This window comes from Dysidea avara, chromosome 6, assembly GCF_963678975.1.
Source record: "Dysidea avara chromosome 6, odDysAvar1.4, whole genome shotgun sequence".
In the NCBI taxonomy this organism is placed as follows: Eukaryota; Metazoa; Porifera; class Demospongiae; order Dictyoceratida; family Dysideidae; genus Dysidea; species Dysidea avara.
Genome location: NC_089277.1, coordinates 689,511 through 761,599, shown reverse-complemented (window position 1 = coordinate 761,599; position 72,089 = coordinate 689,511). Strand labels below are relative to the sequence as shown.

General features: G+C 39.1%; 5 protein-coding genes across 6 annotated transcripts; 2 read left to right on the top strand and 3 right to left on the bottom strand.

Annotated features, from left to right (window-relative positions):
* Positions 1 to 14,034: 14,034 nt before the first annotated feature.
* Positions 14,035 to 29,300, bottom strand: LOC136258511 (importin subunit alpha-1-like). Its single transcript, XM_066051826.1, has 20 exons — positions 29,132 to 29,300; positions 29,035 to 29,079; positions 28,840 to 28,926; positions 28,697 to 28,791; positions 28,590 to 28,637; positions 28,496 to 28,543; positions 26,231 to 26,403; positions 26,095 to 26,177; positions 22,987 to 23,118; positions 22,876 to 22,938; positions 22,758 to 22,826; positions 16,581 to 16,709; positions 16,479 to 16,532; positions 16,379 to 16,429; positions 15,757 to 15,828; positions 15,638 to 15,706; positions 15,367 to 15,408; positions 15,261 to 15,318; positions 14,275 to 14,363; positions 14,035 to 14,228 (listed from the first exon to the last, which is right to left on the bottom strand). The coding sequence occupies exons 1-20, from the start codon at positions 29,201 to 29,203 to the stop codon at positions 14,133 to 14,135; spliced, it is 1,575 nt and encodes a 524-aa protein (XP_065907898.1). The 5' UTR covers positions 29,204 to 29,300; the 3' UTR covers positions 14,035 to 14,132.
* Positions 29,301 to 29,315: 15 nt separating this feature from the next.
* Positions 29,316 to 44,269, top strand: LOC136258510 (sperm-associated antigen 17-like). Its single transcript, XM_066051825.1, has 15 exons — positions 29,316 to 29,474; positions 29,524 to 29,664; positions 29,713 to 29,829; positions 30,082 to 30,195; positions 30,393 to 30,597; positions 31,107 to 31,420; positions 32,180 to 32,345; positions 33,108 to 33,247; positions 33,840 to 36,095; positions 36,890 to 37,045; positions 40,096 to 40,378; positions 41,082 to 42,721; positions 43,200 to 43,436; positions 43,662 to 43,806; positions 44,008 to 44,269. Exons 1-15 carry the CDS (start codon positions 29,385 to 29,387, stop codon positions 44,145 to 44,147), a joined length of 6,144 nt encoding a protein of 2,047 aa, XP_065907897.1. The 5' UTR covers positions 29,316 to 29,384; the 3' UTR covers positions 44,148 to 44,269.
* A 589-nt stretch (positions 44,270 to 44,858) lies between these two features.
* On the bottom strand, positions 44,859 to 52,639 carry LOC136258512 (pre-mRNA-splicing regulator WTAP-like). Its single transcript, XM_066051827.1, has 8 exons — positions 52,526 to 52,639; positions 52,426 to 52,470; positions 52,309 to 52,367; positions 52,208 to 52,263; positions 51,983 to 52,160; positions 51,438 to 51,616; positions 45,358 to 45,512; positions 44,859 to 45,165 (listed from the first exon to the last, which is right to left on the bottom strand). Exons 1-8 carry the CDS (start codon positions 52,533 to 52,535, stop codon positions 44,933 to 44,935), a joined length of 915 nt encoding a protein of 304 aa, XP_065907899.1. The 5' UTR covers positions 52,536 to 52,639; the 3' UTR covers positions 44,859 to 44,932.
* On the top strand, positions 52,503 to 57,742 carry LOC136258513 (RWD domain-containing protein 1-like). Of its 2 annotated transcripts, none has more exons than XM_066051829.1 (9): positions 52,503 to 52,638; positions 52,695 to 52,778; positions 52,832 to 52,900; positions 53,793 to 53,861; positions 53,910 to 54,034; positions 54,082 to 54,225; positions 56,288 to 56,408; positions 57,484 to 57,543; positions 57,593 to 57,742. In XM_066051829.1, exons 2-9 carry the CDS (start codon positions 52,772 to 52,774, stop codon positions 57,631 to 57,633), a joined length of 636 nt encoding a protein of 211 aa, XP_065907901.1. In that variant the 5' UTR covers positions 52,503 to 52,638; positions 52,695 to 52,771; the 3' UTR covers positions 57,634 to 57,742. The 2 variants fall into 2 exon arrangements, with proteins under 2 accessions (XP_065907901.1, XP_065907902.1); XM_066051830.1 differs by having other exon boundaries at positions 52,573 to 52,643.
* A 487-nt stretch (positions 57,743 to 58,229) lies between these two features.
* LOC136258515 (calcipressin-1-like) lies at positions 58,230 to 65,017 on the bottom strand. Its single transcript, XM_066051831.1, has 3 exons — positions 64,856 to 65,017; positions 63,134 to 63,307; positions 58,230 to 58,625 (listed from the first exon to the last, which is right to left on the bottom strand). Exons 1-3 carry the CDS (start codon positions 64,919 to 64,921, stop codon positions 58,302 to 58,304), a joined length of 564 nt encoding a protein of 187 aa, XP_065907903.1. The 5' UTR covers positions 64,922 to 65,017; the 3' UTR covers positions 58,230 to 58,301.
* Positions 65,018 to 72,089: the final 7,072 nt, after the last annotated feature.

Below are 72,089 nucleotides of genomic sequence, written 5' to 3'. Positions count from 1 at the left end.
ACATGATTTTTGGATTTAGGATTTGGTTTCTAATATATTTGTGTATTTCTGATTGGATTTCTCACATAGCATGCAGGAGTCCCAAGGCATTGGCTACCCCTCGCTTTTTACCAAAAGCCAGTTCATCTCTAGTTGACAAAGATAGTGTGACCATCTAATTATGATATTACAGATTAAATTCTTGATCACAGATACATATTTCCCTTGTTGCTATCATATGTGGCGCACCACAAAAGTAACCAATGTAAACAACCATTACCATACCTTGTAGTGTTTTATTTTTATGTGAATATGTAGTGTAGTGTGTGTGTGTGTGTGTGTGTGTGTGTGTGTGTGTGTGTGTGTGTGTGTGTGTGTGTGTGTGTGTAGCGTGTGTGTGTAGTGTGTGCGTGATAAAGATTTTTTTAATTTCACCAATTTAAATGTAACTGTTTTTTCCACAGGTTTATATGTTGGAGAACTGCAAACAACTTGAAATTTTTATAATGACCATTTTTTAAAAATATTTATTTGATTACATGTACAAAATACCAAGATGTATCACGTGATCAAAAAAGTTATTAGCATGATGTACAAGGACTATTGACCATTGAAAAGTTGATGAATTAAACATTCAAGAAAGGAATACTTCTCCATTGCAACTCGCCCACGCAATATAGCGCGCGTCACTAATAATCAGTGCTCAGCCGGGGTATGCGACTATTGGATTGAGATGGTGATTTTTATAAAATTATTTGTACCGTGTAAAACGTTCGTCACGAACGGTATAGCTAGCTGAAGTATTCAAGAAAGGATAGATCTAGCCTGGTATAACCTGGATTCGTTAAAAAGTTCGCGCCTGGATTGTTGGGATGAGCCAATTTTTCATTGCCAATGGTTCTATGTGTAATGTTAAACCCCCTACTTTGTACCATGAAGAAGGCCGTATTAAGCTGTTACATTTTACGTGAAAGTAGATGTCATGCTAGCCATTCCTGCTAGAACCTGGGAAAGGTTTAAAAGTTATCTGACGTTCCATAACAGAGCCTTGAAAACCTGCTTCCAGTGTAGACGCGTGTATCTTGCCAATAAAATTTTTTTTATTAAAAGTCGCTTAATTGTTGGATATGCTTTAGCATTTCAAGTTTTACAAAGTGTTAGCATGTACAGTGACAGTTCAATATAAGGTACAAGAGGCATGTTACCCTCTACCAAACTAACATAACAAACATACAAGATTGAAAGTACTCCGATAATACTGTCCACATGCACATAAAACATTGCTCAAAATACATTGCCATTTGCTATAGTAAGTATGCCAACGACAAATGATGCAGATAGCTACAGGTTGAACAGTGACTGACCTTTGTATCACCACAGCAATTAATTGACAGACCTACAACTCACCTACTGACTGAAACAACTGTACACAAATAAACTATTTAGCTATTTAGTGTTGTATTGATATATATGTATAATATGCTACAATCATACAACATCTAAGCGAACACACACACATATATATGTATACTACACACTGTATATATGTAGTATATAATATCTATGGTGAACATCAGGATCATGGAACACAACAGATATATCTGGAATATTATACTGTAGATCATAAATCTACACATATGCACACACTACTTGTAGAGGTCGATAATATATCCTGCTACAGTTCAAAAACTTCTTAACAATTTCATAACTTCTATTGCAGTCAACTTCCTTCCCCTATAAACTGATTTACACCTCAACACAATCAAGTCAGTGATTTACAAATGCATTTGGAATCATAGGTGGGTCTATGAGGCACTGTCAGGTGGGGCCAAGGGGGTGGAGGGGGGGGCAAGAAGTTTTAGTGTACAACAGTGTTTACTCCACTAAGAGGAATTCTAGTACACAAGTTGTGCAGTTGCATAACCATAGCTGGATGAATGACATACTGTAGTGACCTCCTAAGTTTGAATTTGGGAGCATTTTTTGATAGCATGTAGCTAAAAAAGTGTATGCTTGCAATAATGCATATAAAGATTAGTTAGCCTATCTGAGTATTTGATGGTGAAGTGTACTAAATCAAAAAATAAAGGAGTATAGCGTTGCTAAAATGGCATTAGAAATGTGACTGTTCTATTAGAGTAGTGACTGCTCTATTAGAGTAGTGACTGTTCTATTAGAGTAGTGACTGTTCTATTAGAGTAGTGACTGCTCTATTAGAGTATCTTGATCTTGGCCGGCACAAAAATTTGAACTTATTTACCTCAATATCTTTGCAATGTACAGTATAACTGTGAAGTACATTTACAACCATTGTCTTCAATTTACCCATTGGCTTTCTATACTTCTGAATACAGTGTGAATGCATGATTCCAGTTTCTGGTAACAATATATTACTGTGAGTCCAAGGGGGACAAGAAAAGGGCAGGGAGGGGGGGAGGGTACCGCACCCCTTGGCCCCCTCTTAGATCCGCCTATGTTTGGAATCATTTTACAGAACATCTTAAATAATTCTTGTAGCTACCTATCATTTCCTTTGCCCCTCAACATTGCTCCTGTTTCTAATTTTAATCATTAATAATTATTATTGTCTTTCTTCAATTTGACTACTGGCATCACAGGTTGCTAGCAGGCCTCCAGTGCAGTAGTTTTATAATATTCTTATGTTATTCATGCATACTTTTGTTGGAAATCCTCAATAAATGTGCACTCTATTAGAAATACAAAGAATACAGTGGTCCCGGCCATCAATTATCTGAACATTCTGCTATCCATAACTGTGGAATTGACTGCTACTACATTTATAGAATAAAGAAAGATGGTGAAAACAAGCTCCACAACATGTATGTTATGGCCAGCTTTGAGATACACAAACAATTATAAGGTTACAGTAGCTAGTAAAAGGGTGCAGCCTTTAAGGTGACAATGTAAGGTGTTGGCCAAGAAATGTCTACAATAATTGTCAGCAATTGAATTGCAGCCAGTTCTTGGCTTGACCCTTCATTAGCAATTGGTATTAACATCATTTTTCTTGGCTGCCACCTTTTCAACCAGGTATTTAAGGACTGCACCGCTACATGTTTTAAGAAGATTGGAAGTCCCACAAAGGAATTTTGTTTGCGTCTAAATTCTGAGTACCAAAATCTAATGTGATTGTTGTTACCAGCTCATTGAGGTGATCAATGCTGCAGAGAGCATCACTCATGACACAGAGAAGAACCTACAGGAGTACAAGAGCCAGTTACCCCCAGGGGAGATGACATCTATCATGTCATACTCATAGTGTTGTTCCAGTTCTCAGTACTGGAACTAAAATAATTCCAGTTCCAGCAGTTTTTATTCCAGTTCCAGTTCTAAAACTAGAAGTGGAACTGGTTTGCTTTCCTTAGGACTGGAACTGGAACTAGAACTATAATTTTGCCTTCCTCAAAACTAGAACTAGAACTATAAAGAACTTTTATCAAGTACTGGGACTAATACTGGAACTGGAATTGGTCATAACCATATAGTTTTTGCCAATGAGATTTTATGCTCTTTACAAGACCAGCTTTTGGGCTGCTGACAAAAATACACAATGTAGTATATAACTTCACAAAAGCTGTATGTATTACAACCATGTAATCATGTGTTAAACCACTGCTTGAAACAACCAATTAGCTATAATATTATAAGAGAATGCTAAATGCAATGCTGGCTCAGTCACATTGGTATGTCTGGTTCAGTGTTTGATAACTAACTATATACAGGTCTTTTAGTACCACCCTATATTATAGTGTTAGTGTTATAGTTGGTTGTGTAGTAATGCTGATAACTACAGTATTAGCTACATACATGAAACAATTAAACCTGACAAGACTAGCATATAACTTAATAGTGAGTATCCATAATTAATTACAGGCTATTGGTAATACTTATAAGTTAAAATAAGTGTTGTTCTAGAAATTGAAGAATATAATTCTAATTGTCATGGTACCAAAACTGGAACTAGAACTGTAATAACTAGATGATACTGGAACAACACTATACATGCTCACACACATCATGTCATACTTTCAGTGTGACAGTCGTTCACAAACTAATAGTGAGAAATCAAAGAAATTAAGGAACATTATTGCTAAGGAGGCAGAGTGTACATCAAGCAATCTTACAAAAGGCTTGCATAAAATTCGTTTTGTGTTTTTCGGCTCATGGCAAACACCTCGTACAGGCAATGCCTCCAGTGTTCATCCTCCACTGCCTATAACTGATAAAACAAACAGGGGAATAGTTACAATGTGGCAGGTGGTTTAAAATTTAAAAGATGAGGTATACAGTCAAAATTCCCCACTGCTTTAGTAGCACAAATTTTAATTTAACACAGCTAATTATTCAGTAGCTAGTCTGAGCAGCTACATTAATATAGTTACTGCACATTTAACCTTTTAAAGTGTTAATTGTGGGGATGAAGAAACTGTTTGCAAGTTCATTAATACTCTATAACATAGATCAAGAGGGTTGTTTTGAGAGGATGGTCTTTGCAAATACCCACACGTTCCTTGTAAAGAATTAACATTTAAAATTCATAGCTACATCACTTTGGTACTGATGAATGACAGTGATGCTAGCTAATTACTCCTCACAAGGAATTATCAACTGTCACTAGACCACCATTATCAACTATCAACTGCTACATGTACTACAGTACAGATACATGCACAGATACATGTACTACAGTACAGATACATGTACTACAGTCCAGATACATGTACTACAGTACAGATACATGTACTACAGTACAGATACATGCACAGATACATGTACTACAGTACAGATACATGTACTACAGTCCAGATACATGTACTACAGTACAGATACATGTACTACAGTACAGATACATGTACTACAGTACAGATACATGTACTACAGTACAGATACATGTACTACGGTACAGATACATGCACAGATACATGTACTACAGTACAGATACATGCACAGATACATGTACTACAGTACAGATACATGCACAGATACATGTACTACAGTACAGATACATGTACTACAGTACAGATACATGGTGCAGTAGTTGCTATATTGTACGGGTTGTGCAATGAAACAGTTGGTGAATGTGTTGAGCCAGAAACACAGTGCTGAATAGCTGAAGTCATTCCAGTGGCAGTAGAAAAGGAAATTGTGGTTTTGCATTGAACCCTGGATACCAGCAACAGTAATAAATTGTGATTGGTTAGTTTGAAGCTATGCTATGTTTTCCTTAAAATTTCAAAGTCACAAAAAATGTCTTCTCAGGTAATCTGGATTTACATACATGCAATAACTATTTCATTATAATTATAATAATGCCATTTCCTGTATTAGCCGTGCTCTGTGTTCACATGTAATCTTCTCTAATAGTTCAGTGTGTAACATGATAGGCTGGAGTGCTATGCCAACAATATTAGGTGAATATTTCAAACTATAAAGCTAATAGACTGATACTCCCTAATAGAACAGTCAGTGGAAGTATTGTACACAGCTTCTTAGATCGATACTCTCTAATAGAGCAGTCAGTGGAAGTATTGTACACAGCTTCTTAGATCGATACTCTCTAATAGAACAGTCTGTGGAAGTATTGTACACAGCTCCTTAGATCGATACTCTCTAATAGAACAGTCTGTGGAAGTATTGTACACAGCTCCTTAGATCGATACTCTCTAATAGAACAGTCTGTGGAAGTATTGTACACAGCTCCTTAGATCGATACTCCCTAATAGAACAGTCAGTGGAAGTATTGTACACAGCTTCTTAGATCGATACTCCCTAATAGAACAGTCAGTGGAAGTATTGTACACAGCTTCTTAGATCGATACTCCCTAATAGAACAGTCAGTGGAAGTATTGTACACAGCTCCTTAGATCGATACTCTCTAATAGAACAATCAGTGGAAGTATTGTACACAGCTCCTTAGATCGATACTCTCTAATAGAACAATCAGTGGAAGTATTGTACACAGCTTCTTAGATCGATACTCTCTAATAGAACAATCACTTTGGAGTGAAATACTTTAATAGAGCATTCACTGATTGAAATGTTCCAAGATAATTGTAAGAAATGTTGCTATGGTAGCTTAGGAGCATAATGTAAGCATATTCCACTAGAATGGTGCACTCACACTGTAATTCCCATATTTAAGTCTGGTGACAGAGGATCAGTTACAAATTACCGTCTTATATCATTGTTATGTAACACTTCAAAAGTACTTGAAAAATTAAAATTATTGACCATCTCAACAAATTTATTTCACCTGCACAATTTGGGTTCCTCAAAAATAGATTTGTAATTCAACAATTGCTTATCCTTTTCAACCAAGTACTAAATACTAACCATCAAACTGACGTTATCTATATGGACTTTCATAAAGCATTTGACAGTGTGCCTCATAATCAACTATTACTAAAACTAAATAGACTTGGTATATCTGACAATCTATGGCTATGGTTTAAATTCTATCTCCTACACCGTCAACAGTGTGTAAAGATAAATAATCAATTTTCTGATTTCATACCAGTCTTATAGGGGATTCCCCAGGGCAACATCTTGGGCCCTCTACTGTTTCTTGTCTACATTAACGATCTACCAGACCATGTATTGACTTCAATATTATTACTATTTGCAGACGACACAAAATGCTTTAAGACTATAACTGATACAAATGACAGTCTAGATCTGCAAAAGGATGTAGATAATCGATGGATGGAGTATCAACTCTGATCTACTGTTCAGTGTATCCAAAATTTTATTCATGTCCTTTAAACCTCACCTGAAAACATCCTACTCTATAGGCAACAATGTTATATCCAAAGTGACTACTCATAGGGATCTGGGTATCTTTATTTCATCAGATTTAGACTGGGGACCCCACCACCAACACATAATATCAAAGGCTTATTGGATGTTAGGCTTATTATGACATTCCTTTTCAACAAACATAACTGCTACATCTAAGAAACATCTATATAATATATCGCTAGTCAGATCCCAATTAATGTTTAGTTCAACACTATGGAAAGATATCAGACAACTAGAACATCACATAACGAAGTACATATTGAATGACTATAGCTACCAGCAACCAATGTTGGGCAAGTTACTTTTTAAAGTAACTAGTTACATATTATATATTACTTGCAACTGAACTATTTAGTTACAGTTGCATATTACCCATAAAATAAAGTAACTGTAATAATATTACATATTATATTACTTTGTGTCCACAGCTTTAAGCTGTCACGTGTAAAACTACCACCTTATCACGTGTGAAACTAGATTTTAAGATTTAAGATTAGGTACTGGGCAGTCAGCTCAGCTGGTTTGCCCAGGGGGTGAAAACCCCAAATAGTACAATCAAATACATACATACATGCAATTCGATAATTAATTACAGTAGTGAAGGTTAAGTACGTAAATAAATTCATCCAAATTTCTTGATTCTATTATATTAATTGGCAACTCATTCCAGTCTTTAACAGTTCTAGGATAATAACTATATTTATAGGTGTTGAGGGTTGCTTGTGGCAGAATGAAATGATTGGGGTGATGTTGCCTGGTACAAAATTGAGTTCTTTGATAATGTGAGGGGATGGAGATCGGTAGTGTATTATTAATTATTTTATAGAATAGTGTTAATCTTGATGACTGACGGCGTTGTTGTAATGTAGGTATACTAAGAGAGGACAATAATGACGTAACACTATTTCTGGAGTAATCTGATAAAATCCATCGAGCAGCTCTTCTTTGCACCTTTTCTAACTTATAAATGTCAGTGTTATAATACGGATCCCAAACTGGGGCGGCATATTCCATAATTGGTTGAACCAATGTTAAATACGCTGTTCTTTTAGTATCAGATGGGCAGTTGTTTAGGTTTCGTTTAATAAAATTTAGCACTTTGGTTGCTCTGTTACTTACTGTTTGTATATGTGATGACCATGACATAGTGTTATCAATCGCTACACCTAAGTATGTATGGCACTTCTTTATATCGACATTATGACCTGATAAGGTATACGTATATTGTATGGGGTTCAGGGAACGAGTACACCTCAGCACAGCACATTTCTCAACATTTATTTTCATTTGCCATTTGTGAGTCCATTCACATATTTTATGTAAGTCTTCCTGTAACTGCTTTGAATCTTGCGGTGTTGTAACAGTCTTGTAAATAACACAGTCATCAGCAAACAATCGAACTGAAGATGTAATGTTTTCATTTATGTCATTAATATATACAAGAAACATAAGGGGGCCTAGTACAGTACCCTGTGGTACCCCAGACTTAACAGTTGTTGCGCTAGATGATTCTCCATCAACAATTACCCTTTGATATCATTTGGTTAGCCAGGAAGAGATCCATTGAAGAAGAGGCCCTCGTATACCATAGAATTTTAATTTGTTTAATAGTCTTTTGTGAGGAACTGTGTCAAAAGCCTTAGAAAAGTCTATAAACAATAAATCAGTCTGTTGCTGGCTATTCATAGATCATTGGATCTCATCTATAAAATCAACTAGTTGTGTTTGGCAGGAGTGGTTGGGCCTGAATCCATGTTGTAGAGGATTTAAAGTGTTTAGTGATGTAAAAAAGGACATTATATGGTGAAAAATAACATGTTCCATTACTTTACAAAGGACTGATGTTAGTGAGATTGGTCTATAATTTGCAGGAGAACTTCGATTTCCCTTCTTGAAGACAGGGGTGATGTTAGCTGACAACCAATCCTGAGGGAGAGTAGCATGTTCTAAAGATTGGGAATAGATGGTCTGCAATACAGGAGCGATTTGTGGTGCACAAAGCTTAATTACTTTAGTGGGAAGATGGTCAGGTCCAGGAGCCTTGGTAGGATCGAGCCTCTCCAGTAGTAGTTGGATGCCATGGATTGAGAAACTGAGGTCTTGAATTGAAGGATGAACGGAGTGATCTAGCTGTGGTGCATTTGATAAATCCTCAGTTGTGAATACAGATTGAAATTGGTTATTTAAAACACGAGCTTTATGTTTTGCATCAGTACAAATATTTTCTCCATCCTTAAGTGGTGCAACGCCAGTGTTATCTTTTCTTTTTGTCTTAATATATGACCAAAATCATTTTTTACTTGAAGAAGAATCATTAAATAAGTTGGTACAGTAGTTACGATGTGCAGTTTCTAGTAATGTGTTAACTTCATTTCTAGTTTGCTTATAGTCACACCAGCCAGTGTAGTTACCTGTTCGCTTAGCCTTGTCATACAGGCGCTTTCTCAATTTCATTTTCTGTTTGATTAGCGGATTAATCCATGGTAACTTGTCCCGTGATTTTGCAAGTTTGGATGGAATATGCATGGAAATGGCTGTCTGAATAGCATCTTTTAGAAGCTGCCAGTTGTGTTCGATTGAGTTCTGCAAAGGATCTGAAGCACTAAAATGTTCTTGAAATTCTTGGAGTTCATTTTTTAAACCAGTTATGTCACCTTTATGATATAGATATATTCTACGAGAAGCTTTCTTGTTAACTAGGGGACGGTTGCAGTTGATCGAAAATGTTACTATCTCATGATCTGACATTCCAGGGGCAGTATGAAGTTCTTTAATTAGAGATGGTGTCGATACAAATACAAGGTCTAGTACATGATTTTGCCTAGTTGGTGAACTGACAAACTGTTCTAGGTTGTGGTTATTTATAATGTCAATAAAAGCTTCATTTAAGCTACCACCTTATCACGTGACACGATTGCGTTGTTGGACAACGTGCGAATCTTGATTATAAGTAAGAAGCTGGTGAATAAGCCTCATTCAGTAGGCTTCATTACTTCGTTGTGGCTAGGCATTACTCAGTGGATTACTAACGAGATTAGTAACTTCGTTTTTTTTTGTTTTTTTTTTTTTTAATGTTATTTAGACAGGGAGACAGCATCAGCAAAAGCTGTTTTTCAGCTGTGCCCTGAACAAGCATACAAAAACAATATAGGTACATATATACACACAATTAACTAAATATGACTTAAATAAGCTAGCTTAAAGCTATTTAATGAGTTCATCTCGGTGATTGAGGTAGGCAGGCTGTTCCATATAGTTGTGCCACGATAATATAGACTTCGTTTGCCATAGTTTAATCGCACAGCAGGTACATACAAACGATGGACACTGCGCCCTGCACGACCTGTGACGGATAAAGCAGACCTGAAGGTGGAAAGTAAGTAGGAGGGTGATAGCCTTTTTAAGATCTTGTATACTTGTATGGCAATATGAAATCTGCGACGTTCGTTACTTGTAGTAATAATATTAGATTCGTTACAGTAACTATATTACTTAGGTAACGTGTTACATTTGTAAGTAAAGTAACTTGCATTATATTACCTGTTTTTATAGCGTATTTCGTTATATTACTTAGTTACCACAAAAGTAATAATATTACATAACGTGTTACTGCCAGCAACTATAAATCTCGATTACTTGAGCACAAAATTTTACCTTTAATGTATGTTTTGGACATCTGTGACATAATGTTTTTTATCAAAAGCCTTAAAGCCCCTACAGATGCATTTAATGTCACTGACTATATTAAATTCACTTCAGGAAACACACGATTAGGATCTAGCTATAAACTGCAACACATAAGAAATACTAATGTTTCCAGCAGCAACTTCTATTTCAACAGACTCCCTCGTATATGGAATGTTTTACCAATAATAAATTACAATCTTAGCGTACCTACTATCAAGTACAAACTTACAAACTTTCTATGGAATCATTTTGAACTAAATTTTGATCCTGACAATGCATGCACTTTTTCTTTTGTTTGTCCCTGTTGTAAGAAGTCCCCCAAACCTCCCAACTTTGATCACCTGTAACCCTTGCTTTAAATTTTTTCCTGGCCACTGGCACTGGATGCCAGTGGACCTTCAGCATACACTAGATTTTAAGGACCAATGTTTATACTGTACATATCTTGTTGTATGTATGCTGTAAAGCAAATAATAAATAATAAATAAATTGGAAACACTGAAAATTTAGGGGAAATTTCTGAAAGCATTTTGGACAAATTTTGAGCATATTTTACTAGGTATATCAGTGTGTACAAGTTGACAAGTGTGAGGGTAAATCAGTGGAGTGACAATGGTGTCCATTTGTAGTAAGCCATCATATGCCTTCTTTGTTCTCCCTTATCTCCTGTTATCACCTTCAACAAGATGAGCAGAATCTAAGTTGACCAAGATATTATGGACACACTGGCTGATTCAGTGTAGCAAAAACACCATAACATACATTTCTCTAATACAGCAGTCAGGTTGGTATATCAGATATTTAATCAACAAAACAGTCAATAATAACCAACATTACTTTTAATGCACTTATTCCAAGTCATTCAAAAATCAACACAAGTTAAAGTTTAGCAGTGGAGTATGTACGCGTTGAGCTAAAAACATTTGATAACTCATGGATGATGCAATTATACATGATCTTGAGATTTGGCTCATTTGTAGTATACTGTTTGACCTGCTAAAAATGTTTCAAAAGCTTTTCATTCAAAAGAATATTTACGGCCAATTGAATTTCCTTTTTTAGTGTCTTTTGTAGTAGTGTTTTATATACTGCTTTTCATAATCCAACTCAACTTATACAATCATACTATAGCTGCATCATGGTATAGGCTTGAACACATCTGATACACTTTTATAATTCCTCTACAACTTACATAGTACAGTAAAACCTGTGTATTAAGGATACCTTGGGACTACCTGATTATCAAGGTGTCCTGATTATCAGGGTGTCCTGATTATCAAGATGTCCTGATTATCAAGGTGTCCTGATTATCAAGATGTCCTGATTATCAAGATGTCCTGATTATCAAGGTGTCCTGATTATCAAGATGTCCTGATTATCAGGGTGTCCTGGTTTTCCAGGTCAGTTTATGTACTAAGGGATACTTTGGGACCTCAACTAAGTGTCTGGATTATGTAGGTGTCCTCATTAACAGGTTACAGTGTAATATGGACACAACCAATAGTGTCCTGACTATTGAGGTGTCCTGATTTTCAAAGTCAGTTTATAATACATACTTCAGAAGCAGTCACCAGTCTATAATTCTATAGCACCCATGTTCATCGATATTCTCCTATCTTTGTGTAGTTATAATGATATTAAGTATACACAGTAACAAAACAAGTATGTGACCGGATCTTGGAAAACCTACCTTTTGGGCACAAGCAAACTTTTTGGGAAAACTCAAATGAAAATTTCAACACTTTCTTTTAAATTCATTTTTTCACACATTTGGATAAAGCAACTATTAAACCTTCTTGCTGTGAAGTTTCACACCCATAGCTTCTTTTTCCTAGGAGATATGGATAATTATATCAGACTATGTAGTAATTTCACATGCGTGGGATAACAATTAACTTACAAATTGGGTGATTTGTTCAGCTGCTGGAATGGCTAAAACTTAGTCTTAGACAATGACACATGGCATTTAATTGCAGAAAAGTACGAATACTACTTCACTAATCTATCAGAAATGTATTTCAAAGTATTTTAGATGGTAACAATGGAATTATTGGTAAACAAAGTGATTTGTCACCATTTGTCACCCTTAATCACTCACAGAATTCAATACATTACCATAAAAGTTAGTTTGTAATGTACAGGACAGAAAATTGGCCATATCTCAGTAATGCTTCAAGATATTAAGCTGAAATTTTAACATAAGATAGATGAGCACCTAGTACCTCATTTAAACTATAAAACAGAAAATTGACCAATGTGCCAAAAAGGTAGGTTTTCCAAGATCAGGTCACGTATAGTGAATACTGTCACAAATAATGAACATCACTGTACATTTTAGTGACCGCCACTAAGAATTGTAATGAAATTCACTATTTTGCCACAGTATCATATTAATTTTTTTAGTTTAATGTTATTTTCCATGATCATGAAAAAGTTGTGCTTTAACAACTTTATGATATTGCTATTGGTTAAGTCAATATGTACTGAATGTTATATTAGAACATGTAACTTTTGCAATGACATGTACTTCATTGGCCCAGAACTTACAGTACGGTATAATTATTCTATACCAATATTGCTATTATTATTGCTTGTATAGATGCATACAGTTGAAGTGCTATGACAACATATTAATAGACTAGTGGCTATTTGGGACTATTACCAAGTTTCTAGAGTAACAGTATCATGTAATGCTGTCTTGTGAACACTAAACCATGTTACTCAACAGGAAGTACAGTAAGCCAATTGGAAGAACTCCATTCCAAGTCCTCACTTTTAAAATTCCACTAAAATGCTTCAAGTGCAAAATTTATACCCATTTTGAAACTACAGCAAACAGCCATCACTTCAGGCCTATTAGGCAGCAAACTCCCAGGTCCCCATGAATAACAGTTATAGTATTATCACATCTCCGCCTTGCTTCTTCAACTCCAGACAATGTGTAAACTTCAGCATTATTTGGCCTGCTGTACTGTTCCTGCTGAGAGCAAGAACACTCAGGCTTTCTCATCTATATTCACTGTGACATTTAGACCAACACAGGAAGATTTTATAGTTAGGAGGAGGGTGGGGGACAAGATTTTAGGGCTAATTTTACTAAGAGAATTGAATACAGTAGTACACACAAAAATTATCTATTAGAGCATCTCAATTTTTGCAGTTATTTGCCTCGAGTTTTTCAGCGTAGTTTATAATTTTACTGCTGTCTCCTATTTGCCAATTGGCTTTTCTGCATGTACTTCTGAATAATGTAAATAATTCTCAGCTTGTTTTTGGTATAAAGTCCAAGGAATGTGAGGGGAGGGCCAGCCCCCTCCCACATCTGAACTCTGGTAGCATTTTGCCAGATGTCATCCATAAGGCTTACTGACTGAAATTTTCACCAAATTCAGCCTTTTAGTGTCCAGGGAAGAAGCATTCCCCTCAGGCCTCACTAGCTTTACACCTTACGCCACCTTTTCTTCTACCCAGGCAAGTTTAGCTGCCATTGTCAGAAATCAGCAGACCCTTCTATTAGTACAATATGTGAGAGCTACTGTTGATTGTGGGTTTACAATGGGAATTATAAATATTGTTAATTATTGAAAAATGAAGTATTACAAAATAACAGACAGACACACAAACAGACAGTCCAGGTAGTGATGGAGTTATAGTACAAAGTTAGCCGGTTGTTTGACTGTACTAAACTGAAATAATCCATTATCAGCATTGGTTTGTGGAGTGACAGCAGTATCCTCCTCCTCCTATCATCAACAACTAGACTATTAGTGTGGTTATAATGATACTGACCTCAGAGAAGAACCGGTCAATGATACTAAGAGCAGCTTTGTATACATCAACATTCTCATGTTGTTGTAACACCTCTATCTTATCAACACCTACAACAACAATCAGTAAATATTATAGACTACACTAGAAGTTACTATCACAACAACATTAGTAGCTAATGTTCTAGTCCTACTATAAGACTACAGGTCACTAGTTGTAATGTACACAATAGTGGTGTGCGATATCAGGATTTTTATTTCGATATTATATCGATATGATAATGGGGTAAATATCGAAATTTCGATACGATTTTTGATAATTTTTAATTGTGTGGGTGGTGTAATTGCGTGGGCGGCCGATATTTATAAATATGCTTGAAATACAATTTGCACACAAACTATTGCATAAAACTAATAAGCCTAGAAAACTGGCAGACAAGTTTTTAAAATGGCTAGATAGTACAGAACCAACCTTCATTTCTAGCGTGATTGCGCAATCACACACTAAATGCTGTAGATTTATCGAAATATTCTTCGATATTTCGATAATTATTGCAAAATATTACCTTTTCGATAAATATCGAAATCTGCTAAAGCAGTATTGAAAATCGATATGATAACGATATCGACAAAATTATCGCGAAATCAATATTTTTTCAATATATCGCACATCGCTAGTACACAACTATACTGGACCAACAAACACCACACTTGTTATAACAACACACTTGACAACAATAAACACATTTCAATGTAATGAAACATATACTACATATATACACAATGGTGAGGGATAGTAATACCAACCCCTACATCAGGAATAGTGAGACTGACTCTACTAGTGTATTATCCCACACAGCCACTGGACACAGTACTAGTCTCAATCCTGATGATTTCCCACAACTGCCCAAACAAACATTGTACCAAATTGTTTGCCAAAATCATTTTATTGCCTATATTCAGTCAGGCCACTACCTCACTTCAGTGGTATCTGCACATGTTACTCACCACCAGCTTCTTCTATCAACAAACAAACTTGATCCTTGTAGTTCATCTTTACTGCAGTCTGGTGGGAGGGGTTTAACACTGCACCACATCACATGATCTCACTCACCGTCAAAATGTTAGCAATGGCATCCAATATCACTGTGATAATCTGTGGATATCAAAAGTTCACACATGCAAGCAGCCCATTATGACAGATGTGCAATGATATGACCAAGAGTTCAGTAACAATGAGAGATCGTGACACTATTGAGCACATTTTAATAATAAATTCAACACAGGTTTCTAATCATGGTACAAAAACATAAGACCAATATGAATTGTGATAGCTGCTTCAAGGTCACATGCACAACCACTACTATACACACGTACGGACAAACCTTAGCATCTCTAATAGTCAGCAAGTCACACAATGGTTTTATCACTCCAGCCTCTAACAGGTGACACACCTACAATATGATCACATGATCATCACATGTATGCCAGTCGCCATAACAACCTGTTGTACAGTTCCTCCAGCAGTTAAGTTAGTGACTGCCCAAACAGCTTCCTTCTGTGCCTTGAAATCTCCCTGTTGTCATGGATACAGTACAAGGTAATCACATCACAACAACAAATTTAGGTATGTCTCTAAAGCAGCCGCCTGCCAAAAAAGTACTAAATGTGACCAGTTAAGATGTGACCAGTTAAGACAGGTTCCACTGTATTGGGCATAAACTGTTTACTTAAGAAATATTTAATTCGGCCTGTATATAGAGGTGGCCAATAAGACAGGTTTCACTAAATATTATAATTCGTAAATATCATCCTTGTTTCGGCTGATACTAAAATGCTAATCTCTATCTGTTACTGGTATAACAACACTTGTATATGCTTATATGAAGCTATTTTGACCCCATTTTCATGCATGAATTGCAGATACCAGCTCTATCACAACTTGGTTCAACTACTCACTAAAATTACTTTGCTATTGCATGAAATTCTTGTTTATGGTTGAAGACAATAATACTATTTGTACAGCAAGCAAGCAAGATATTCCCAGCAGGGCAAGTTATCATTTAGTGTACACATTGGGCCAATGGAGCGCCATATTATCTTATCAAATATCCTGGAACACTCACCTTGCCCAACACATTGACCAGAGCAGGTAATAGATTATGTGTGATGACAGCCTACACAATGGCAACAGTATCTGATCATTATCATCATGATGGACTATACCTCTATTTGATGTTGAGAGCCAGCAGTGATGTTAGACAGTGTCCAAGCTGCTTCCTAAAACAACAACAGGTATTATACCAGTAATAGTAGTAGCAGCTGTACCTTCTGTATGTTAGCCTTGTGGTGTCTGAGGAGTGACTCAAAGTGTTCTAGTACATTACACTCTAATACTGTTTGTGTCTGTTGATCACTACCAGTTACTATGTTACCAATGGTACGCAGGGCTGGAGTCTGTGTAGAGAAGACATTTACATGTGACATCAGAACATCACAATTACGTATAATACATATCAACATCATGATGTTAAAAGACAATCACGATTCATTCCACAATCACTATAAGCTCCCAGCCCTACTAATCTAATATTGTAGAGAAAGCCTGGCTTTCTGTAGCATTTTTCATTTTAAAAGCTGCCACAGTATAAATCAAGAGAAAGCATGTGAAAATTAACAGCATTCATTTCACCAGTCATTCCTAATATTATCAGCTACATGCTACCAACCAATTAATAGTTAACAATATGAGGGGAGACAGTCTATTGTGAGGAGATATGACACAAAATAAAAACTGTCGGAAATGACACAAAATAAAAACTGTCGGAAAGAATAGAATTTCTATATAACAAAAAGTAACATTTTAGCACTGATGTGATAAAGGCTTCCTGGACACTCTTCACTTCATTATCAACAATGCTCTTCTCCCTGATGGCTACTTATGCTATATTTCATATTTTAAGTTATTTATCAGATGATGAAGGCTCCAATACACTGTGTACATGGATTATTAGGAGGTTAACTTGAAGGAGATGCCGCTTAAGCTGTATGCTCTTACGGGTGCCCAATTGCAGCATTTGAATTCTCTGACACGTGCCCTGCTATTTCACGACATTCAGAGATTAGAAGCAGTTGTGTTGTTGTGCCTTGTACTCTCAGTCTAGTGCAATGAAGTGTCATGGACCCAGCATTTTCCGGAGTAGGTGCTCCCCCTCCAGTGCCTGGGGTTGTGACATTGGCCCCGGTCGCCCCAGTTGTTACAGCCCACATGATGGGAGTTCCAGCCTCTCAGCCAGCCGTGTCAGTACCTCCACCTACCGCAACTTCTACAGTTCACCTAAAGCTTACACCTGGTGACTTATCCAGCATAGCCACCACTGTGGCCAGAATTCTCCAGCTGGGGCCATTGTTTTGGATTCCTCTCTCCGTGGCCACCTCCCCCTCCATCTGGTGCAGCACACTCTACTTCCCGGAAGCAGTCTCTAGAGGGTAGGGCTGAGCGATACTGCCATTTTAGTATCACGATCGATACTAAAACCACTATTCACGATACTGAATAGTTTACGGTACTTATAAATAAGTCAATCATAGATGGTGCCACATAGTGTATTGCTCAGCATTCCTGCAGGAAGTCCTTATAGGTGATAGCAAACTAGCCACTATCATCCTTGTTTACAGTAACAGTTATTGTAACACATGCTTTGAGGTTGTTATGGTGTTCACACCTCTCTGCAGGGATGGGTGGACTTTATCATTTACAAGAATTCTTAGCCAAGTACTGCATTACAAATGGATTTTTAATGACTGTAATGTACAGGCATGGTATCACGATAGCAAGAGTTAATAATAGTGGAGGGGAGAGTGTCTAACGCTCCATAGGGCTGTATAAAATGAGCGCGTTTGAGCTAAAGGGCTTCAGCAATCTTAACAAGCGACGTGTTAACGCATTCGATTATGATTACACGGCCAGCGCAATACTCATTCAGAAAAGAGTGTATCGATAGCAGTTCATGTGAGAAGCGAGTGTTATAAAATGGCATCCGTTCATGGTTTTCAGTCGAAGATATCAAATTTTGGCGGTACCCGTGAGAGTGGAAAACAGATTCTAGTGGAAGTAGAAACATCATCTCGATGGGAAGTAGGAAAACCGTCGTTCGAAGACGCGATGCGGTGTTACCTGGTCTGCCATGTTGGAACCAAATACCACTATCAGCACTTCCCAAATATCGATTCTAGTGTTCATGAACTTGTGCAGCATCGTTGATGTGACCTGACAAAAGTGACGATTGGTTCTAGTTGTCAAGTGTAGAGAATGCGACTAAACACGAGATTATCCGTGGTGAAGCCCTTTAGCTCCCACGCGCTCATTTTATGCAGCCCTATACAGCGTTAGACACTCTCCCCTCCACTATTATTAACTCTTGACGATAGTTAATAAGAAAATATTGCGATATCGATATTTTAAAAATATCAATATATATCGCTAAAACAGTAGTATTGCTCAGCCTACTAGAGGGTGCTGTTAACTCTACCTGTCGTTAGCAGGACAAGGATGTATGGGCCTATTAGTATTTACAGTGCAGCACACTGCTCTGCTATCATTGCTATTTTAAATAGGTGGCCGCAGCACAGCACTTCTCGTCCCTGCAGACCCCGTACTGGCACAGAGAGGACCTCCCCTCCCCCTTGAGCCAAACCACTGCTCCTCAGCCTCCAAGGGTAATGTCACCTTTGGTGGTGGTCACAGAGGGTATACCCCCTGGTGTCGTCTCGGGGTCATAGGGAGAATCAGATGGTGGGAGTTCTCTGCTGCTGGGAGGAGTAGACACTGGGGAGACTTCCACCTCAACGGACACCCACCAAGACTCCAAGAAAGGCATATTCACCAATTAGGGACCTAACCTAACCAGCTGGCCTCAAGCATATTCCCATTTCATGGCTGTCCTTTTGAGGAGGAAGCACCAGGCCTTGTGGCTCACCAACACCTTGTTATTAAGTTGGTTCAGGACCTTGGGGGCTGCCGTCGGTGGCTGGTATATGACCGCAAGTTCAGGGAGTGGGCAGCAGCAAAGTCCATCAAAGTGTGGGGGAGCTAAATCACTCCATTTACGGCCAACGTTTATCCTGTCCCTTACCACCTGGTATGGATGTGGCCTCCCCCATTTCATTGATCCCAGTTTTCTTTAAGTGGAACCAGGGGCACTGCAAAAGGCGCTGCAAATACAGCAGTGTTCAGAGTGTGGTGGCCCACACAGGTGAAGCCAGTGCCAATTTAAGGGATGGAGGAAGTGAGTCCTGGGCAAGGAACTGGACTTTACTGTGATTATTTCTCAGATTATCATGTATTCAGCAGAGCACAAAACTTTTACCTATATCATCCTCTTTGCATGTACAATGTTACCATATAAAAATGTACAGGAGCTGGTCCCCTGCAGGCATCTAGTAATCTTTTGTATACTCCTGTACACCTTATTTTTAAAATGATACAAATAAAACCTTGTCAATATGATGACAGTTACTACTACTACTACTACTACTTGACATTGTTTCGCTGCTTGAAGACGAACCAAAATAAAATGTCAGTACAATACACCCCAAGTAGGGGGTATGGTTTCCTTATCCCCCAGTATAGCTTGCTATGGTTGTGAAAATTAGGTCTCCACCGCTTGGTGTGTAATTGTCTATTCCCCTCCATTACAGGTGAGGTGCTCTACTTGTTCACTGGAGGAATGGTGGCAGACAATACCTAGGGATTTATTAGCTTTGGACAGCTGTCAGGAGCCACATGTAACTTCCCAAGTGGCACCTCCCTCCACCGGCTGAGCTGGGTTCATGGGCTAGCCAATCATCCTGACCTGGTGTTCCGGTTTCATCCTGTCCGGCATCCATGGTGGTTTCCACATTGGATTTCACCCTGAAGTTGGCAGGCAAGAACTGACACTGCCCAAGGCCCTTGTTGAGTTTTCCCCAGGAGAATTCATTTATGTCCAATTGGCCTAGTCCTGAAGAAGAATAAGCCTGGCAAGTGGCGACTCATCAAGGATCTCTCATCTCCTTTGGACTGCAGCATTAATGATGGCATTAGCCGTGAACGGTCCTCCCTGTCCTACACGTCAGTAGACCACCTAGCTGCCCTGATTGTATCTGAGGGAAGAGGGTTATTCCTTGTGAAGGTGGACATCAAGTATACCGCATGGTACCAATCCACCCAAAAGACCAGCACCTATTGGATGTCCAATGGGACAAAGTTATTTACGTTGACTGGATGTTGCCCTTGGTTTACGTTCAGCCCCGAAAATATGTTCAGCCACAGCAGACGCAGTTCAGTGGACGCTCAGGAGGAATGGCATGTCAAAAGGTCTTCACTACCTGGACAATTTTGTCTTTGTGGCTCACTCTGTAGCATCAGCAGATCTCCAGAAATGCACACTGCTGTCTCAGTTTGATCATCTCAGTACTCCAATTGAACCATCTAAGCTCGAAGGCCCTGTTACCTTCCTTACCTTGTTAGGCATCAAGGTAGATGCAGCCTCATTTCAGCTCTGCCTTCTCAGAGCTAAGCTATTGGAGCTGGTGTATTGCTTGCAGCAGTGCATCCACCATTGCTCAGTTAAGAAGCATGACCTGGAACATCTGACTGGGCTTCTGCAGTTTGCTACAAAAGTGCAGGTAGGCCGTTTCTGAAGAGGCTGTATGCTCTCCAGGGAGTGGGTAGTTACCCGGACCATCTCGTGCACCTTAGCGTTCCAGCTCAGGCCAATATTGTTTGGTGGCTCCTCTTCGCAGACCAATGGAATGGCATCTCCCTTCTGTGGGACTTGGGGGTTGATATCATCATCTACTCAAAAGCCTCTGGTTCATGGGGCTGTGGGCCAGTGCAGGACGTCCAGTGGCTCCAGCTTGAGTGGCCTCCCATCTCTTGATTGCCATGAAGGAACTCATACCAGTAGTAATAGCTGCAGCAACCTTTGGCAGATCATGGTTGGGAAAGTTTGTGGTAGACAATACTGGGGTTGTATCAGTACTTAACTCTTTACTACAGTGATATGCACATGATGCACCTGGTGCAGCTCTTGGTGTTTTTTTTTTTGCAGCCAACTACGACTTGGTTTCCAGCTGTTCACATCCCAGGACAACTCAACTCTAGAACTGATGCTATATCCAGGAATCACCTGGACCATTTCTTCACTGAAGTACCACTCAAGCAGCTTCCTCCCCCACCCCAGCACTTGTCCTCATCCCTGGTGAGACTGGTGTCCCAGTGCATCACTTGGATCTACCCGTCCTGTTCAAGGAAGCCTCTGCTGACAACCAGACAAGTTAGTGTCAACTAACTCACTTTATTATATACCCTCATTTTATCTTCATCATTTGTATGTTCATCTTTCACACTATGTTAATCTTATGCATTTGCACTCATCCAGCTCCTATTGTATTACTGGCACGTATTGTCATCATTGTCTCTGCAAAAAAACTGCCTAGTTAGAAAATTTTACACAAGTTTTGATTGAGCCATTACTCAGCAAAGGAAGTATATAAAACCATATACCATCTTATTCGCGTACTCATCATGAAGAGTTCGAAAATCTTGGTTTCGTTTCTGTAACCTCAATAGTTTGCATGTCACGTGCATTTGTTTACGATGTGGTAGACGTAAACAAAACTGTTGCTGTTTTCCTGCCTTCATACACCTATGCGCAAGTGACTGCAGGGCTAAAACTATACCTTGGCCAATCCATGGCAAACACTGTGAGCCCAAATCCCAACTTTGTAGGGTGAATAAGATGGTATGTAGGTTTAATCAATTTAGCACTTCCTTTCCTTAGTAATGGCTTGATTAAAACTCCCATAACACTGTTACAAGTGAAGAACACTAAAAGAAGTGTCTCTGCAATCAATTCAGTCTTCACAGACGATTCCTGTTACAAACGTAGCCAGGGAACTATCGTACTATTGCGAATAATGTTACACTGATAATCAGTTAAATAATTATAATAGCTGATATTAACTAAATTATGCAAATGTGCTGAAGGCACTTTTGGGCATATACCAAACGAATACTGCCAAGTGTATTGTGAAGCTGGTTTTGGAGGATTTTTGGCCAGAAAATCAAACCTCCATGATTCCTAACATACAGTACTACCATACTGTATGATTACAGAACACAGGTTTTGTCTGTTAACACAGTTAAAAATTCTAGTGATACTCTGCCCTCTGTTATCAGCTTTCTTAAGACACACTTCTCAGAGTCAGGGTACTGTTCTTACTAGCTTGACAGGTTCTGTATTAGACATCCTCCTCTCATATTATTAACTTCATAATAATAATAATAATAATAATCAGAAAACAGACATGCAAGCAGCACAGAACAACACACTTCCACAAATTGAGAAATTCAAAGAATAATTTTCAAATCTTAACACACCTGCCTAAGAAAAATATGACACACATTGCACGCAAACAGACAGTTGAGATGGCATAGTTACCAAGACAACACAACATTACCTGTAAGGTCAACTCATTAGTGGACAACATGTAAACTAGACGAGGAATAATCCCTGCCTTCACTACAGCCTACACCAGTGAGGTAATACATCAATTATCACCAGCTATTACACTATACCTCAATCCGGTCATTGCTGCTATCCGTTAAGTAGGAGAAGGCCCAGCAGGCATCAGCCACAACCTGTGTTAACACTACCAGTATGACTGGTGAACATTAAATGAAACACACCTCTTTGTCATTATGATGCAATAAATCACTGATCGATGGTACTAACAAGGTGACAGCCTCATCACTAGGGGGAGGGTCTTTATTACGACACAAGTTAGACAATGTCCATGTTATGTTCCTCAAGTGAGATACCTGTAGTAGTAATAGAACAACATAAATGAATTAGCCCTTTTAAAACATGTGGCTAGAAGGAGGAAACACACAAACACACACACGGAAAGTCACATCATTACACCCTGTATCATTAATGTGGTAATCCTATTATAGCTTTTATCTATGCACAAATTACTGGTAACTTTATTAGAGCCAAAAATTCTAAGTTAACATTCCCAAAAGACGTTTCCTTTCACATTAAACACACAAGTGACAACACTGAAAAGTCACTATGAAGTTAGCTAGCAGGTGGAAAGTGAAACTGCATCCAGTCACTCTAACATTACAATACAAGTACAAAACAAAATTGGAATTTTCAACTAGAGTAGAGACCATAGCACATCAATAAAAAGTACTGAAACAAGCTGGAGTAGTGCACGGTATTAAATCACAGCAAAACAATAAATGTTATGCTTCTGTGTACTTGTTTAACTTTTTGTAATTATTATGACTGGTGAACCCATGCATGCCGCATCTGAAATGGCACTGTGTGCCCCAGCTATATCAATTATTGTCTAAAAAGCGAAGTATCCATTACGCTTCGTTGTCAGCTATGTTCACCTGTTACACAGCATCTTGGATCTAGAACTGTTTGAAAAGCACCTCTGTAAACAAAACAGTCACTATGAAAAATACGGATGATTTCCAAAGCCACACCGTGCTATCACTAAATCGACACATTTGCTGTCAAAGGAGGACACTGGTAAGTCCATAAAAATGCTTTGTACGTACTGCGGTGTGCCAAAAGGCACCTCTCGGGCCAAAGCAATGTCGAACAGTGAAAAAATCAAGCCCGTACCTTAGCCATTATCGAGTTACGCTTGTCTGAAGGCATCAGTAGTATAGAAAATTCCATTAAATAAATTTTAAAATTCTGTAGCAACTTGTTGAAAGCGTTTCGGGTTGATCTGAAAGCTTTTTTGGACTTAGTTTTACCTAACAAATACTGCCTCATCATCATCAGGGAAAATTGAGGCTGGATTTTGGATGATGTTATTTCGTGGACCATGCCTACTCCTTTGTGGTCCCTACTATACAGTACTGATTACAAAATTAACTTCACACATGAAATATGCAGCACAAATATCAATATTGTATTGATATCAATATGGTCATAGTAATAATGGAAGTTAGCAATTTCCAATATTCAGTAGCAGAACACCTCTAGTCACTGCCACAGTTGACATGCAAATTTTAGAAAATTGCTGATGCATCACAATAGTATTTTTGTAATAAGCCCACTCAACGCCGCCACATGGCGGAATCGATTATATACCTCTGTAGCATCACTTTCCAAGTATTCTGTAGCTTCTCTTTAACATTTTAGCAACCCCTGAGCTTATCCTGTAATGGTCACACCCTTAGGTGAACAGTAACAGGGATAAATGGTCCCTCATGCACGATTATGACATCATTGTGCACTTTTTTTATGGGCAATATAAGTATCATATAGACAATTCTTCGACATGATATTGGCACTACTGAGTGATTCTTGGCATTATGCAAACAACAACTTGATAATCTAATTCCTTGTTCTATAGCATTCAAGCATTTTGATATGTAGTTTTATAGGAATAATTACATCATATGGTTTACAAGTTATAGCAGTTTAGAAGCAATAGATTGGAACCTCTAAAAGTTTGGTGATGAGGGGTTATTACAATCAAGTAAAAATGTGAATTTCACAAAAGATTTTATGGAAGTTTTAATCGTCTCACTATTCAGTGAATTACCAATCAATAATTCTGGTGTGTGCCTGTCCATGAGGAATTTGCAAATTTGTATTTCATTTCCGTACACAGATGGTTTTTGAGTTACAAACATTTGCTTACATTGCAGCAAAAAAAAATTTGGATGATCTTTATACATTGAATACACCTTCCTTCTCTAGATATTCGGTAAAAACTATAATTGTGGATTCACGGGGTCACAGCAAACACTATCAATCAAGTTTCAACTACATCAGTCAACTACATTAGTCAATATATATATATATGTAACACTTTCACACCTCAGATCAAAGGAGCCGCCCGGGATACATACGAAATGTAGACCGGGCTACAACTGGGCAGTGATTATATAGACATTAATGCTGAAATCGATTGTGGGGATCGATTAATACCCACGCGATTAGGATGTACGACTTGGATTTCGTTGTGAAAACCACTCAGACAGAGAGCATTTTGTTATCCTTGCCATCCTACAAGTTGAAAAAATGTTGGGAAAAGGTGAAAACTAGTTGCTGTAGCTTATTCACCAATCATTTCTGCATGTTTTCGAATATGGACACGCCCCCCATCACGAAGCTACCACTCTGCACGGAATAACCACTCTACAAGCAAGCTTACCTATCTGGGGCCTTTAGTAAACCCCTTCATTATCCCATAAACGATTCAATAGCACTGATTAAAACATTAAACTCGCATAACCAAAGTTCTCCGTGATATCTCTAGGATATGTCCTTTCATCGTAACCGAACGTAACCAGAACGCTACTAGCTGCTGACCCATAATCAAAAATTTTAGGTATGCATATATAATACATCCAGTGGCTGCACTTGTATTGGCTTGTGATTGGTCGCCCTGTACAGGCTATCAGCCTAATAAGTGTTACATATTAGCTGTAACACGGGGCATTCGGGCTTTGCCTGGTATTTATGCCCTCAGGCATCAGGCAAAGCTCTCATCCCTCATGCCCGTGTTACAGCTATTACATATCCCATGTTACTAAACTTACAAGGCTGAAACTTTGCCAGTCCATTCCTTTGTCATTTTAGATAGCAAAAGATCAATAAAATGAAATTTGAAAAAATGTGCATACATCAATCACTTTCTAAAATTTGATCACACATAACACCACATGGAAACTCCATACATAAACTACACAAATCTTTGTACTGCACAACTAACTAGTACTCATTATGTTCCCTCTTCAAACACACACTTTAACACTCACTGTAGTTTCTGGCGAGATCAAATTAACCAGTGGTTGTATAATACCACACTTTACTGCATAGTCACGGAGATCAGGACCATCACCTTTAATGGTTACCATGGATACACATAATACATTAGATCATATGATCACTAACCAGCAATATTCCCCAATGCCCATACAGCTTGATCACAGACATTCTTGTGAGGTGATGACAACAAGTTGATAAACAAGGGGACAGCTCCTGCCTCTACCACAGTACGAGTTTGTTGTGAGTTGCCTGAAGCAATGTTAGTGAGAGCCCAGGCTGCTTCAAACTGCATCGTAGAACTGCAACCAAGTAATACATCAGTAATATCAGTAATACATCAGTAATATCAGTAATACATCAGTAATATCAGTACTACATCAGTAATAATATACACCAGAAATACATTAGGAACCCCATGCTCAATCACGCAAAAATGAGCCCCACCCCTCTTGTGAAATACTATACCAACATACTCCTTATGGGTAGCTGGAAATACAGTTTGCATATGAAAAAGTCTTTCCAAGAAGCAAGTCACCTACCAGCCAGTGGATAAGCTCAAAGGTTATCAAACATCTCACGATTATCACCCAACACTAATACAGTAATACTGTAGGGACGTGTGATGAAAGCTTTAAAAGATATAATCACAAGTATAAGGAAAATTAAGAAGTTTCATTAGGGATCTAGTGAAACAAGGGAGGTTGCCTATAACTAAAGATATACTAGTGGACTAGTGTATAGGCAACCACCTTGGTTTCACTACATTTTCCCTATTATCCCTAACCAAACTTAAAATTCTTAATTTTTCCTCATACTTGTTTGGTTGCTTTTTTTGACTGGTGAAGCCACCTTATTGTTTCCGCATGAACAATTGCCCCAACTGTACAAGTGAAGTGGCCATTGTATATTTGTTTTCGGTTATGTTACACAGCATTAATTACCAATGAAAACACTAGAAGGACCTCTGCAATCAATTACAATGGAAAACTCAAATAATTCCCATCAAATTAGGGATGCCATTATGCGGTGCTGCCACAAATCAACACCTCGTGCAGTTACAGCAAAGATAAGACACAAAGGAGGACACAGGTAAATCCATAAAGCACGCATTGTATGCACTGCAGTATGCCAAAAGGCTCCTGTTGAACTGAAGTGACGTCAAACAGTGAAAATTTAACCCATGTCCTTTAGCTATTATCAAGTTACGCTTGCCAAGTTAATCAGTTAGGCAGTAGAATATTCCAAAAATTTTTAAACAAAAATTTACAGCAACTTTTTGGAAGCGCGTTTCAGGTAATACTGAAGACTTTTGGGCTTGGTTAAACCAAACCAAGACTGCCAAGGTGCCACAAAGGTGTTGTGAGGTAGCTGGTTTTAGGGTGATATTTTTGGCCAGACAAGCCCAAACCTCCTAATATACAGCAGGCTTGGGGTCAATACATGAGTATTTGTATTTTGAAACAACATGTATTTGTACTTAAATACTTCATGTAAAAACTTAAAATACTTTCTGCAAATACCTCAAATACTTTTGCTATTTATTTGGTTGGAAGATGATCTCTGACTTATTGACATCTTAGTCTGTAAAAATATATCAAATACTAATTATTTTCTTTCAATTTCTTTGAAATGGGTGAAGAACTTACTTTTCTTTGAAGTTGAATAGTATATAAGTACAAACAAGAGTTCATAATATAGAGGGGGAGGGAGATACATGCTGGACACTCTCCCTCCCTCTCTATATTATGAACTCTTGGTACAAGCATTCAATCCCTGTAACATAGTTCCATGTCATCAAAGAAGAGCAAGAAGTCTACATACTCCAATTGTTTTCCAGCATTATAATGTTACAATTGCTTTTACCATACACTTGAAATTTTAGAACAATATTAAAACAGAGGTGTGTACTATTGGATGGTTGTGTAACGTGTAGTTCAGATCAAAGCATCAAAGTACAGAAGTATTTAATGCTTTAAAAGTATTTGAAATACATCCTGGGAATAAGTATTTGTATTTCATACTTTCAGAGTATTTGTACATACTTTTCAAAGTATTTGACCCCAAGCCTGATATATAGCACTACCATACTGTATATGTTTACATGTATTATCATTGATTGTTCCTGGAATTCCATGAATAAAACAAAAATGCAAAACCCACTTTTTAACATTTCAAACAACATGGTATGGTCTAAGCTATCTCAACACAATACATTTGGTTTCACTAGGTAGATCAAGCCTTACATTTGCTTTTTATTGTGAAAGTGGCATTAAAAGGTTTCTAACACATTAGCATCACTACACTGATGAATATGTCCAGGGACAAGCCATTATAATAAGTTTATGGATTCCTTCCTAATATGGAAGGCAGTTATATGGTACTAGTACTAACTTGTTAGCGGTTCCTAGTAGTTCTACTAATCTGGGGACTGCTCCACTCCTAAAATATGAAATAATAACTGTACTAGGTACGGACTAGGACCCACTGTATAATCACATCTAGTGGAGGCTGTTTGGCTTTAGACAGCAACTTCCTGTATATCAGTAATATGATAGATTATAACATACTTTACTCTACACACACGTGTTCTACCTTGCTGACTGCACTCCAATCAGCTGCACAGCAGGGTCGTCACTATATACCTTTTGCAGTATTTCACCGACATCCATTGTGGTTGGAATTGTGGCCTGCAACAGTCAACACTATTAGGCATGATATTACACATTAGGCTATACCTGTCCATTGGAATTGTCTGATAATGGAGATGTTTCTGGTTCAATAGCGATGTTCCTCCTTTTCATTAACTGGTCTTCCTTCTTTGCCTGCAAAAGAAATCACACAAGCTGAATTCCAGCGACCACAAAATTCAAATGTTTGAAGTTTTCTCGCATCATATTTGGCACTACCAACAGTTACAAGTTGGCGCGTACCTTTCTTAGCTCCACAGACACCTCAGCCCGCCTTCTTCTCAACTCCTGTAATACAACACGTGGTGGAATGAAGCAGGAAATACCGTGTTAACCATACCGTTGAGTCGAGGCCTTGGTTCTTGAAGGATTTCAAGCGAGAGTTCTCTTTCTGTGCCGAACCGGAGTACATTTTCACCGCGCTATACCTCCACTCTAACAGCAACAACAACTGCCTCTAGTAACGGATGACTAATTTGAAATCTCGCCTGAGCGATTTGATTGGCTAGTTTGTATCACCATAACAACAACCAATAGTAACATTTTAGTAGCGCTTTAATAAGAATGTAAACTTCTAAATCTATTCCACGAGCATGTCTAAAGGAAAAAAGACGCCTAAGCTAACTTCGACAGCTGATCTTTCCAAATGGGACGACGAGTTAATCAAAGATCAGTTAGGAGACGTGAGAACTCTACCCTACATAAAGCCCGCTGTCATGTTCAATATTGCAGAGCGAATGGAGGCCGTGTGTGATAGTAGTTAACCCTGAGAACTGTACAGCGGACCAACAACTTCGCCTGTTACTCCATACTGCTAGTACTGGTGTAAGGAAGAAGTTTACTGTTATTTCAAAGGAGCTACTATTAGCCTCAGTAAGTATAGCTAGTCATTTATACAGACTTGTTTAACCTCACTGCTAGGCGCATGATGATGTCAAAGAGGGTGCGGCCACTAGTGGAGGAAAGAAGAGCAAACTAGCTAAGAACGTGTCGGCTGGTACTGAGAAACCAGCCCACCTGGTAGTGTGTGAACATGTGGTGAGATTATAACATGTTCATGTCGAGCTGGTACCTCAGTAAACCACGAATGGATGTTACCCACTTGTATTTGAGCCACTAAATTACATTAGTACTTCGATTCACGTTCGTCATCTTCCAAATTAAAAGCAAACAAAGCCATTGTGCATCACCATTTATCTAAGCTCCATATTTTATTTGAGATGTGTTCTAAGTTATCAGCTCCATTTGACCATGTTGTAGGTAGTGTTGCTGATTAGGTTAGTGTTGTAGATACAAGCACTGGATGCCGGGGAGGTACCTCCTTCACTTCTGGCTCGTATGATAAAGTACAAGTTGTTACGAGCACGCAAGAAGGAATTGGCGAACAGAGTTGCAGCAGCTAAGGTGTGTATGTATATTTACTGTTGACCTCTCTTGATAAACTCTCCGAATTAAGAACACAAAAAACAAAATAAAAGTTTTTGGTCCCAACAGGTCTACATTTTTACCACTGAAAGAGGACAACCTCTAAATTATAGTAATGATGGTCTAGTATTAACTCAGAGATATGTCCAATGTACCTGTTACAATTCCTATCCTAGGCTGCTGAGGAGGCCACCAAGTCGGTCTCGGCTAAAGGCAAGGGAGCTAAGGGTGGTAAGAGTACTCCAGCTAAGAAGGGTGGTAAGACTGGGAAGGAGACGCCGGCCATTAAGGAAGCAGTAGAACAAATGATCCCAGTACCTCAGAAGGAACCAACTCAATTGAAAAAGAGAGGAGAAGAGGATAATGCTATACAAACTATTGGTGGGTAGAGCTTTATAATAATTAAGGATATTATGGATGAGGGACGATAAATTGTATGTTGGCTTTGTGGTGGCTTACTAGCAAAATCATGAATTGGATATCGTCTCTGTCAGCATGCTAGGTCCCTGAAACTTAAACCACGATTAGATTCTGTGATTTGCCAGATTTTATTGTGAATGCTGTTCTTTTAGAAGACTCCCATGTTGGTTGCTTCTAAAATTGACATGCAGTCATCACTAACCTACGGTATATTTAGCTGCAATAAATCAAACTGTTTAATTAAATACTCCAATCTTTTGTTGACCAGGTTTTGTCCTTATTCTAGTCTGTTGGTATATTAGTGGGGGGTATGTCAGCCCAGCATCTGGCTATAAAATTGTAGTCAATATAACTCACATATACGGTAGTCAAATTTATATGGATTTGTGCATGAAAATGGCCGTAGCTTTGTAATACAATAAGCTACCACGATTCGCAGGTATTAACATACTAACTATGTGCTTATCTAGATGATGAACCAGAGGATGGCCCCAACATGTACTTCATATTGGATGGATTTGATGAAGCGGAGGTGTTGGAACACCTTGATCTGGTCAATATACCAGTAATAATGTTGGTCAAGCTCCTGGCTGAGGATCAAGAGCTCCCTGCTGCATCTGAGGATGATCTGGAGAAGATTAAAATAAAGAGCAACAGACTGGCTAGTTACTGGCAACAGTTACATCAAGTGTTACAGAGTGGTGGAGATGGGTCAATGTTACAAGATATGTCGATTGTTTCCCTCACACTACCTTTAGTAATACCCAGTGGGGAAGATGACAAGGTAACTTGGTAGGGTTGATATATAGCCAAATAATATCCTTAGAACAACTTTCTTATTTGGTAACAATACTGTAAGAAACTGAGTTCACTACTGTGTAATAGTATGAACAGTCAAATACTTTAATAGAACATTCACAATGGCCTAATAGAGCAGTCAGGTGTGTTCACCTTCTAGCTCTGATACATAACTTACAATGCTGATGTTTAGTCATGTAGTTTTTGATACATTTTCAATGCGTGTTGCATACTATTCAGATTAAAAGTCAATTCAAATTACACATCATTCTAACATTATTGTTATCCGTAGCTGTTTGGTCAATATTATTCCTTGGCTGGTGTTTTGTTTTGCTGCAACTGTATAGAGGGAAACTTTGGCGAATAGCAAGCCTTGGTGAAATAAACTTTGGCGAATTCAGCTCAGTGTTTAGCTACAAAGATGCTTATCCGAGGTGCTACTAGTAATTGGTGGCTTAAAACTTTGGCAAAGTTGTAGCAAATCTCCCCCACCAAAGTTTCCCTCTATACGGTATTTTGAACCTGACTGTGATAATGTTATTACTCATCTGTCAAGGAACAAGATTTGTTTGGTTACTCTAATACAACATACACCTGTTGACACAATTCTCTGATAGTCACCTCTGTACTAGTTATATTAGGGAGGGTTTGGTTTACTGAAGTTAACTGTATACAAAATGTCCATAAAGTTTTGTTTTGTATAACACCACTGAGCTGGGACATTTATTCTACTCTATCACTACAGACACAGTATGGTTCAGAAGGGTTTGATCAACTAGCAGATATGGTCTACACTACGTTGGATCAGTACAACACTTATCAGCGATATCATCACTACACTGAGTATAACAAGTTGTTATTGCTACCCTCCACCACCAGGACTGTATCTGCTACCTCTAACAGTGAACAAGGTATAGCGTGTGTGTGTGTGTGTGTGTGTGTGTGTGTGTGTGTGTGTGTGTGTGTGTGTGTGTGTGTGTGTGTGTGTGTTTGCACACATGTGTGTTTGGTGATGTGTTTGTGTTTGTGATTAACACAGTGGGTGCCACTTTTGTTGTCCTACAATATTGGTGGTATTGTTCTAGCATTGATCAGATCATGACGCTATTGAGCAATGAGGTTGCAAATTAAGCACATCACAAAAGCAGTCACTTACTCTAGTTTGTTTAAACTGAACCTGTAATAAGTTGAAATGAAAGATATTCTCCCATGATATGCCAGCATGGTCAATGTATAAGACTATAATTTACATTGGAATTGGAAAAACAAAATCCAATTTTCCAAATTGTGCCATCTAAGAGCAAGCTATTAATTTGTTGCAATTACACTAGCTGTCTCAGAGATTGTTGCTCTAGCAATTATCTCGCAACATTATACATGTACAGTGAATCCTGTGTAGTGTGTATTAAGGACATCTTGAGACGTGTCCTGATTATCAAGGTTTCCTGATTTTCCAGGTCAGTTTATATACTAAGGGATACTTTGGGACCTTAACTAAGTGTCTGGATTATGTAGGTGTCCTCAAGTGTCCACATTAACAGGTTACAGTATATGATACTACATCAGTATTATACTGTTTATATGTGGTACTCTGTTAACTGAACTTAGTTAATCCATGTTCACTATATTGTACACCAGGTGTGTTCTAGCCCCCCCTCATTACCCCCCTACAGATCAGCCCCCCTCAAGACCCCCCACCCCTTATCCCAGTAGTCCAGTTAATGTGGACATGTCTTATTATAACAAGTTGATGAGTAACATTCCTGAGGATCATGTGACCATTGAGCTGATCGTACACTGTATGACTGAACAGGTATAACACCTTATTTGGTAGTTATACTAGTAGTAGTGTTTTATGTTTAGTAAGATGGTAGAACCCCTACACCAGTCACTTATCTTATTACCAGCTATATTAGAGAAAGTGTTACCTATAGTATGTTCGCGTTGAGCTGAATCCTCAAAAACATTTAATAACTCATGGATGCAATTACACACGATCTTGAAATTTGGCTCATTTGCAGTACTGCTGCTTGACCCGCTAAAAAAATCTTGTTGTTCAAATGTTTGACATAATATTTACGGCCAATCAAAATTTTCACAATACATTTCCTATGGAGAAGCCATATAAGTACAGTGTCCATTAGAGCCTTTTCCCAAACTTGTAATGGAGCCAAACCGTATGTGTCTGTTGTTGACACCTTTGTTGTTACCAATAATCATCTGGTTAGCAGAAATGTTAACTCTGTTGAGAAAAAATCCACTTTTAATTTTTAGCTGTTTTTCAGGGTTCAGCTCAACGTGAACTAGTAAATCACTCAGCTTTTGTAGCTCAATCCCAACTATATCTTTTTGGTATGGTCACCATAATGAGGTGGTCAGATGTGTACATGTCATATCATCCACAGGTATGTGTGACTAGCAGTGGTGAAGATGTGATGGCACGCTTTGCAGAACCCATTAATGGTGTGGAGGTGGGGCTCAGTGATCACATGACCTCATTGATCAATGGACTGGCACTCGCCGACCACACCCACATCAATGGGACTTCCCCCAACACCACCTCTCACATGATCCCCAACACCACTCCCACCATCCTGTACAATGGAGATCACATTTCACAGTGTTGCTATGGGTTACAACATGTGAGATATTTTGATATCACCAGTTCAGCTCATTCAATGGCAGAACTGTCAATATTTAATAACCTGTTATCCCACAATATTTCCTCCTCAGCCATGAAGTCTGATCAATTAGCTGCACTGAGACAGTCAATGGAACATCATTGTGTTACTAAGGACATCACCCAGCTATCATTCTATCACTATTTGTTGAACCTGTGTTTTGAGCAGCTTCCATTAGACCCCCACACTCAGTCATTGTCATCTCCAGTTCCGTTACTGTATGATACTCCACTACAACTCGGCACCAAGTTATCAGGTGGCACGGTAGCCCTTCCTGAGGCCCCACCCCCTCAGAGCAGCAGCTCTTCACCTAGTAGGACACTTGATGTTCCCCCCAGCTTGTGGGACATGACAGAGTACAGTGTACAAGTACACTATGATCTGCCGGTACTACTACAAGTGATACAAAGACTACACTACCAGTATCCCTACACTGTGATGGGTCATCACTGCCTCACTGACTCTCTACTAGTAGTACTACACAGTGGACATGATGGACACTTGTTACAACAATACACACATTCTGATCAACTACACTGTAAGGTTGGCTTCAGCAATTTCCTGAGGTATGTGTGGAACAAGTTTGGAGGTGACATTGGCCAGGCTACCAACGAGGATGAAGAAAGAAGGAAGGTGTTTGAACAGCAGAAGAAAGACGACGTTGCTGCTGTGATGAAAGTGATTGAGGAGGAACAAAGAGCCAAGGCAGAAGAGGAGCAGAGACAACAACAACAATCAGCTAAGAGTACCAGTGGCAAGGGGAAGGCTACCAACTCTGGCAAGAAATCTGCAGTGTCACAGAAATCAGCCACCACCAAACAGGACAGTACTGAAGGGAAGGAAGAAGACGAAAGGGTAACAGTAATTAACAATAGGGTATTCCCCGAGAGGAAGCTGTACGTTGGTTACGAGGTGAACAACAAGGTGTTAATGGTTGACCATAACATCTCATTGATGTATCCACTTGATGGTAATCAGATCAGAGTACACAAGAGGATGGTAGCAGAGAGTGATCAGTCATTAGTTGTCTCTCTGTTATCACACCGGTCGATACTGAGGTGTAGCTTAGTATTATCAGACACACCAGCTACTACACAACAACCTAGTAATACTATAGGGATGGTGACTAGCCCTCAACTACCAGTCAAATGTGCTACTTTTTATGCCTCACTTGATGACGATGAGCTGATCATTAGCACCAGTTGTTATGGTCCCTATGGTAACGGACAAGTACTGGTGGCTGATGATGTCACTGCTGCCCCAGCAACCGCTGATAGTCAACAACAGCAGGACGGGGCTCAGCCCAGCCCTCGTCCAACATCAAGGGGACAGTCCCCAGGCAGGAAAATTAGCAAGAAGGACCTGGAACAGTATGAGAAACAGATGCAAGAACAACAACGACTAGCAGAAGAGAAAAGAGAAAAAGAAAGATTAGAACAAGAGAGACTAAGGCAAGAGAAACTTGAGACAGAACGTCGACAGAACAAGTACCTCCCACTGCACATCACACAGAGAAATGGACTACACATACACTGTAAGGTAGTAATTGATACAGATAGTGATCCCTCAATAATGGATGGTAGTGATGGACAGTTCATTATCAGACAGAGCTACGGTGTACAGGGTGACAACACAGAGACTCAGAGATGTATATTATCAACAGGAGAAGTAATAAGATACCTCAATGATGGTGTTGTAGAAGTGTTGAATGCTGATGGAAAGATCATAAGAACAGCCACACCCGCTGAGCTAGCTGCTGCAACATCATCCGAGCAACTGCCTCCTATGGAGTCTGCTACTAAGGTGACGTTTGAGGACACTGTGACATCACCTCCTCCTGAACAATTGGTTGCCGATAACAACACCAATATAGCTTGGCTGGTTACTGTGCCAACAGGACAGCGTTATTTATGGAGGAAAGGGGAGAAAAAGACCACACACCCAGCCCCACCTCCACAGGGTGATGGGGAGCAAGAAGAGGTGAGCTAGTGTGTAACCTGTTAATATGTGGGACCGCTCTATAGTGGACCACTGTTCACTACTGATAGTGGTGGTGACCCAGTATTGTAGCTACAACCCCCACACCAGATATAAGGACGAACTTGCTATGATTGTGCTCATCATCACTAGCATTATTGGCTGTTGACAGTGTTGGGCAAGTTACTTTGTAAAAGTAACTAGTTACATATTACATATTACTTGCAACTGAACTATTTAGTTACAGTTACATATTACCCATAAAATAAAGTAACTATAATAATATTACATATTATATTACTTTGTGTCCACAGCCTTAAGCTGTCACGTGTGAAACTACCACTTTATCACATGACATAATTGCGTTGTTGGACAATGTGCAAATCTTGGTTATAAGTAAGAAGCTGGTGAATAAGCTTCATTCATTAGGCTTCGTTACTTCATTGTGGCTAAGTGTTACTCAGAGGATAACTAACGAGATTAGTAACTTCGTTACTTGTAGTAATAATAGTACGTAATATTAGACTCGTTACAGTAACTATATTACTTAGGTAACGCGTTACATTTGTAAGAAAGTAACTCGAGTTATATTACCTGTTTTTATAGTGTATTTCGTTATATTACTTAGATACCACAAAAGTAATATTATTACATAACGCGTTGCTTATGTAACGCGTTACTCCCAACACTGGCTGTTGAGTTGTGAATTTTTATTTTTGTGGGATCACTTATTTGCTAACCTATAAAATAACCTTCAGGCCATTATATAACTACATGACAATGGTGCTATATTATAGGTAATGTCTCCACAACCAGTAGCCACTGATACAGTCCAGTCCCCTCAGTTACCCACTCCACCACCAGAGGATGATCAGACTGATAGTAATGATGACTTGTTAGTGAGCTTGGACAAGTTGGACTATCATACTGCTACCGACCCTGTAACCAATGAGGTGTGTATGTATGTATGTATATGTGTATTGTGTGTGTGTGTGTAGTGTAGTGTGTGTGTTGTGTGTTAGTGTGTGTAGTGTAGTGTGTGTAGTGTATTGTGTGTGTGTGTAGTGTAGTGTGTGTAGTGTATTGTGTGTGTGTGTGTGTGTGTGTGTAGTGTGTGTGTGTGTGTGTGTGTGTAGTGTATTGTGTGTGTGTGTGTGTGTAGTGTAGTGTGTAGTGTGTGCGTGTAGTGTGTGTGTGTAGTGTTTGTAGTGTATTGTGTGTGTGTGTGTGTAGTGTAGTGTGTGTAGTGTGTGTGTGCGTGTAGTGTAGTGTGTGTGTGTAGTGTAGTGTGTGTGCGTGTAGTGTGTGTGTGTGTGCGTGTGTGTGTAGTGTAGTGTGTGCATGTAGTGTGTGTGTGTGTGTGTGTGTGTGTGTGTGTGTGTGTGTGTGTGTAGTGTTTGCGTATAGTGTAATGTAGTGTGTAGTGTAGTGTGTGTGTGTGTGTGTGTGTGTGTGTGTAGTGTTTGCGTATAGTGTAATGTAGTGTGTGTAGTGTAGTGTGTGTGTGTGTGTGTAGTGTAATGTAGTGTGTGCATGTAGTGTGTGTGTGTGTGTGTGTAGTGTAATGTAGTGTGTGCGTGTAGTGTAGGGTTGTGTGTGTGTGTGTGTGTGTGTGTGTGTGTGCGTGCGTGTAGTGTGTGCGTGTAGTGTGTGCGTGTAGTGTAGTGTGTGTAGTGTAGTGTAGTGTGTGCGTGTAGTGTGTGCATGTAGTGTAGTGTGTGTAGTGTAGTGTGTGTAGTGTAGGGTTGTGTGTGTAGTGTAGTGTAGTGTGTGTAGTGTAGTGCGTGTAGTGTATTGTGTGTGTGTGTGTGTAGTGTAGTGTGTGTGTGTGCGTGTGTGCGTGTAGTGTAGTGTGTATGCGTGTAGTGTGTGTGTGTGCGTGTGTGTGTAGTGTAGTGTGTACATGTAGTGTGTGTGTGTGTGTGTGTGTGTGTGTGTAGTGTTTGCGTATAGTGTAATGTAGTGTGTGTGTGTAGTGTAGTGTGTGTGTGTGTGTGTGTGTGTAGTGTAATGTAGTGTGTGTGTGTGTGTAGTGTGTGTAGTGTAATGTAGTGTGTGCGTGTAGTGTAGTGTGTGTAGTGTGTGCGCGTAGTGTAGTGTGTGTAATGTAGGGTTGTGTGTGTGCGTGCGTGTAGTGTGTGCGTGTAGTGTAGTGTGTGTAGTGTAGGGTTGTGTGTGTGTGTGTGTGTGTGTGTGTGTGTGTGTGTGTGTGTGTGTGTGTGTGTGTGTGTGTGTGTGTGTGTGTGTGTGTGTGTGTGTGTGTGTGTGTGTGTGTGTGTGTGTGTGTGTGTGTGTGTGTGTGTGCGTGTAGTGTAGTGTGTGTAGTGTAGTGTGTGTGTGTAGTGTAGTGTGTGTGCGTGTAGTGTGTGTGTGTGTGCGTGTGTGTGTAGTGTAGTGTGTGCATGTAGTGTGTGTGTGTGTGTGTGTGTGTGTGTGTGTGTGTGTGTGTGTAGTGTTTGCGTATAGTGTAATGTAGTGTGTGTGTAGTGTAGTGTGTGTGTGTGTGTGTGTGTGTGTGTAGTGTTTGCGTATAGTGTAATGTAGTGTGTGTAGTGTAGTGTGTGTGTGTGTGTGTAGTGTAATGTAGTGTGTGCATGTAGTGTGTGTGTGTGTGTGTAGTGTAATGTAGTGTGTGCGTGTAGTGTGTGTAGTGTAGGGTTGTGTGTGTGTGTGCGTGTGTGTAGTGTGTGCGTGTAGTGTGTGCGTGTAGTGTAGTGTGTGTAGTGTAGTGTAGTGTAGTGTGTGCGTGTAGTGTGTGCATGTAGTGTAGTGTGTGTAGTGTAGTGTGTGTAGTGTAGGGTTGTGTGTGTAGTGTAGTGTAGTGTGTGTAGTGTAGTGCGTGTAGTGTATTGTGTGTGTGTGTGTGTAGTGTAGTGTGTGTGTGTGCGTGTGTGCGTGTAGTGTGTGCGTGTAGTGTAGTGTGTATGCGTGTAGTGTGCGTGTGTGTGTAGTGTAGTGTGTACATGTAGTGTGTGTGTGTGTGTGTGTGTGTGTGTGTAGTGTTTGCGTATAGTGTAATGTAGTGTGTAGTGTAGTGTGTGTGTGTGTGTGTAGTGTAATGTAGTGTGTGTAGTGTGTGTAGTGTAATGTAGTGTGTGCGTGTAGTGTAGTGTGTGTAGTGTGTGCGCGTAGTGTAGTGTGTGTAATGTAGGGTTGTGTGTGTGTGCGTGCGTGTAGTGTGTGCGTGTAGTGTAGTGTGTGTAGTGTAGGGTTGTGTGTGTGTGTGTGTGTGTGTGTGTGTGTGTGTGTGTGTGTGTGTGTGTGTGTGTGTGTGTGTGTGCGTGTAGTGTAGTGTGTGTAGTGTAGTGTGTGCGTGTAGTGTAGTGTAGTGTGTGTAGTGTAGGGTTGTGTGTGTAGTGTAGTGTAGTGTGTGTGTGCATGTGAGGCAGCATAGCCAAGTGGTTTGGGCATCTGCCTGGTGATCAAGAGGCCCCAGGCTCAATTCTCGGTTGGTGTTGTTGTTGTTTCCTTGAGCAAGAAACTTTACTCACATTGCTCCAGTCTACCCAGCTGTTTAAATGTGGGACCTGGTGGCCTTATGTCATCTGGGGAAGCAGCCCACCCAGCTGTAACATCAATGGGTACCTAGTATTAACTAGGGAAGCAAATGCCCAACTATCCTTGTCTCGCTTAGTGGTGTTGAGGTTGTTGTGGAACTTTGGGTTCCGTGACCTCCCTCCATGAGTCCTCCTGCGGATTACTAGCCCTGCCCGAGGAGGATTTGCCTCAAGCGCCTGAGTGGTGTACAGGAATCCCAGTGCTGGTTTGCTGGGCGGCAATAGCTGTGTTTCATACCGCTGTCGTAGGCTTTGCTTTACTTGCTTGCTTTGCTTTGTGTGTGTGTGCGTGTGTGTAATGTACGCATACCAGCAGTCTACCATTGGCCATTCTCCACCCAACTACATCATTTACAATTATTTTGTCCTGACAAGTGTAAGTAGTACACCACATGTATGTATTACTACTGCTATACTGGCCTACAATAACTGTATTATACTTGTAGGTACTAACAACAAGGGTGGACAATACATTACTGTTAACTAGACCTGACCACACTGTAATTGTGGAGTATAGTGATGGTACACGTTTCACCTCTCGCTACAATGATCAACACCAGTTAACTGACTGGATGATAGAGTGTAGAGGATATCCTTGTACTAGCTGGGATGTACACACCAGAGGAGTGACCCTAACACTTGATAATGGTGCTGATATCACCTGTCATACTGATGGCAGGTATGACATTAACACCACCAATGGTACAACCGTTAAACTAGCACCTACAGGTAAGGGAAGCCACAATGTATCATATATGTCGTATATTATGAGTGTCGCAACATAACTTGTGCTACTCTAGTAAAATATTTTTATCTAACCTTAGCAGTGAGGGTAAATGGATGATTGATATCTTGTTACCCGTCTCCTTAAGATCAACCAACTACATTAGTAAGAGTGGGGTGGGGGGTTATTATTAAGATTAAAACTATTTAACATCTACTGTGTATCTGAGCTTTACATAATGGTAACAGATGACAGCAAAGCATTTTTCAAACAAATTATAAAGTATTGCATTTTAGGGGAGTTTGAATCATTTGTGATTTGCTGTAGTAACTGGCTGCTCTATTAGAGTATCTCAATATTAAACACACACTTCATATTAATGACAATAATAATTTTCCAATTCAGGAGGGAAAAGTGGTATACAATACAAGCGTATAACAGGAAACAAGACATGTAAATCATATTTCTAGCCTTTGTGCATGCTTTCCCCTATACATGCTAACATGTACCATGTTAGCATGTATCACCAAGACCATGTTGCTGATATCACTAGCCTTGTTTCTTTGACATCAATGGAATAATAGAAGTGTTCAGCTAAGTGAATTATTTGTCCATACCAAGCTCTGTTGAAATACTCTAACAGAACATACACCTCCTGTTGTAAACACAAAATACTCTAATAGAACAGTCAGTATCATCATACTACAGGTATGGCAACTTATCAACATCATCCTGAGGGTGTTAGCTACATGTTGGACCACTCTGGTACAGGGGACATCATATCAGTCACTGATCAGGCTAACAATAGCTTCACTGTATCATCAGATGGATTAGCCAGTGTACACACTGAAGCTGCTAGTGATGATGTTAGGAGATTATTACACTCATCACATCCTGCACAATATTTTGTAATCAACTCTGATGGGAATGGTTATCAGTTACTAAGAAATGATGACATCAGCAACGTCATGGTGATGGCAAAGTCACATCCTCAAGGTGCCGTAGTTACCAAGGGTAACAGAAGTACAGTGATGATGCCTTACAAATGCTCCATCCAGCAGTCTCCATATAAGGAAGACACAATCATCCCACCCAACCTACAACCATACACAACCATCAAATGTCCTTCACCACCATCAGCCAATAATAATGATGTCGTAAAAAAATTTGGGGCTAACGTGGGTAAAGGGTTACTGATAGGAGCCTATGAGCCACCAGCTAAACCCAAACAAGTGACCCCACCAGAAGCTATACTAGTCAGTCAATACCTTCACTATCCCATATTTGATGATAGTGTTAGGGGTGTGTTATATAGTGGACTAGCTGATTATGTGATGTGGAGAGATAGACAGGCTAGTGAGCTACAGGCATTACAACCTCTTGATGAACGAAGTGATGTAGAGTGTGATAAGGCTAGTAAACTGACCAGTATCTTTTCTAGCCAGTTATGCCACATGGATGACTCAACACAAGATTATCTTACTGCTATTAATCCACCTGTCATGATACAAGAAGAGCCTAAAGCTCCAAGGGAAACTCCCCAGCAACTAATTGACCTCCAGAAAGAGATAGCTGAGAGTTGTGAGGCTAAAAGAGCCCTCAGGGAACATGATGTACCACCATATTTTAAGAGTGCCCAAGGCAGGAAATTCCTGATGTCAGTTCCCCCAGACATGGCTGCCCTATCATCTAAAGTGCCCAAGGCTAAACCACATGTCACATTTGAGCAAGACAATAACACTGGGGTAAGAAGCCCTTCAGAAATGGACCTACCAATATTGAAGGAAGACTCTCGCCTCTCCACTCCTGCTACTAATACTGGTGTACACATCACAGCAACTACTGGGACCACTGGAGTAGAGTCACCCACACAGAGTGAGATTGATAAACAAGTGACGTCTGTCTCTCGTCCAATGAACCCTACTCCAAGCCATGCCAGTGGACAGGGCACACCTACAGCAGTACGACCTCTAAACCCAACACCCCTACAGGCTGCTACTCCTCATGGAGCTAATAATGACAATGCCAGCCTGTTAAGTCTTCCCACTGGACCTAATAGACCTCACAATCCCACACCTGCTAAAGCTCATCGTCATGTTGACAGCAGAGAGTCCAGTTTTGTGGAGCAGCAGCAGCCACCGACTGTGGCAGTGGTGTCCTCTAAGATGGAGACTATGTCATTCCATCATGATGAGTTAACTGACCAGGGTCCTGCTGCTATTCCTTCTCAGAGGACACTTGTTAACAAGAGTACCTACTATAACGTGACCGGGGATCTGAGGGGACAACCTGTACAGTTACCAGCCTCCATAAAAGGGGCTAGACCTGGGGAAATCCCCAATGAACGGGTGAGTAAGACTACAGCTAGAGAAACGATTTTTACTTTTCTGTATAATTGAAATGTGAAGCTGTTTAAGTGTATTCAAAATACGTAATTAAACAGTTCTCCAGACCTCTATCAGGCCAGGCAAATAATTACAGTTTGTCATCATCTGCCCACATCACTGCTGCCTCCGCTATAATTGATCATCTGTGCCATCATTTTTAATGTTTAGACAAACTAGCAGTTAAGGTCAACTTTTCTTCCAAACTGGTAAAGTATAACAATAAGCTTTAAGAAGGCCTTTGATAATCATTGTAGTGACTGATAACCTGCTGCGATTTTGTGTGCTTCCTTCAATATTGAAAAATGACCGTCCACCTCAAGTGGCTGATGAGAAACTCAATCAGCTTAACACTTGATGCCATATTTGGTAGTGTAATCACACCTACAGGGTTATGTGATCAACCTCCTGTACCATTATAAGATTTATTAACCTCTAACAGTTTCAGGCAGTGGAAGAGCCAGTGCGTAGGAAGGTGATGACATCATCGTTGTCACAGAGACAGGCTGCCAGAGGGTTCATTCTACTACCAGAGGAAGTGGTATTTGGTGTGCTCCAAGAAGGGTGTACCTATGACACTGTAGTAACACTACGTAACACTGGAGTGGACACATGTCGGTATAAGATCAAACAACCACCACCATCCACCGGCCTCAGGATACATTATACACCTGGACCAGTAAGTGTGTAGGATAGCTTGTTGTGCCAGTTAATAATGATCAGCAAATATCTTTAACATGCTTGGAGTAACACCTTAGGCTATAAGAGTGAGATTTGCCTTATTGAAAGATACTTACTTCCTGTACTACACTTAATATACCTGCCATAAATAAGGTCAGGTGATAAAACTATTTCACATATTGTCAAATAATTGGTTCAAATGATTGAATCATGTGATCTACAGGTGGCGGCAGGGATGAAAGCAGAGTTAAGGGTGGAGATATTCGCCATGGCAATAGGGTCGTCAGGTAGTAATGGTGTGGGAGCAGTGGAGCACTTGCTGGAGATCACCACGGAAACCAGTGTACTACACCTACCAATACAAGCTAGTATCCTTGTCATACAATACCATAATGGATAACAAGTTAGGCTGTTTGAAAAAAAAAGATACCCAGGTTGTGTGGCTCCTTAGGAACTTGTCTAGAATCACCACTGGGATTGTTCTGCATTTTATTGTATGACTCCCTCCCTCCCACAGCTTCCCTAGATACAACACTACCAATATTGTTTATTCCTTATCCTGGTTCTAGTTGTGTTAACAGCAGACTCCTATCACAACAGGACAGCTATACATCCACAAGGTGGACCGGCTAGTAATGTATGCTTGTTGACACATCATCCGGCATCACGTGATGATGTCACCCGACCCCCTGCTACTAAACCTAACTGATTTACCTATTGTATGTGTGTAACTAGTACAAGCAGTATATCACTTATTATAATATGTGTATGTGAGGTTATGTAGTGTATGGTTGAGTAAATAACTCAATACAAATGTTGCACCACAATTAAGACTTGTGACCACTTGTATGAACTCAGGGTTGGTTCCTTAATTGGTTCATTATTTTATACTGAATTCACAATGGAGATTAAACAGCCTAATCATCAAATACTCCAATACAGCATACACCTGTTGACAAAAATGAAATTCTAATTGAGCAGTCATTGTTGGATAACCAAGTGTTTATTAGTGTTCACTTACAATATAACACCTGACCACAGTTGGCAAATTAGACAACACACCTCAACACAGTTTGATTTGTAGTTTACATGTAAGTTACGTCAAGTGTTCATATTTGATTACCACAATGAATTACCAACCAGAAATGTAACAACTACCAATAGCTTGACCTCATCACTACAACATGTTGGTTGTCCATGTAAGAAGTATCATGTAAATAGAAACAACCAATGAAATTTCACACCAGGCAGACAACGTTAGTTTAAATTAAAGGCTACTGATACTTTTTTCACATGATTTTTACACTTTAATTGTTCAACCAACCAGAAATAGACTGTAGCCACCAATAAGATGACCATATAAGTGTTGTGTGGCTCATATCAACACTTATGGTCCCTAGCAGCTAACCTATTAATAGGATGAATAACAATATAACATACCATAAAAATACTAACATATAATAATGACATCATATTACCCGTAATGATGTGTGCTTAATGTGTCTCGTTGCTACTAGTTGATGACTTGCTGTTACCCCCGACACCACCCAGTAGGGGGGGAGTGTCTAATGGTCCATTAACTCTACTAGTCAATTTGTTAGCAGCAACCCCACCCCCCAGTTTGTTGTGCACAGTCAGGTCTGTTGGTGCAGTGGAGTAGCTGTTAAGGATGGATGAATGAAGTCCTTCAGCTTCTTCATCAACTTGGAACACATACTCACTCAGTTCTGTAACATATGGTATGTGATTTATAATAAGGGGAAACACCTGGGAGATCACCCATGTGGTGGTAGTAGTAGTGAGGGAAATACCAGTTTTCAAGTTATAGTGAACTGTATCGAACAGTGGGGATTCCCCTTCAATAAATGGTTTCTCCTCATTACCAATGGGATTTCCCCCTCTTACAAACACCCACTCACCATCTTGAGAAGTCTTCAGTTCCTGAGAGTATTTCTTCTGCAGAGCAATCTCAGCCTCTAATTGAGCAATCTTCCCCTGCGACAGCTGTTTACCCAGCTCCTGATTTTCTTGTAGTAACATCCTGCACTTCGTCATAAGACGCTTGCCTGTGGCACTGGAATACATGACATTGTCATAACAACAACAAAGGAAGTGTAAACAAGTTACTATAAATAATCTGACAGTGAAAGCCTCACCACAAGCTGGATAGAACAGGAAACAAATCCACTTGTAAACAGGGATTGGCAATGATGACATGTTGTATACATTAACCAAGTGAGTATCCTCATTATGAGGGTATGGTCAATCATCACTACAAGGCCAGACTTTCCTGAGTGGTCATATCCTGCTAACCTGACACTGTTTCTTCATATAATTTAACTTGACAATTTCCCTATTGTACTACCAGAGTTCACTGTTATGGTTGCCCAGGCATGGCACCAGTAATGTTCATGGTATTACAGATCATTGGGAGGTAGGAGAACTCTTTTGACATTAACCAAGCTCTCAGAATTGTATGAAGGTAATATTTTGTGGCAGAGAAATTGTCGACTGAATCTGCTACCAAGACCAGTCATGCTTACATGGTCTGTAGTAATGTCACCATTGGCAATCCTTATAAGCATGGGCAATAGTGGTAGGGTACCACAGTACTGGTAGGGTATAGTGGTACCCTACCACTAATATCAAGAGTTAATAATAGTGGAGAGGCTCAATTATTAATTCTTGCTAATATTAATTCTTGTTTCAGTGTTGTAACCAATGGCTAGAAATTGTCGAGAAAGTAAAGTTCACTTTTCAATTACATTTTATAAAGTGAAGGATGTGTAAATGATACAGCAAGTAAAAAATAAATCTTCCATACAACACACTATCTATAGAGATACCATTGTGAAGGCAATAAAAACAATTGTAACATGTTGTAGTGTCATGTAGCCAGACCCTTTTCTCTGCATGGTGTTCATTAATTAGAGGTTACAGGCCCGTTTTGGAGCATACGGTCTGGCTATACTGTTAGGCTGGACATTATGACTAACTGATTGTATCATGTGAGAACTATTGTAGCTATTCAGGGTAGGGTAATACCCTACACCATATAACAGGTAATAGTTGACTAATCCACACTTTATCAACTGATGAATTAAATATTGACAGTAATCAAGAAATAACAGACCATTAAAAGATGTTTATGGACATTTGATGAATAAGAGAAAGTATAATTGTTGAGAAAGTAAAATTCGCTTTTGATTCACATTTGACACTTGACGAATAACTTTTCATTTTGCCGAAATTTCAGTACCAAATAATCAGTTCTCATTAACAAGAAAGTACAGATCAAATGAGTGAATGCTCTTAGTAAAAGACTAGTAGTTAACAATATGTGCTTATTGGTCTGTCTGTACTGGTAGTCTTCAAGATGCTAACAGAATACTCTTCTTCCCCACTGCTTCAATGACCTGTACATTATTGTGTCAGTTTAGTTACAAGACAAACTTGAAGTTCCTCTACACAACACCAGTGATATTGTCACAGCCAGTGGCACATGAGTCTACCAGTAGTGGGTGAACAACAAACTCAGCAACTATACTATTAGCAATAGTCAGGTGACACTGGCTACACACTACAAGTTAACATGACAACCTTGTACTAGGCTTCACCTTGTAGTCTCAGTGTCATCCTACGGACATGTATAATGGAGACCTCATCCTACAGACATGTATGATGGAGACCTCATCCTACGGACATGTACGGTGGAGACCACAGTAGCTAGCACAATGACCGATATGGTGATTATTACAAGTTAGGCAGTGTAAGTGAAACAGGTAGATGGTATAGTTGAGGATCTCAAGTCAAAACGTAAGTGGTAAGTACCACTGTACCACAGCTAAGACTGATCAAGAAAGGTGATGTGTTCACAAATACAAACCACCTGACGTTGAAGCCCGTGTTAGTCACTCACAGATGGTATTACAGGTGTACCAGCTACTTTATCAAAGCAGTTGGAACATCTGATGTGAGGAGTTCAAGTGAAGTGAGTTCTAAGCTAGCTTCTTCTGTGATCGACACACCTCCTGGTAAAGCTGTCACACTACGAAGGAAAAACCTGAAACAGCTACGATACCTTCAAAGTTTATTTGAAGATGATACAAAACTGATAAATTCCACTACTCCAGAGTCATAGTGAATATTATGTACCACTACTTATCCATACAGTCCAATTTCAGAAATCCAGTTTTAACAATCTTGCCATGTGATGGTTGTAAAGCTACTAACAAAACAGTCTTCATCATTTTCATCAAAGCTTTTACCTCAGAAAATGTCACTTCAATTGGTGGGGAATACGGCAGAAGAGAGTACACAATCAACTTCTTTACCATACTACCACTACGATGTAACAGTTACCACTCTGTGTGGATCTTCTCCATCAGAAGGCAATAAACAGGAAGATGTTATAAAGACATCACCATTGGTTACTACTCACACAACCTTCACATTTTAATAAGCCAGCCATGCATAGGCTATTCCAGAGGGTGATCCCCTTGAATCAACAGCAACTGATGATTTACAACAGGCTTTCCTCTCATGTTGTAGCCACAACACCGTATTGTATTTCTTTGATCAACTCCTGTTTCATCAAGTAGCATTTCACTGCTGTAAATGGACACTTGTGATACACCGCTGCTTCAAAAATTCATCCCTTTGATCCTTAGCTTCTGTCTTGTGATCTACACATGTTCACTGACAACACTTTTAGTAGTTCCTCCTATAATTTTTGTCTTCCCATTACAAGATGCAATACAAGTAACTGAGTGGGGTCTGTTAGCTTTATCTGTTGGACACTGGCATCTGCATGTTGAGAAATCATTGTAAAACTGTGATGTTTAAATTCTGTGCAATCACTGCATCACCATATCCTAGAACTTCAGACGATCCATCATCATAAGTCTTCACTATATACACGTGATCATTTGCTTCCACAATTTTTGATTATTGTTAGCTAGTTTGTGTAAGACTTACAGTGTTCACACCAATAATTGAACTGCAAAGTAACATCCATGTGCGTTTGTTTAAAATTACGGGATTTACAATAACTTCACGACCCTCTGTAGCACTCTACCATAAAGGCAAACAGGAAATGGCCAGTGTTTCCACATTACTAGTAATAGATAATACATGGCTACTGTGTGTGTAGGGAGTCCCAACCATCAGATCATATTGGAATGTGCTATGATAATTTGATCAGGTAAAGTAACAGCAACTATAACGGTGGCTATCCCCTGAATCAAACACAAGTGCCCATTCTAGTAGAGTATTTCACTATCAGTATAATATATAGCTAGTTTCTGTACAGTAGCAAGACACTTAATATTAGCACTTTGGGATCATTTAATTGGTAAGAATTATGGTGCCATGGTAATAACGTTATCACATGATTTTACTAAGGTAACATGATGTTGAAAGCTTCATCACTAAGCCACTCTGGAAAGAAACGTTTACTCAACCAAAGCTGTGTCCTGTAATGAAAGTTGAAGCAGATAATAAGAGCTGCGTGCAACTCAAACTAACAATCAATGCTAACATCAAAAATGATTGTGATGAGTCTGCAGGCTTGCTAGCAAGGGTCCAGCTCTCTCAAAGTTTTCTACCAGCCCAGTTAAACGAAAAGAGTGGATGCGTGCGTGTATGACACTGCACAGGTGCAATTCACATCACTCTGCTAGTTGAAACAGAAATGGTTGGTGCCTGCTACAAACGTTTCCACATCGCATTTTAGCGTGTATCTTAATTGTTAATTTAGTGATGGCCTTTTGTTACTAAATTTTCTGCCATTATTATTTTATTCCACAAGAAATTTTCAGATGGTATAATAACTAGTTATACAGTACTCTGTTGTTATAATATAACTGTTCTATTAGTAACAATATTTACTACTCTAATGCTATGAATTATTCGTAAGTTACAAAAGACAACAAAGCCTTGAAGATAACATATTTTAAGGTAATGGCTATATGTAACCGCAAACATTTCCCAATTATATCACGCAGCTATAATCACTCACAAAATTCATAAAGTTCTGTTCCTCAAAATTATGACTGTACTTACTGTATGGTCCAGTTTGTACTGTATGGTCCAGTTACTTTGGCCTGCATAATACCCTCAGAATTGCCTTGATAACTTAATTATCATTGTAGCCATTTGTTAGCTAATATCACATTTCAACACTGCCTACTTATTTCAACATCACACCTTAGGGTTGATTGTATGGTGACATTAGAGTTTAAGTGACGTCTTACCAATAGTGTCCGTTAAGCCAGGAACTGAGTCCCTAGCTGGCCACACACTTGATTATGCAAAGGTTGTCCGATGACACTAGTCCAATGCCTTGGCCCAGGAAGTGTGCACTAAACTAGCTTAGTAAGTTGTCTAAAGGGTCTTCTTTGCCATCGACTATTGTTTTAAGAAGGTTTGAACATTAAGCATTTATAAGTCACACCATCAGATTATATAAAGTACACTCCTTTACGTTTATTCATTTGAAAGTATTAAAGCAAAAATGAGCACAAGAAACATTATCCACTAGTCACTAGCTGACCTCTGTGTGATCTAGTGTGTGGGCAGCTGGGGACAAGGCTACAATGTGCATTAGAGAAGTTGTTGGGGGTTATCACCTGTACAACTCAGTCTTGGCAGTAATGTGACTAAAACTGTTACTAGTGATGGGGAGCAAACAATACTGAAATCACTACACCTTCCCAGATAGCTGTATCATGGATTACATGGTGAAGTGGGCACTACATGGGGTTCAAATGGAAGAGGTGGCTCTTGGAGGACCAGACACTACATGTTTCGTGACTTTATGACTGCAATTTCATACACCTTCGTGACTTTATGACTGCAATTTCATACACCTTCTCTTAGGCTATCATCTGATCCCCTCCCCCCACCCACTATAGGAGCAATTAGGCGGATCATGTGACTGACTTGACACACCACAATGTAATACAAGTCAAGGTCAACAGTAAAACACCAACTAGATCTGGTGATACACTCAATGGTGAATATGCAACTAGAACCAGTTACAATCATGTAAATGAACAAATTACACATGTGAGTTGTGAACGTGACCATGTAAATGTTACTCGCATGTTGAATGACTAACCCTGGCATTGTCTGACAATCTAAGGTGATGAGTAATTTGATTGCATTATTAAAATGGTTGCAAAAAAATAACTCTACCGTGCAAATATCACATGTCCGAATTATTGAATTACATTCACAAGCAACCTGACATCGACTCTATGGTGGTCCTGATTATCAAGGTGTCCTGATTTTCCAGGTCAGTTTATATACTAAGGGATACTTTGGGACCTTAACTAAGTGTCTGAATTATGTAGGTGTCCTCAAGTGTCCACATTAACAGGTTACAGTGTAACATGGACACCTTGGGACCAACCGATAGTATCTTGATTACCAAGGTGTCCTGATTATCAAGATGTCCTGATTATCAAGATGTCCTGATTATCAAGGTGTCCTGATTTTCCAGGTGAGTGTTTTCCCAATAGAAACACTCAATGATAAGAGGCCAACATAATTATGGGACTGACATCGCTATAGCTTTTAGTTCCTGGCATTTACTTGAGGCACCAAAGTTTAACATTTCTTCCAAGATCATATGATAAATGACATACCATCCCCCAACTAAATGGTCGGACCAGGAGCCCATAACCAGGGGCTCCAGGTTATTAGCACAATGATTGTAGGCTCAAGGATAGAAATACACTCAGGAAAAAACTGATAACCTAGTATAACATGTCACCATTGAAAGTGAACGTTTTTGACTTAACTATCATGGGAAAATGTTTACAGTCACAGCCAGCAGGTGAGACGATCATGTGAGCTAGCCAGGTAGTCTTGTGAGCTCTGTGGCGGCTCATTTGAGCTAGTTATACAATACAACATGTAATACAAAATGACTACAGAACACTGCTGGTCAATAGTATGACGTTTGCTGTTCTCTACCAGTTTAGTCAGTACTGACCTATCGGTGGAAAACTTCCACGCACTCAAGTCACTTTGTGCCTGTGCTAGTTTCTCCTTAACATCCTTCAGTTCACTCTTCATCTTCAGAAACATCAAGTTGACTGCAGGGTCCATCAACATTGAGTGTAGCTGTGCCGTCGATGGTGATTGGGCTTGCTTCAGATCATGTACTTGTGTCTGTACGTGTGTGTGTGTGTGTATGGTACAACAAAATTGTGTATTTAATGTAATTTATCATCACGTTGACAGTGGAGGAAGACAATGGGAAATGACATAAAAAAAGAGACAATAGGTCACCACATTGCAGCAATACATTACACAAGTAGTGAAACCTGTAAACTACCCTTAGTAGCAAGGCCACCTCTTTATATTGGCCACAACATGGCAAAGCCAGAGCAAGAGTGCTTTCAAGCATTCAATACTCAAAGCCTACATAAAATTCTGATGAAGTGTAAACATTCCTTTGAAGTTTCCATCCACACACCCCTGGGAGTAAGGCCATTGCTAAGGAAACAGGTTTCACTATAGCAACCTAATACTCACCATGGTATCCTGGAGTTCTTGTTGTTTGGTAGCTAATCTCATGTTAAGCACATTTTCTCTACGAGTAGCTTCTTGTACTTGCAATGTCAATTTGCTTTCTGATTCTTGTAACTTGCTGAGTTCTTCCATACCCTTCACTGCCAGTAACCAGTCGATATACTCATCCTGCTCTTCCCATCTAATGCACACCATATAATAACACACTACATCATACTGGCTACTCACTTGGTGATAATCTCGTCCCTGGTCATACTGCGCAGGTCCCCTCGGGTTAACTTGATCTAAAAAATTAGTTCCAATTAGTGCCAACTATACAAAGAACTTACTCGTTTCTTCTCCTTAGGAATGTCATTCACGGATTCAATGGCGGTCTTCTTTTTACTGCCTGCACACAATATGTAACAAACGTAACGATTACCCCAGTAGGATAAATAATAACCTACTTGACGGTACTTCGGCGCTGTCTACCGGCTTATTTCTTTTCTTACCTACAGGAGTTAAGTAGCGCGTTATAAGTTACTCACTGTACTATGGACAACTCACCGCGATCCATTGCGTGTGTCTCCTAAACCGGTAACCCCGAATCACGTGCTCAAAATTAGCAGTAATTTTTTTATTGTACCACGTGTGTACTAAGGAGTGATCAGTGGAGTAAAGTGAGGTCAAATAATGCTTGATTGAGGTCTGTGTAGGGTTAACACTTTCTGTACAGCACACAGGGTGAGCATTGTTTAGAAACAGTGCTTATTAATTAGAACACTAGATAATGAAATATGACAGGATCACAGTATGACAGGTTAGTACAGCCATTATATCACGTGATATGTGTATATTCAAATAACTCAATAGATTACAAAGAAGAACAAGCTAGTGAATTAGAAGCACTTCGGTCAATTTATTCCAGTGAAGAATTTACAGGTAAAATGCTATTTTAAGCCTGTACTATAATTTCTAATGCTTTACAACAAATTTTGGGTCTTGGGACATGACCCCAGGAAAGTTTTGGAAATTTACCATCTGAGATTGAGTTTCAGAGTTTTTTTTAGTAGTACAAATGCTTGAAACATTCCAGCAGTGCATTCTTACTTCTGTAATTTGCTTCTATGTCAGTCACAAACAACTTTGCTTGTTCAAAAACTAATTTTAGAGGTGTTTGTCACAATCATCAATCTGAAGTGTTGCTGAAGAGTCACAGTACAAACTGATAGTTTTATAAATTCTTTGTGTATTGCTGATTGAATAGAATGGTGAATTATATGAAATGTTGATGGTAGTAAGCAAGACAGTTGAGTACTTCAGAGATGATATCAAATTGCTAGTCAAATCATGTCCCCTACGCCTATGATTAGTCACAGCTTACATCCTGTGTTGCCATGTATCCTGGGGATTAGAGCTGGTCCGCTTTGAGCTGATTAGAGCTGCTTTGAATTATTAGTAACTATCCTGATAGCGGTGCTATCTGGATATAGAATTACTGTCCGGATAATATGGATATCTGTGTTCAGCATTGGGGATAAGAAAATTATCATACTATATTTACTAGTCGCAATATCTGTTGCCTCAGTTTAATAATTGATGTGGCGATTACTCAGACTTGGCTACTACTTTATGCTCAAAAATGATGTCTAAGCCAAAGAATTAATTAACTGTGGTACCACTAAGTGTGGCTACTAGAAGGTGTGATGTTTCACCAAGTAATAATTATGGTAGCTTATGAAGAAGAAAGAAAAAACATCCCACATTCTTTCCGACCTGGGGATGGTGTGGTATGATGTCAATAAGTATACTAACTAGTATTATATTAATACAGAAGTTAGCCAGGACCCCATTGTATTTGAGATCACATTGGTAGTACAATCTGATGATGGGGACACTTCAGGTAACCATAATATGTACATGTTATTGGTTGTAATAGTGGTATCCATAGCAACAGTCACTGTAAACTTCACCTACACACCCACTTACCCGGACACGCCCCCAGAGATGTGTGTAACCAATAGCAACCTCACCAACACCCAGGTAGTGGAACTAGAGCAGTTGCTACGGGAACAGGTAACAATAGTATGATATATATGGCATTAATTAGAGTACACTGTCAGGCAGAGGAAGAAGTTGGAGTAGTGATGGTATTCAGTTTAGTTAGTGGATTACAAGAGAGACTAGGAGAAATGGTGGATGAGATAACAGCTGCTGCTAATGCTGCAACAGATGAGTATGCAGCACTAGATGATAAACAAGATGAGGTTAGTGTGTCCATAGCTATGTACAGATATACAAAAAAAATTCCTACGATTTCTTGTAATCCCAAGGTTTCAGAAAGATTATTTCAACCTTAAATCCTTTAGAGGTTCCAAGGAGGGATCACATGTTGTTGCTCAATAACCCCCAGTAGTTAATGTGTAGAAGCAGGAGCTTATATTGGTTACTCGTTACTTGCGATAGAAACTATTTAGTTACAGTTACATATACCACTTTAGCGTGGGCTTTCAAAGGCGCCGCTCGGTGTTTAACTCGCATATTGCCCGGGCAATATCATGGGAAAGCGGTTTGCCAATGACTTTGATACCCAGCCAGTTCAAAGAATCGATGTGCTTTGACTCGTTATATTGAGCGACATAGAGCTTTGTATTGTGGGACTCGGTTTTGTAGAGGTTGCTAAGCTTAGTACATAGGCTAAGATAGAGTAGTTGGTTGTTACTAAAGGATAATGAAGGCACAAGATAATTGTTTGGGCGATTGTGGATGCGTATTTCTACCCACCGCGTATCAGCCTTTGAACAGACCATGGAACAGCAAAGCTACTACTGCTACGTTGAAATAGGTTAGTAACTTACAGTTCTAAGTACTTAACTTAATATAATAACTTACTTACTGTCCCAATAGCGAAGTTAGTTGGCTTAACTTAGTACAAAAATGATAACAATATAAACTCCATCCCACAATCGCAAGTTTTCTAACATTGCGTGTTGAAGCATAGTAACGTATTAATGACGTTTTAACGTACGGACAACGTTTTGATGGCTATTAGCCCACGCTATTAAAACCACAATCGATCTTCAGATGCTACTGTATAAAACAAATGGGATGAGTTCTCATTAGTTCTTTCACCTATTAGGTGAGTGCGCCCCAAGTGATATATATCACTTGTACCATGGCTGCTTGGGATTTTGCTGACATATACACCCGCAGCCCTCGGGCCTGTGGCCCTCGCGCTTTGGGTGTATATATCAGCAAAATCCCTCGCAACCATGGTATAACTATTACATATTACCCATATAATAAATAATATTACATAAATGATCATGTTCATAACTACCATCTTGTCATGTGACACGTTTGGACAGTGTGCTAATTCCTGACCCTAAAGAACACTCTACCATAGAGTTCTGTCCAGTGGTAGCAACGTGTGACTGAAGGGCAAAGAACAAACACGTGATATTTTATACCAACCATGGCTGTTATGACATACAATGGAATATTGATATACTCTAATAGAGCAGTCAATGATGCTTCAGATTAAATCTTACAATTTGTACCAACATTTTATCTTACAATTCGTATCGAAATTTTATCTTACAATTCGTATCGATAATTTCGAGGCATGTCCTTTATTCCCTAAAATATAACTTTGCCGATTGTGTTGGTAAAAGTTGTGGACAATGGTGGCAGTCGTTGCTGACTAGCGTGGACATATTTGTCCCAGGTCTGTGCTAATTATGCTTGTATAAGGACACATAATACTGCTGATGATAGCTTGAGTGACAGTATTACAGGCAATGGCCGAGTTTGAAATTACCACGAGCACAAACATTCAGGATGTATCAGTAGTAGTCTCACGCCTCCTGCCCCTTTGCAAAGTGTCAAAATACAGATTCCATATGTAATGACTTTCTTTGCTTGCCAATTTAATGCACGCTGGTGACTTAAACACACATGAAGGAGATATCAACTTCTAAACAACACAATGAACGGTTTGTATTGCATGCTGGAAATTTTTCGAGATAGCGCTTGTTTGCAATGGCATTTGTTACTTTATACCCATATCTGTTGGTTACTGGTCAGGTTCTTGTTAGGAGCCTGTACATTAGTATTCCAAATAACGTGGCCATCTTGTGCTCGTGACGTCATTGATAAAGTTCATTCCATTGAAATGATATGGGATCTGATTTCACCAGACCCTTACTTTTTAGGGTAGGACCGACTACAGTGGAAGCAGCAACCACCAAATTTAATTCCCTCTCAACTGGTATATGTTCTTATCATGTTGTGTTATCAGATGAATTTGTTGTTGTTGTTTGTCCATAGCAACCCGCAGTATTTCATGGTACTCCGGTAACCAAGGAGACATTTGGTAAATGGAAGGAACAATTTGACACAGAAATGACTGCCACTAATCGTCGTAGCAACAAAGAAGTCAAATTAACAGGTACACAACTTGTATGGTACCAGAAGGTCATCCTATGGACAGTTAGTAGTAAAATTTAAACATAGTCAACATGTGCTGAAAAAAGCTATTAAATATTATAAACAAAGTTGTGGAAATGAACCTGAATGATACCGTATAGTAAAAAACTTTGGCGGTAAAAAACTTTGACGAATTTGGCGAATAGCATTCAATTCACCAAAGTTTTTTCGCCAATTATTTTAGATGATCACACGAGCACATTGAGTAACTTGAACTTGAGATGAAGGTCAGCTCATACCACCACGCAATAAAGATCGAGCTGACTTTGGAAATCTTGATCTTCCTAGGAATGTGTCCCACAGTTGTAAGCACTCCTTGGGATAGCATTTCCAACCAGCTTCCCGTTTGCACGTCAGTTAGTTCATCATTTTGTGATGGATTTGGCCAAATACTTTGATATACGTGATAACCTCTGCTACTGGAGTTCTCTGAGAAGCAAATACGGTCGCTCTTGGCATCACAGGAGATAGAGAAGCACACCTTTGCTAGCACGTCGTTATATCAGTAGCTGCAAAAAGTACTGCTACAACAACAACGCTACACCTACTACACTACTTCACTGATGAGTTGACACCTTGTCATTTTATCCTTACCGAGATCCTTACATACTGTACAGTAAAAACTTGCTGTAAAAACCTTTGATGAATATTATTTCAATCGCCAAAGTATTTTCCGCCTATTTTTTCAACAAAAGGGTTTCGTCACACTTTATTACTGCCAAAGTATTTTACTATACGGTATACAATGGAAGAATGGTACCACAGGTATAACTAGCTGTTTTACATTACTGCCAAGGTAGTACCAGTTTACTATTATTAGTTTATTGTTCAACTCAAAATGAAACAGCTTCACTGTCTCCTCATCACACGATGAAGCAGTAGGCCATTATTCCTGTAATGATGTAACCAAGCAAGCTATCATGTTGGAATGTCACTCATTGTAACCAAGCAACCTATATGTCACTCATTGTACATGATACCTTGAAACTGACCATGGGACTAAATGTATTATGATTTTGCTATGGTAACTGTTGCAGGTAAACAACTGTTTGAGAGGGATGCGTCACTAGCAATGTCTGATATGAAGTTCATTGAAGGTAACCATGGTAACTGTTATATCAGTTTCCTAATAAATGCCCACCCCAGATGATCTTAATGATGACATGGACAAGTTATCCAGCCAATGAGAAGGGATAGAGGTTGCCATGACTACCACTGATGTAGCTCCTTAATTGGAGGGATTTGTCAGTGACTGATATTATTTCAACAAAATTTCTACCTCTTGATTTTCTGTAATATTGTCAGTAATGTGGGTATGGTAATTTACAGGGTCTAATAGTAGGGTACCAGCCAATTTACCCATTATTAGGTTGAGTGGTCGCTTCACTTTGATTCTTGAGACATATGATCATCTTAGGGTGGAATGAAGAAAAACAGTGTAAATTATCAAGACACTCTAATAGAGCAGTCACCCTACACTTGATGGAGCAATCAACTAGGTGTAACTCGCCTACTAAATTACACACCCTTATGGGGTTGGTAAGATGTCAGATGTCCTGGTGACCTATTGGCAACAGTAATACTCTCACCTATTCACACATTAAAATACTTGGTATCACAGATTTTGCAACCATAGTTACAAATTTTTATAAAATAGCCAATCAAATCTCAGCATCACATAACAGCATTGACTTCATGGTTATGTAATTCATGACACTTATATTAAGGTGTTGACCTGTAAGATCATGTGATGAAAACCCCAGGCTCAACTCTCCTCCAATAATAACATAAACAATATTGTTGATCTGATAAGAACTGATAAAAATAACATGATACAATAAATATTATTACTGGATTACAATGGTGGTCTTGCAGTATTTACAATGGTTGGAGACAGTTTTCTAATTAATGTTGCCTCATCATTCTGTTCCTCGTATCTGTTATCAACACCAGGGGCGGACACGACAATGGTTGGTGTGGCAACACACCCTTGGTGCACCTCATAGGTTTCACAGGGCTCGGCCAGGCTGTAGACAGCAGACAAGAGGTCATAGTTTATTACTGGAGGTTGTTCTGATGTCTGTTCCCATCCCACTGGTGGGGAGGTAGGTGGAGAAATAAGGAATTGTTTGGTTGCTGCAGGTAACCCGAGTGTCCGACTACCCAACTGAACTGCTGGCTACATGGAGATATAACAGGTTACCATGACAACATGTGTGGTGTGTGCCCCTCACATGCAACAACCAATAATACAAATAACACAACAACCATTGGATGTACTGCCGTATAGTCTAAATATTTGAGGGGGAACATTTTCACTGATTTTGCAGTTTTCGGGGTTACCAGCAAAAATCTTATCCTTGAAATATTTTGACATTCAAATATTATGGGAGTGTTTGCAAATCTGCTTATTTTTAGCAACATTGATCAACCTCAAAAAATTGCCCCTCCTAACTATATATGGTATTATTGTGTACTGTAACTGAACAACACTAATAACAACAGTATAGGAGGGAAAGTGTCTAATTAGGACACTTTCAGCCAATTATATTACGTACTCTTGCTAATAAACTACACAAATTCACTGTCACTGAAGTAGCTGTATCATATTAAAGGTATGTAGGAGTTGTTTTGTCTAGTAATACTGATCACAGTATATTCACAAAGTGTTTAGTAAAATAAACCAAATGATACCCTCATACAAATGATCTGATAACATCCTGCTGGTTACAGCCACCTGTTAGCTATGATCAAGTGTAGCTGAAGTGTTAACTGATACAACTGCAGCTGATAACTTGTTGACAAGGATAAGTGACAATTATGGTGGCTATGAGGTACATCCAGCTACACAAACAACAGTCACCCATTGGTCATTTCCTGACAGATATTAGCCACTGTGGAAGCCATCAATATAGCCTACCTTACAACTAACCAAATATTGAAAACATCAGATAAATGCATTATAGATTATGCAACTAAACTATTGACCACAATTATCCCTAGTTCATACAAGTGAACCTAGAGAAAATGTCCCATTCATGACTGCAGCCTTACGTCTTCTGCTCTCAAGCATGGCTGGCTAGCAACAGTTGCTTAGTAGGTTTATGACATGTTTTGTACACAACCTCTCAATAGTCAGTGTACAAAATGTAGCTATTCCTAATATCATTGTAACTATTATCTACCAGGGAACTTTACAGTGAGATGTGATCATATTCACATGGTCAAAAAGCAACTGTGGTGCCAATCATTTTATTGAAGGTGTGTCATTTAACCAAGAAAAGGTAGTTTAGTTGACATCATCACCTTTATTGGAACTGAAATTGCTGATCATAATTATGCCAATTCACTTGTTAAAGGTATACAGTAAGGAAGGGACAACCAGGATGTGTCATATGATTACACTGCAGTATGAACTAACAACACTGTTGCTATGGAGACAACAAATATCACAACAACAAGCCACTGAATGATAATATTGAAACATCTCTACATAACTAGTACTGTGTGGTCACCTGAGCTCCACAAGAACTCTGATGATGGTGTTACAACAGTGTTTCATAACAAGTTCTGTGCTGTTCACATTTAACAGGCCTCATACACTCATATCAAAGAACTTTTGGCTCTGTCATTATCTTTGAACCATACATTACATGTCAAAGAAACCATTACCAAACACACTACAAGATTCCATCCTAGAGGATACCCTATTCATTGTGAACAAAATAAGGTCTCTATCTCATGGTGGTGTGCACCTGATCTGAGCCCTGCCAAAAACACAGTATATCAAAGAGGTGAACATGTGTTCACTCCCAATGGTTTTGTACTGGAACAAGTCATGTTGTAAACATGTACACTACTACCAGTACACTACTACCAGTACACTATACTACCAGTACACTACTACCAGTACACTACTACCAGTACATGTATGGGATATTTTCAAAATTCTTTGCTCTTATCAAAATAGCTTTTTTTGATAAACAGTTTTATTAACCCTTAAACCCACAGCTGTTTTACAAAACACAAGCACTGAAAATGCATAATCCAGAAACTGAATTATACGGAAGCCTTTTAAACAAACTCGCTAAAGTACAAGAACTGTTAGAGCTGTCACAAACACCATGTTACTCACCATTAAATTTTGGTCTAAACGGTGCTATCCTTCCATCCCAGAACTTACTCTGTGCCTTTAAAGTACAAAAGAACTAACTCTTCATCGACTTCCTTCACAAATCGATACATAAAAGGCCATAACTCAACCATAGTTCATCGTATCATCTTTCTCTGGACGTCATCTTGCTTGTCACATGATGGCGATTCAGTTGATATACAAATATCACGTTATTGACAAAATGGCCTACAAGAACACTAACGATACAGACATCCTTGTTGTTTGTCAAAAGTTACAAAGGGTACGCCTTCCTAAGTTCTATTTCTAATAGATTGGATAAACGCTTCCCAAAATATGCCTGCTTAAAGCCACGTATGTAAAATGGCAAAAGTATTGTGCATTTGTCGTTCGTGTTGTATCAAATCCAGTTTTCTGGATTATGCAGGTTTTAGGGGCTTCACATGGATCAGGTGAACATGATCTACTGTAAGCATGTACCACCATCATATGACCCCATATATCATTCAATTGTTGATGTGATTAGACTCTATTACTTGTAGTGGAACGAATGAAGGAGTCATGGCCACTTTTATAAAGAAGTACTACATGTTTATTATGTTAATCACACTGTTTAAACAACTTGTGGATATGTAGCCTACTTGATCTTATTATCCTGAAATGTGTTGAGGCTTACTAGTAGCAGAATTATATAACAAAAGTCAATAAACAAGTTTTGAACACTTTAGGATCAAAAATTCTTCACTACAATGAACTTTATTGTATGGAGTCATGACCAAAATCTCTGTAGTAGTACTCGGTGATATATCAGTAATATCATACATCATGATAAATTAACATAACCAGTTGGTTATCATAACGTGACAGTCTTTGATAACTGGTATATCAAAATACTGGTAATACTGGTATAGGATTGATAACTGGTATATCAAAATACTGGTAATACTGGTATAGGATTGTTTTTAACCCAACCTTTGGTGTTTATTACTCAATTTGTTGATGGCTTAGCAAGTCACACCCTAAACAAAACACTGAGGTTGCCACATTACAAGCACCTAGTACCCACCTACCTACTTGTACTGAACTATATATTTTTGCACTCCTACAACTCTATACAGGAAGGGAGAGAGTTATCCTTCTTCCATATAAAGCTCCCCCTCCACATAGATGTAATGTATCCTACACACTCAATTTCCTGTTATAACAACAACTTGTATGTTACAGTTCTGCTGCTCATCCTGAAATGTATAGACACCTCTTCTTTAAGGACACAAAATAAGATTCTAGGAGTTCTAGTCTACATCACAACTAGCTGGTACAACATGTTAAGTGTGTAGTTGGCAGGTGGCTAGCATGTCTTAGTGTGTAGCCCCCCCCCCTCAACATGACATTTCAAAAACGCTGAAGTCCATTAACAGTAAGTAGGTAGATCAAGGGGTTGTAGGTACAGTACCATTCAAAGGCAACGTCGCACAAGTGCAAGATATTAAAAGACTTGCTACTTAAAGGGCGTGGCACCAATTTCATTCACAAGTACTCATTCCGTTTTTGATGAAAACTCGTAAACGAAATGGGTGACACGCCCTTTAATTAACCAGTTTTTAATCATTCGCACTCATGTGAGAGGGTGTTGCAGTTGAGTGGTACTGTAGGTAGATCAAGCTGTAGGTAGGTAGATCAAAGTTGTAGATAGGTAGATCAAAGTTGTAGGTAGGTAGGTAGATCAAGGTTATTGGTTTGTGATCCTGTTGTAAAGGATTTACTAACCTCTACTACTACTACATGGTAGAGGGAGTGAGGGTACATGTTTCACTAACAACCAGTTATGTCACAAATAGTCAGAACTTGAATTAACTGTGTGTACACTCACAACAATATTGTACAGACAAGTAGTTGGACTGGTGAAACACTAAATCCATTGAGTACCACCAGAGACTAAAATAACAGTCAGGCATTGGTCATTATCAGTGCAACCAATCAATATAATTGTACATGGAAAGTGTTACCAATAGCTCTATCTGAGTAGTCGACAACTTTCTCACTCAAGACAACTGTTAATATGTTATGTCCCACCACACACACACTCACACATAATATGTAACACAGTTAGCACAGAGTATAGACCAGAGATTGGAAACTGATCACATGATTCACAAAATTGTATTTGCTAAAACATGCATCAACTCATTGAACAAGTCTTGTGGACAGTAGAAGTACCTCACTGAGTTAAAGGATAGTGAATACTCCATGCTATAAATCTATACTGCTAATTTACAACTTCTTACACAAATATCACACACTCAGATCATTGTAAAATGTTCACTAGTGGATTATGATTAATAGCTCAAAGCAACATCAAAAGATTTGAGGTAACAATCACTCAGCAATGGAAATGATTAGGAGGTTGTACATGTCCTCATATACCTTTTCACAGAGAGTTAGTATGATTTTCACATGTAGCTGTAGGTGTACGGTTACCATGGTGATATCCTAGTTTCCAATCCCAAGTATATAACCCATGATCTGTACACTGGCCATAGCAATAAAGACATTACCTTAGCAACAGACAGTTTGATTGTGGTACCCATGAACAACGTCCCGTTTATTTTAGTCCGAACATGATCAGCAATTTCTGGAGATGAACATCTTAATCTGACACGGCTGAAACTCCTGAAGTATTCAAACTGAACATTAACATCAATCTGTTTGATGATGGTCTCCAATAACTCCTACAGGAGATTGACAACATGACACACTGACAGACATATTACTACTGGATGGGAGCAGCTGGTGAAACATGCTATGCAAAGTGAGCTATGCAAGACAAGCTATGAGCAACATGTTGCTACCAAAATTGTAAATGAACACTGACAATACTGGGCTCTGGTAAACAGCCAACAGACTACACCACTTCTAGATCACTATATGGTGCAAGGGGTGTCACTCCAATAGCCACTATACATGCAACCATGGTAAAAGCCAGTCAAGATCAATTTTCGATTTGATCGTTGACTTTTGTCAAAAATTTATCTTGATCATTGACCTCATTCCATTTATTGTCACGATACTTTCATACACTATTACTCATAAAGCTTTGACCGTTATCCTTCATGTAAAAGTGGCCTTGTTTGTAGTACAGTGGCTTTGGAGTGACACCCTCTTTGATGTGCAACACCTTTCTAGTGCACGACATAAATTATTGGAACCGTGGACGGTGTTAAGTGTCCTTATCAATGAGGTGTCCTGATGTCAGGAGTCTAAATGTGTGTACACTAATACAAATGGGACTACGGACGTATAAGACAGAGATCACCCTTCATAATTTATGGGTTAAAGCATAGATAATATACGAACCATGGATTGGAAACGCCCGTATTATTTACGTAGTAACGTCATAGACCATCCTCATTACAGTGCGCAAAACGTTTACAGTCATTACAGGTGGAACATTTTGCATTTCTTGTAAGCTACAAATACGTGTTTATTGGTTACAGCTGGGTTACAAAGCACCTACACTAATTGGAGGCTGGACTGGTGAAGTATAGTGTTTCATAACGGTTGGGCAAATTTCCTGAAGAAATAAAAAGTGCAGCATCGTTTGTTTGCTGTTCTTAGCTTCACTTGTAGCAGGTAGAGTGGCTTTAGCTAACCAGATATCCAATGTTCCACTGTATACTCAGACTGTTTGGATAAAAGAACAGAAAACAGGCACTACTTGGGGCAATTGTTTTACCGAAGTCGAACAAGTCTTTGGCTAAAAATTCATTTCAGTCTATCAAACATTTATTTGGTTGTGGCATAGAGGCTATGTTAAGATAGCTGGTAACGATGCTGCTGAAATATTTGCTAACGCGTACCTGCCAGTATCCACCTGTCGCCACTGATATTCCCTCCAATGTCCACAGACAAGCTGTGTTCTTGTTCAGTACAAAACGCTACACAATAAACAATGTAAAAGGAATGAAAACAAGCGAGAGAAATCCAAACAGCCACCCAGTACATTTCAATAATTTTTCCAATGTATTGGCGCACCGTAACTAGGATAGGTAAATAATTTCACGGGAATTTCCAATCCATGTTCGTATATTATCTATGGTTAAAGGGTACACATTTTAGAGTGCCAATTCAAGGTTAAATTCCAACTGATATCAAAGCGTAATGCCGGCCTCGGTGCCATAATCCCAGGTCTACACACAGAATAGCGAGCTATAATCCCAGGTCTACACACAGAATAGCGAGCTATAATCCCAGGTCTACACACAGAATAGCGGGCTTACCTTAGTGTCATCACAGTCAAATATCTGATTAGGTAAGTTCGTAACAAGTAGAAACGAAGACTCCATCACGTACAACGTACTGGTCACTACAAAATGACTCGATTCTTGTCCATATTTATTAACGATTTCCGGCACGTGATTATCCGCTAACCACGTGATCACATGTTGAAATCCGCACTCGTGTTGCATCATGTACCGTGTTTTTCAGGTTTCTTGCGAAAATCAAAGCGCGTGTGATGTGTAAACTTGTATTAGGCATTAAAGTGAATATTCGTACCTTTTTCCGATCATTGTACACGTTCAAGTATTGCAAGTATGTTGCAAGTTATGTAAGCCTTGCTAGTTCGAAGCACGGATCACGTGTTTGATCACGTTAATGCTTTGATTTTCGCCAGAAACCTGAAAAGCACGGTAGTCTACACCTATCAATGTATTGCCCCACCACCCACCCCCCTGGGGCGTAAGTGGGGGAATTGACACGAAACTGCTGCCCCACTATGGGGCATTGACGATCGTTCATTAAGCGCCCAAGTATTTTTTTTTTGTTATAACTATGCTATGTAAAATTCTGAGTAAATCACCATGTTGCAACTGGGGCCAACAGTGGGGATTTGACACGATAGGTTTGCCCTACTATGGGGTATTTGACATTCGGATGTGTCAAATCTCCACTCGTCCCCCATATATGCCGGGGGGGGGGGAGCAGCGGAGCAATAGATTGCACCTGAGATTGATAGGTGCATAAGTGGTACCTGTTACAATGAGGAACTAACATGCCAAGCCGAGACGAATAAAAGACAGTTTAATTTTTGTATGACTGCGTACCCACTTTCGTTCTACATTTTTTTTTCTATTCAAACAGCTTCTCTTTTTTTTACCTGTAAATAGCTATTAGTCAATAAATAAAAGAAAAAGAAAGTTTTCACGTCAAACTGTGGGCAGAGAGGCGAACTCTGCTCATAGAACTCATACTGTTGGTCACGGTCATGATCATGTGTAGCTAGCTAAGTACACACATAGATCCATAAACACTTATCAATGTCAAGCCCCACCCATGCACCACTCACCCTTAGGGCTTTGATGGTGGTGGCAGTTACTTTGCTCATTAGCAAAAAAAAAAATCTAATTCTGGTATAAACCTCTCTTATGGGATAGGGACATAGTGTTTGACAAGCTTATTTGACCCAGTACTACTGGAAATTTGATACAAGAATTTTATCAAATCTCTGCCTGGGGGTGGGGAGGTGAGGCATAACATCGATATGTTAGTAGGCGCATGTGTCTCAGTTCATGTACCCTTATCAATAGCTACAATATACAAATTAAAGCATATTGAGGCCCGGGGTTGCCAACACCCTCACAAAACTCCAAAATTGTGTATATATGAGAGTCCCAATATTTATGTATTTCAACTATATTTCTAATTACATTACTACCAAGATGTTTTACTTGTACTTGTGCAAGAATGAAGCAATAGGCAACTGGAGATCACATGATCCTCAACAGGAACACTAGAGTAGTCAATTTATTTCAATTCAGTCAGTATAATAATACTGTTGTATCCACTTGCACCAAGAGTATATAAAGGGCCGTTACATACTCTTGCACTTGTTGAGAGCTGAGACGGAAATGAAAATATAAATTTCAGGATCTAAATATTTAATAGATTTTTAATTAGATTTCGCAGATAGTGCACGAGAGTCCCAAGTTGTTGGTGATCCCCTGAAGCATATCAAGCCCCAAAATTATTTTGCTACACTTGAGCTGCACCAGAAATGATAGGGTTGCTACACTGCAAGTAACCTTACTTGACTGTTATATTGATTGATTGCTCTATTAGAATAAATTATCTGTTTCCTGAGTCAGTTACCTCAATGATAGCCATGACTTGTCAACCATGCACTAGTGGTATAGTCCAAATGATAGCCATGACTTGTCAACCATGCACCAGTGGTATAGTCCAAATGATAGCCATGACTTGTCAACCATGCACTAGTGGTATAGTCCAAATGATAGCCATGACTTGTCAACCATGCACCAGTAGTATAGTTCAAAAATATCAAAATTATTGTCAAATTTTCTGGATTCTGCTAGGCTTTGCCCGTTTTCCTTACATCACCTCGTAAACAAACCACCATAACTTCTGCATACAGAAACACAGTTTAGTTTATCAGATTCCTTGATGCCACATGAGTCCCGTGGTGTATTAGATTTTGTTCTGAGACGAACGGAAAGGGCTCATTCTGGTGAATTGCACATCATAAAGTACGTAAATAAATGCTGAGAAAACAAGGTTTTCCATGTACTTGTTGTGAAATTACCAGTTAAAGACTCAGTATGGGTTAATTCTTAATCAGTACGCTTCAACACATAAAAAATGACATCAAGTTTTGGTTGAGGATAGCTAACAGGTTGTACTTTTGGGGTCTGTCCACCCACGTAACTCAAATAGACTGTTGTATGGAATGTGCATTATGCCTCACTTCCAAACTGATTTTGGTATGTTTAATATCATATTGATGTTAAAGGGGGTTCAGCCCATGACGTTATTAATTTTTCTTAAAGCAGTTATAGTGTAAACAGCTAGGACTAGAGAAAGTGACATGATTAAGTGTTTTCAAGCAAAGAATAATGTTTTGTACATCCGTTACCAATGCAATTATTTTCATAGTGTGACGCTAAGGAGGGGGTCTGAAGTTAGCGTCATTATGATGTTAAGCATACCAAAATCAGTTTGGAGATGCCCTCATAATCAACAATGAATAAATGACACTCTAGTAACATTACAACCACTGTATGGGTATAGTGTAAAATTATTTATTTTGTATTGGACAAGGGAATCACAAGTGAAAGGAATAAAAAACAGATATTATGTCATTTTAATGATCAGCTAGTGGTAAAAATTAATATTGTATTATGTGGATAAACTATAATAGACCACTGATTATGGTTAGATTTGACAAAATGTACAGAGATATGACGATGGGGTTGTATCGACCAATATTGTAAGTTACATCGTAATCAATAAGTGACTACGGAAGTGGTGAGTATATACCAGCTTTGTGTAGGCTTATTTGAGTCAAATTTGCTGTAGTACACACTAAGCAATCTTACTTACAATAAACCCTTTGTGTAGTTCACTAGTAAGATTTTCTGGCTGTTGTAATAGTGTAAGTTGCTCAACCTCATTTCTGTAAAGTGTAACCAAGAAATGACAATGGTTTGAAATGCTGTATTCACTTCAGGTATGTATGCTAATCCTTGAAACTTGTCCTACTATGCTGGTGTATTATTTAACCTAATGGCGGCTATTAAGTTTGAATTACATGCCAGGTACTGAGAAGTCTCAATTACTAGTAATGTGGGCACAAACTAACAACAAGTCGTATTGAAGTAGAACATTTGCATTCTGTAATTTGTTTGATGAGGCCAATTAGCTACATGTTGAATAAGTGTTCTAAATTGCATGGCCATATAGCATGATGGCATATGTCATGAAAGTTTGAAAAAGTAGAATTAAAGTTTGAAATAGTAGACAAATTTATGTGTCCACATGACCTATTTGTGTAGGCCCGGTCACATATAGATTTGCAGCAAGTGAACAACACAGCTACCACACCTACCAATCACAGTAAAGTAACACGCTCTATCATTAACTTAATGTGCAATCCATACTTTATATATATTTTTGGTCTTTGGCTTACAGCTGGCCTGGCCTCCTCACTCTTTGGCCCGCTCCACCGCCCCTGGTGTTGCAATGACATTTAATTTATATACGGACGGCTTCACTGTACTGACAGATGTCGTGTGTTTGTGTATACATAAATTATATGTTTGAATTCATCATTTGATAATGGTTAATAGTTATTATATGTTTATTGGACATTGCATTCCTTTAGAGCTTATCATCAGTTATAAACAGTATCAGTCTTTTCACACAGTTGTTCTTGATGATGTTGTTTATATAAATTGAAGCCTGGGTTTTGTTGATTCATCTGACATAGAAGACTCACTGACAGGTAGCTATGATTTATTATAAATAAGTTGTAATTTGACTGAATTTCATTGCTGATGTTATGGACACAAAACTTTACCTCATTATTTGTGACCGGACTTGCAAAAAGGGGTCTTCCACACATCGAATCCTGTATGGGGTAGGAGGGATTTTTTTTCCTTTTTTTGGCCCTTTTCTGTTTCCCCATATTGTTAGCTACATAGGTCAAGTAATCTTCTTAAGTCTTCAGTTCCAGTTTGTTAGGTTAGGTTAATTCAAAGGCTGCAGCACATGTTGCTGTCAAACCTTCAGTGCTGGCCACTGTAAAGCTTTAATAATAAAAAATAATAACATCCAATTCACTTGGAAGACCATAACTTAGTGTTCAAGAAAGATACAAACATGAAATTTTCTTCATCCATTAACCTATGTTGGTGCTCAGCTCTGACCAAATTTTGAGTCAATAACTTTTTCCAATTTCGAGTTATGAATTGTCAAAGTTTGTAAATTGGATGTGTGTGGAACACCCCTTTTCGCAAATCCGGTCACATTTAAAGTTGGTTTGATATGGTACAGTGTAAATTTGAAATGCCTGGCAACACCTATCATAGCTTTCCTCATTACAGTTTCATATTATCTGATGCAATAAATAATATTTTAACTAGCTACATACACATGCAGATATTATACTGCTGTAATTGACTGAAGGATAAATGAGTGGTTAGATTGAAGGACTGGTGTAATGAGTGTATTGCACATATGAGTGGCTAACATTGAGTATACAATCTTACTATATCGTCGTCAATGTCTGTCACCAAATGTTGCACCTATACACAACTTGTGGGTGGCTTGTGTGAAGTTTTCATTCATAGCTCTGGAGCTAACTCAGAGAGTGTCCATGTCAGTAATGAAGTTGACTGTCTAGCATATATACACACTGATATTATCAACACACATCATGCATGTATGATGTATTGTCAGGCCACCAGTGTACAATTGTGGATATACCATCCTCACTAATTTAGCTGTGTTATACTACATGACAACATGACAATCACATGTTATTGTGAGTCACTCATCAGGGATGGACTAATGTAATAGATCATATTGTATTAGTAACTTTATATGCTTGCCTGTGGTGATTTTCTGCTGGGTTTTCACAGATTCAGTCACATACACACATGTACACACCAAGCAATGTAATTCACATTGATGTGTACAAAGTTGAAAGTAACATCTCAATTCAAAAATTATAGTAGCTATAACAGAGCAGTGATACAGCTGTTATAGTGTATGGTTACAGTATAGACATTTCTTCATAATGCCACCGGCACAGCTGGTGTACAATGAACTAATAGCAGCTTTTAGGGCTTCTGTATAGCAGCTTCTACATGCTTTATAAAATATTTCATAGCATAGAAAATAGAACAGGGAGGCTGCCATGGTCCTTTCTTTTATTGGACAATGCATGCTTGTAACTAAAGAAGATACTCCATAACAGTCAGTAAACTACTCTAATAGAACAGCCACAATGTATTATATACATCACTACTAAATCAATAGCCACTTCAAAGACTGAATTCTTGCTGGGGGAATGCCCCAGACCTCCAGAGCAATATTCATTCCATTGTACACATGCTTCAAATCAATACTAACATTCATTGTCAAATTATCTCTCCACCTCCAACACTCTTTGGCCTGCTCCACTACCCTTGCTGTATACAGTACTAGTGATTAGAGGTGTGCGATTATCTAGATATATTCAATTATTGAGATATCATAAGACTTATCGAGATATGGATGATAGGTTTATCAATCTAGATAATAGTAAACTTCCATAAATTATTTGTATACCTGATGGTGTAGGCACCTCCTGGGAGCTCCAACTCTCCTACCACTTGGGAACAGTGTTAAGACTAATATTTTTCAATTTTTTATAGTCTTCAAATTGCAATTTGCTCACTACACTGGTTACAATATTGCCAGTTTACTAAAATAAATAATTGTTTCAGTTATCGAGATATCTATATATATCTATCTATATATATAAAGCTGAAAGGCTGTCTGTCTGTCTGTCTGTCTGTCTGTCTGTCTGTCTGACGGTCACGCTGCTTACTCACCAGACTTGGCGCGAATCGACATAGTCTGTGGTGATAATGAAGCGCTCATCATCCGCCTACTCTAAGATTGTTATCACGAGTTCACGCGTGCTTCCGTTCGGTCTCTACAGCGCGTAGAAGGCCAAGGTGTAGAGAAAACTTGAGCAACATTCCTTTGAAAACCACAGCACATACTGTTCAAGTGGTAGAACGCCTGACTAGCGTGTAAGAGGTCGTGGGTTCAAAGCCACGTGTTGACAGATTTTTTTCTTTCTACTCAGTACCTTTTTGTGAACACCTTTTTAAAACACGACTTTTAGCTCATCATATCTTGGCATGCAAAGCACGTATCGAGGCGGGACTTTAGCGAAATTAAACGCCCATCATCTGGCAACTCGAGTGTTGTTGTAGCAAATCAATACGTGCTTTTGTTCGCTCTTTATAGGGCGATGAAGGCACTGGTGTAGGGAAGGATCACTGAAAAGTTGAGCTACATTCCTGTCAAAACCACTGATAAACAACTGTGGCGATTTGTGCACCTCCCTTAACCCCAAGTTATTGATAACCCAGCCAGAGTTCAATCCCCGCCTAGGTCATAACTGTTTTTGTCACTTTTGGGACCTTTTTGATGCACGTTTTTGCTCTATCTGTTCCATGCAAGTCTTCATCTACAAACTCTTATGCTCAGTTTTTCAGCACTGGCACTGAATTACCTCACATAATAGGGACTCTTATAGCACTTTTGGGACAGGGCAGACAAATTGCCAACATATTTGTCCATCTGTGTGTTGGTCCAGTGTGTTGTATTAGAGTAGGTAAAAGCTTCTTTCACCAGTATCCAGAATATCTACATCTTTGTTTTAAGCACATAGGTGTGCACTGACATGAAAAACTGTTTGTTCAGACTTACCTCAATACTGCTGTAGTAATAGACAGCTTGCATGATTGAACAAATACTACTGTGCATCTGAAAAATGAAAATACTGGAACCATGCAGATCCATAGTTTACACCGAGGAACTGCATCTGACCTGGCACAACTGTTTCACTATCCTGCTTACATGCTTTCACTCTAGAGATTCATACATTACTTTATTGATCAATTACACTGCAGGTGTTTCAAAACTGGGTTTTTGTATGGC

Coding starts and splice junctions, on each gene's coding strand:
- LOC136258511 (XM_066051826.1), bottom strand. CDS start 29,203: ATGTACTCCGGTTCGGCACAGAAAGAGAACTCTCGCTTGAAATCCTTC. Junction 16,430..16,478: donor GCTCTCAACATCAAATAGAG/GTATAGTCCATC, acceptor GCCATTGTGTAG/GCTGTCATCACACATAATCT. Junction 15,319..15,366: donor CCATTGCTAACATTTTGACG/GTGAGTGAGATC, acceptor CCCTCCCACCAG/ACTGCAGTAAAGATGAACTA.
- LOC136258510 (XM_066051825.1), top strand. CDS start 29,385: ATGTCTAAAGGAAAAAAGACGCCTAAGCTAACTTCGACAGCTGATCTT. Junction 30,598..31,106: donor TAATGCTATACAAACTATTG/GTGGGTAGAGCT, acceptor GTGCTTATCTAG/ATGATGAACCAGAGGATGGC. Junction 33,248..33,839: donor TACACTGTATGACTGAACAG/GTATAACACCTT, acceptor TATCATCCACAG/GTATGTGTGACTAGCAGTGG.
- LOC136258512 (XM_066051827.1), bottom strand. Junction 52,161..52,207: donor AGGGACGAGATTATCACCAA/GTGAGTAGCCAG, acceptor GGTGTGCATTAG/ATGGGAAGAGCAGGATGAGT. Junction 45,513..51,437: donor TGGAAGTTTTCCACCGATAG/GTCAGTACTGAC, acceptor CATGTATTCCAG/TGCCACAGGCAAGCGTCTTA.
- LOC136258513 (XM_066051829.1), top strand. Junction 54,226..56,287: donor TAGATGATAAACAAGATGAG/GTTAGTGTGTCC, acceptor GTTTGTCCATAG/CAACCCGCAGTATTTCATGG. Junction 56,409..57,483: donor CAAAGAAGTCAAATTAACAG/GTACACAACTTG, acceptor TAACTGTTGCAG/GTAAACAACTGTTTGAGAGG.
- LOC136258515 (XM_066051831.1), bottom strand. CDS start 64,921: ATGGAGTCTTCGTTTCTACTTGTTACGAACTTACCTAATCAGATATTT. Junction 63,308..64,855: donor TTGACTGTGATGACACTAAG/GTAAGCCCGCTA, acceptor AATCTCCTGTAG/GAGTTATTGGAGACCATCAT. Junction 58,626..63,133: donor TCAAACTGTCTGTTGCTAAG/GTAATGTCTTTA, acceptor ATCTCCATGTAG/CCAGCAGTTCAGTTGGGTAG.